At 43.8% G+C, this 55729-nt stretch overlaps 1 protein-coding gene across 1 annotated transcript; it reads left to right on the forward strand.

The window, feature by feature from the left end:
* Positions 1-432: 432 nt before the first annotated feature.
* Positions 433-52978, forward strand: TAPT1 (transmembrane anterior posterior transformation 1). The gene is made up of 14 exons (XM_087828183.1): positions 433-1183; positions 12097-12227; positions 23789-23907; positions 33914-34076; positions 36313-36448; positions 37812-37909; positions 38089-38158; positions 39242-39322; positions 41020-41129; positions 42289-42348; positions 43213-43281; positions 46242-46318; positions 48991-49151; positions 50795-52978. The coding sequence occupies exons 1-14, from the start codon at positions 433-435 to the stop codon at positions 51007-51009; spliced, it is 2241 nt and encodes a 746-aa protein (XP_087684309.1). The 3' UTR covers positions 51010-52978.
* Positions 52979-55729: the final 2751 nt, after the last annotated feature.

A 55729-nucleotide genomic window follows, 5' to 3' on the forward strand; every position in this document is an offset into this window, starting at 1 on the left:
CCTTTCCCGACCGAAAGGCTAACGGCGGCGCGGGCGAACGAAGGCGGCTGGCGGGACCCTGGCGCGCGGTCCCCGCCTGCAGCGCGGCGACCCGGGGCAGCGGTGGCGGGTCCCCGCGGCTTCGCGGGCAGCCTCCCGCCCGACCCCGGGGGCAGGTGCTCCGACCCCGCGCTCGCGCCAAGTCACGTGCCCCGGACACCCCGAGATGGAGCCGGGTGGCGGCGGCCGGGAGCCGTCCCGGCCCCCAGGGCAGCCTCGTGTGTCCCGGGCGCGCTCGGCGCACAAAGCGCCCCGCTTCCCGGGCTCGGCCCCGCGGGCCCGTCGCGTGCCTCCGGCCCCCACCTGTTGGGCGGCAGCCTCCCTCTGGCCCAAGTGCTTTGCAAACTGTGCACAGAGACCCAGAGGCAGGGAATGTGACGGGCGGCCACGAACATGCAGCAGACAGGCAGCCCGAACAGCGCGCACGCGGCGCCGGGGCTGGCGGGGGTCGGGGACCCCGAGTCGGGCGCTCGGCGCCGGGGGCGCACGGCCGGTGCCAAGGCCGAGCGGGCGGCGCCGGCGCACTCCGGGCACCGCGCCTGCAAAAGGGGCTCCCGGGGGCCGGCCGGGCACCCCGCGCACGGCGCGCAGCGGGCGCAGCGGCCGCCGCCCCGGGGCTCCTCGGCCGACCCTCCGCCCCCGCCCGGCCCCGGCCGCAGCCCCGAGCCCCGCGGGCGCCCGCCGTCCCCGGCCGCGCGGCCCGGCGGCGAGGAGCCCGCGCGCCACGCCGAGGTCCGGAAGAAGATGGCGGCCGCCCTGGCGGCGGCGGCCTCGGCCTCGCAGGCGCCGCTGACGCCACTGGAGCGCGCCGGGCGCCGGGCGGCGGACGGCGGCGGCGGCGGCCCGGGCTCGGGCGAGGGGCGGGGCGAGGCGGGGCGGGGGCCGGCGGGAGGCGGAGGCCGCGCGGGCGGCTGGAGGGAGGCGGCGGGGCTGGTCTGCGCTCGGAACATGGCGGGCGTCGGCGGCGCGGCCGCCCCGGCAGAAGGCGGCCGTGGCGGCGCGGACGGCCCGGAGCGGGACGGCGGCGGCCCCGCGGAGCAGCCGGGCGGTGGCGGGCTCGGGCCGCCGCCGGCGCCTCAGCGCACGGAGACGCTGGGCTTCTACGAGAGCGACCGGCGGCGGGAGCGGCGGCGCGGCCGCGCAGGTGAGGCGGGCGGCGGGCGGCGCTAGGCCGGGGCCGGGGCCGGGGCCGGGGCCGGGGCCGGGGCCGGGCCGGGGCCGGGCCGGGGGCGCGGGGTCGCCGCTCCCCGACTCCCGCGGCTCCGCGCGCTGACAGCTCGTCGGGCGGGTCGGCGCGGAGCCCGCCAGGTGTGGCCCGAGCGGGCTGCCCGGGCGCCGGCCCCGCGCCGCTCTCCCTCCCCGAGGGGCACCGGGCGCCTGTGCCCGGCGGCGGCGAGCGCCCCGGAGCCCCCGCGGAGCCCGGGCCGGCGAGTGGCCGCCGCGCCAAGGTGACTCCTGGGCTTCTACGCGAGCTCGAGCCGCCCGACCTGTTACCTCGGCCCCCGGGGTCCCGCCGCGGCCGCGGCCCCGGGAAGTTGAGCCCCGGCCCGGCCCCGGCGCCCCGCGCCCCGCGCCCCGCAGCCCGTGAACTTTCCCTGAACCGAAACTTGTGCCGCCGGGGAACATGGCTGCAGAGGAAAGAGGCACTTCTGCGAACCCCACTGTCAGAGACGGTCTCGGCAGGTCCTTCTCATTCCTTTCCGCTACCGGGCTGTATTCTTGTTTCCAAAGAATTTTTATTTTTTAAAAACTGCGTTTGTGTTTATGTTGCTGTTGCGTATGAGGCTTAAAGGGAAAAAACAAGGTTTTTCTTTTTTCTTTTTCCCCCTTGAGATGTGTTTCCCTGAACGTAGAGGGATCGCAGCATGTTAATTCTTACATAAGCCCGAGTTGTGAACGGAAACCGGACCCCAACATTAAATCTCCCCCTTTCCCCCCCCAAAAAAACTGCTCCTGGCGCCCAGAAGGGCTTTAGCCGCTGTTCGTGCGGCGAGTGCGGGTGGGCGCGGGTGGACGTGGCAGTCGGGGGCTGATGGCCGAAGCTGGGGCGTCTCAGAGCACAGGGGTGCAGCCTGCGGGGCGCGGGCTGGGCTCGGAAGACGCCCCTGCCCTGGGAACAGTAAGTACAGGCGGCGCCGGGCGGCCTCTCCAGTGACCGCCCGCAGACGCGCAGCCCCCGGGCTCGGCCGCCGGGCACTCGCTGGGCGGGCGCCGGGCGCAGGGGCTCGGGAAGGCGGCGCCCGCCCCGCTGTCTGCTCCTCGCTCGGGCTGGGCGTGGAGAGCTCTGCGCCCTGGCCGGGCGGCGAGCGGGCGGAGCGTCACCCGCCCCGGGCCAAGGTGGGGAGTGGGGTCCCCGTCCGGGCGCGTGCGGGACTCCAGCGCGGAGTGCGCGAAAGGAGTGGAGCAACAGATAGGTGCTTCTCGCTCTCTCTGTCTCTCAAAATCAGTAAGTAAATAAAAAGAGAAAGAAAGCACTCGGAGGCAAATAGAAATAAGCGTGGCCAGGTGTCTCTGTAATTTCTTGCAAATATTTCTGACTTTCGGGAAAGCCAGCATTGTAAAAGTGTGTGTGTGTGTGTGTGTTGCTTACACAGAAAATGAAGTTGTTAGGAGCCTCTGGATGAGCCCAGATGTTGAGCCCTTGTGTGTGTGTGTGTGTGTGTTGCTTACACAGAAAATGAAGTTGTTAGGAGCCTCTGGATGAGCCCAGATGTTGAGCCCTTGTGTGTGTGTGTGTGTGTGTGTGTGTTGCTTACACAGAAAATGAAGTTGTTAGGAGCCTCTGGATGAGCCCAGATGTTGAGCCCTTGGGCTGACCCCTCACCCCCTCCCCGGATGGGCCTGGATACCAGGTACCCTGGGTTTCCGTGGACTTCATCACGCCACACACCCATTCTTCATCAACGTGGGTTGCTGGGCAGGATTTACTTAACGTGTTTGAAGCCGAGCTCTTAACCCATAGTTGCAAAAACGTCCTTATCAGGGAGAAGTGTCCAGCTTTAGCTGTTGGGGTAGTCCTCATTGTTTCCCCAATTCTGTGAGTTACATGTGAGGAGAGATGACAGTGACAGCAATTGGGGATCGGGACTTCGGTGAGAATCCCAGGAATTTTTCGGCTGGAGTCACCAGCCAGTGTTGTTCCATTTGGGCTTCCTCGTGGGCCCCTTACTCTTTTTCCCCCAGCGTCTGTCTCTGCTCTGCTTGGCACACAGCTCTTGCCATGGCCGTTGCCCACCCTGCCATTGGTTGGAAGTTAGAATTCTTTCAGCCAGTCTTAAAAACCCAGGCTGCTGAGTGGCTTCTGCGGTCACCCTGACCCTCCAGCATTGCTCCCTTCCACTGCTCTGTAACCTCTTTGTCTTCTGTCCCGAATTTACAAACCTGTCCTAAGGACTGGCCTGAGGTACTCAGAGGGCCTTTGAGTGGCACCGTCTAGCTCATGTGAGAAGCATTTCTCCCAGAATCAAGGGTCTCCCAAGCCTAGGGGCTTGTACATAAGGTGTTGCTTGTTTATTTTTTATGTTCTGGTGCTGTCTCTGATTCTCTAGTCCCCCCTCCCCAAACCAGGACAGCCTTTGTCTTTCCATTGGTGTCTTGGTGACCTAACCATCAGTGAGTTCCAAAGTCCCCTTTAGCCTTTCTCCCAAGGAATTAAAGGCTCTTACAAATTAAGACATTTGCTGGCCTGTCCTAAGAGCCTAGGACTCTGTAAATGAACGTATAGATTAGGTGCTTATCTAAACTCTCCCCATCAGAGAGAAGTAATTCAGTACACAGTGTTTGAGGTTTGTTTTTTAAAATACCTGTCCTCATTCCTTTATATGTTTAGAAGACATGTATGAATATTAGTGTGGGTATGTATAGTTGTATATACCTACTCATGTATCCATCAAGCCTAGGCTTTCTTTTTGTTTCTCGTTTCAAGCTCTTTTGATCACTTGGTTCCTTTAACTTCCTTTCCTACTTACATGTTGCCTAGCAATGTACTGAAACTTTTCTCGGTTGCCAATACTTACACCTTAACATAGTTAGAAGTCGATATCCTACCCTCATCCTGTTTCATTCTCTCAGAATGGTCATTGGGTATTTTGTGGCCTGAGGTGGTCACCGGTCTTGGACTCTATAGTTGTCATTAGGAACTGCAGATTCATGTCATCTGCTGCCTTTTTTTTCCCTACTCTTAAAAATAATGCCAACATCTATTGTCCTTTTTAAAAAAACGTTCAACTGAATGACAAAAAGAGGAAGTAATATACCAGTGAAAATATGATTAATAACTTTTTTCCTACTTGATAGGGATAAGACCTCCTTAGTGCTAATGTTACAAACAAGAGGCAAGTTCTGTCAACACAGTTGTAAGTAGACTCTTGATATATTTATGCAGATAATTGTTAGAAGTGAAATGTGTAAAGGGAAAATTGTGGCTCTAGAACTTGACTTTAGTCCTGTATGACATAATATCAGATAATAAAGACACCTTGCCATGTATTCGTGCTTGTTTCCCACTTGATCATCTGTAGAAGCTCTAAATGGGAGAGTTTCTGTATAGAATTTTCCCATTTAGGAATCTAGGTCTAGCAAGTCAACCTTGGACTAAGAATTAGGCAACCTGTTCTTGGCTCAGTTCAATTGTTGAGTTGCTTTGTAGACTCTAGTCTTGCGTAATACATTTGGCTGTGCTTCATAACTGCACTACTAAACAGTATCTGAAATATCTAAACTGGCTACAGTGACCATGGAGACTTAAGAGTAGAAGACTTGCTGTAAAATAAGTAAGCACAGCACCTGCTGGTGAGGGTGAAGCTGCTGATACAGGGCAGGTGCTGGGGTGTGCGTAGGGCTGGGTATTGCTTACAGAGCAAGAGCCTGCCGCGGTAGGTCTGGGTGGGCAGCGTTGTTTCCCCCTAACAGTGCTGTGGGGCTCGTTCGTTCCCTTCTTTTTAAATGGCGACTCTCCACGTCTACAGCGTAAGCTTGCTGTCCACCATGTTGCTTCTCTTCTCGGCTTTTACCCGCCCTAGACCCCTAGCAGAGGCGGGAAGAAAGGCTGAAACCCAGGGAAGCCAACTGATTGCCTTTGTAGCAACTCCCACAAAAGGTTTCGAGTGGCACGGAGGTTTTTACTGTTCATATTCCTATGTCTTATGTTTTGTGTATTTAAAAACTTAAGCTCTTCTTACAAATAACACATTTTTATTAAAATGTGTTTTTATTTAGCCAGTCTTCACCCTCCATAGGATATATTACATAGTATTTCTGTGGCCCCAGACTCATCCTAGTGGATGGTTAAAGGCTGTGACTCTGAAATCATGCTCTAGAACCAATGCTTGATTTCTCCTTTACAGAGGAAAACAAGTAACTGTAAAACCGGCTGGGAAGTTACCTGGAGTAACCACAGCCCTGATACAGATAAGGTGAAATTAACTTCTCTGCTGACAAACAAGTGCTCTGCTTTAAAGCTTTCCCTTGCATTCCCTAACTAGCACATGTAAACTAAACAAGCAGTGAAGAGTTATTCATTTTGATCTTTGACCACTTCAATATCTTGGCTTTTTGAAAAGTTTAACTTCAGCCCTCGCAGCTCATTTGTGGCCTGTTTGGGGAGTGCTTGCATAACAGAGGTCTTTGGAAAGACTATGTAGCATTGAATGTCAGAATAATGATATTATCAATTCATGAATATTCTACCTGTTCCTTACTTCCCAAATATAAACAGTTAGAGGGTCTTAAAAACTCAAATGGTACCTTTACTGCATTTGACTTTGGGAGGCTGTTGTATTGATTCCTGGTTAGCCTTATACAAGAATGTGCCTCTATATTGTGTAATAAACTTATGTTCAATACTTTAGTATAACCTTAGTAAAGTTTAATTATTAAAGTTTTTCATTGTTTAAGACTATGGAGAGTTGTATGTTTCGTAATGTTTTCCTAACAGTTAACCAATACTACTTTCCAATTTTTTTAATGGTCAGTGCTATTTTAAGGAAGATATATTTAGACATACTACTGAACATTTAAGTATGTTTGCGAGGACTCATTACTTTTAATACTTTTCTATCCTGGCTTCTTATTTCTAAAACAAGCTATCTCGGTAGATAGTTAAATATAATATTTCTTCTTATAGGGGTGAGGAAGAAGCAGTTTTTACTATACTTTTTCTCGATTTAAGATACTGGATCGCAGAGCATTTCTGTGGTAGGAGATGGATATTGATTAAAAATACTCTAGATGAACTGATTTGGATTTATGATTGGTACTATCTTATATTAAATATTCACAGTTGGCAAAACATTTCTTCTAATGTAGAAGCACTTGTTTATATTATAATTAAACAGTAAAAGACTTCTATTTTAAAAAGGCTTTTACTGAATGATATTTCTTTATAGCAAGAGTTGGATGAATGAACTAAAAATTGGTTGACATCCAAACAGTTAAGTCAGTGTTCAGAAAATAAGCACATGTATTATTTTATTTTGGAAAAGAATTTGCTCTTAAAATATAAAGACAGATGTGAGTGACCCTTTTGCTCAGAAGAAGTGAAATGTCACCACAGTATGGAAAAAGTCAGGTACAGTAAGCCAGCAGAACTCTTGCAGAGTGGTACCCACAGGTAAAAGAACAGTAGCCTTTCTAAATAATTAGTCAGGCAACTGTGCCCAGTATCACAGGACAAGTAAGTTCAGGCAAGCCTGTAGAAAGCTAATAATGTTTAAAAAACAAAAACAGCTCAGGCCGCTCTTTCTGATGGGCTGAAGCCGCTCTAGTGCTAGGTTATCATCTTCCATGAGATTGTCAGATGCTGGATAAGGATTATGGTATAGGGGAGAGAGCACGTTGGGCATGGAATTCAAAGACCTAGGTATTATTTCCAGCTTTCCCCTTTTCAGTGACTTTGGACCAGTCTCTGTGAGCCTCAGTTTCTTCGTTTGCAAAACGTGAGCACCATTATCTGCTCTCCTCCGCTCTCAGAATTGTGAGGATTTTATGAAGTAGTACGTGCAAGACCTTCATAAACTCTCTTGCCATAATAGGGAGGATCCTGACCCCTCGAACAGGGCCAGTTCCCAGGAGGTGAGAGAAGGAAGTAAGGTAAAGCTTTTGAAATATTTCACCCGTGAAACTTGGTTCTTTTGTTAGCGTTGCTGTAATGTATCTTATAAATCCATTCCCTAGCCCATTATTAAGGTGTTAATTGTACACAAACACTACCCTTGGATTCAGAACCCTCTGGGGACTAGACATTGGGAAGATTTGGATACATGGTACCTGCTTTCACAAAACTCCTTGGCTGTAAGGGAGCCTACTAGTTAACAGTGAAACTTCTTAGAAGCAAACGCAGGCTATGGCAGCACAGAAAAGGGAGCATGGAGGAGGTCCCAGTTTTCCAGAAAGAGCACAGTGGCTTGTTTACAAAAGCACTTGAGACAATGATAGTTAAAGTAATCCAGTGCCAGAAAGCACTCGCTGTATGGATAGACTGCTTGATTTTGAATTCTTGCTCCACCACTTGCTGCTTGTGTGACGTTGGAGGCCTCCTTAACCTGTCTATGCCTTGGTTTCTTCATCTGCAAAATGGACATCACAATAGAATCTGTCTCACAGTTTTGAGAACTGTGCACTCAAAACGTATTTTTATGATTTGATTTTTAAGGGCTTACTTTAAAATTCCCCATTGTGGAATGTAAGTTGGTGTTTATAACCAAAATTCTTGCATTTCTTGAGGTGGAATCCGTACACAACAATTTTTTATTTATAATGTAGTTTAAACACTTTCATAGGTTTATTTTGTAAAACTTTTACAGAAAAGTAGTTACATAGGTCATATAGTTTGTGAAAAATATGTATTTGTCAGATTACCTTTTGTCTATGGAAACAGGATTGCAGAAGTAGCATCAGTAAACATTAGGTAACCACCAGCTAGAATTGGTTAATGTAGAGATATTGTGAAATTAATAGTAAGCTGTTCAAGACATTGCATCATGCTTTGCGATCTTCATATGCTCTCACGTGAACTCTCTCTCAGCCCTTCAGCCATCCTGCAGGGAAGGCAGGCAGGTCGCAGGTGTTGTAAAACTGCTTTGAGCCTCAGTGTCTGTTCTGTGGAGATGAAATGAGCAGGGTCACAGGACTATGTGAGACAGAGCTGGTGCAAGGGCCGCTTCCTCTGATCTCTGGTCCCGTGCTTTTGCTTGTGGGTCATAACAAAACTCTTCTTATGTAAACCCTCAGGCACCTGCCTTCATCAGGGGAAACACCACTGTGGAGGAGAACTTCTGAATAAACAAGGGTATAGCTATCTCAATCTCTTTGATTTAAAATTGGGTAATAACCCATTTCTGTATCTCCTTAATGGGACTGACATACCAGCCGGCTGCCCAGCTTCCCTCACTGCACTTACTGTGGACCACGCAGGTCTCGCCTCCACACCCCAGGGCACTCACTGGCTGTGACTGCATTGCAAGGGCCTGCCTTTGACAGGTGGCGGTTCAGGCACCTATTGGGTCACCTTGACAGTCACTTAGACACACAGAGTAGAAACTCATCTTCAATGGCTGCTGTGTCTAAAGAGGCACCAGGAGTTTCTTTCCCTGCTCCCTGTCTTAGAACAGAGCAGGTCTGTCTTGCTCACCGGCTCTCTTCTCAAGAATCTGGTATCCCTGCCTTTACCACTTCTGGTTTCCGATTCTCTTTCTTTTCTCTGCCACACATGTCTGTGATTTGCCTTCCCCTCTGATCCATGTATTATTTTAGCAAGCATTTGTTGAGCTCCTATTATGTGCTATGTCCTGAGGATGCAAAAGTAAAGGAGAAAACCAGATAAGAAAAGGAGTGTACTAGGGCACAGGGAAGAACAGGTGGGGGTGATGCTGTGGGAACCGAGTTGAGGAGGGTGGGTTCACCTGGCACACTTGGGGACTCTTCCAGAGCAGGCCATGTCTGTGCCTGCTTACCTGTAGGAAACTGGAAGGGAATCTCGGGCCAGCGAGGAGTGTGAGCCAACTGACGTGTTTTCAAGAAATGAAAAGTAGTGTAACTCGAGATTTGCGACCTAGAGATTCAGGGCACGCAGGTGTGAGGCTTGGCTAAAAAGCTAGCCAGGGGCCAAGTTGTAAGGGATCCGGTGTCCTCACTGTTGAAGTGTGGGACTTTAGCTAGAGGTAACGCAGAGCTGCAGAGTTGAAGGCTGTCTGTGGTGTGAGCTGCTGACTCGATGCCAGGCCAGGTCATGGCTGAGGGGGGCAGGCGGGAAGGGCATGAGTCAGGAAGCTCTCACAGTGACCTGGAGAGAGGGTGAGGACCCACGAGGCCGGAGTATGGAAAGGAGGGGAAGGTTCAGTGTTTCAGAGCAAGTCATTGGGGCTTGGTGAGAGGAGAGGCGGCACGGTCAGCCTCCGGCATAGAACTGCCTGCTGGTGCCATGAGCTGAAGTCGGGGGCCACGGGCAAGGGGAGTGCTGGGGAGCATGCCGAGCTCTGTTTGCAGGGTGACGGTGTATGGGATTTCCAGGTGGCGCTGCCCAGGAGGCAGTTGGAAACATGGATGCGGGCTCAGGACTCAGAGCTAAAGATACAGTGACTGTAGGATTTAGGTGATGGTTAAAACCTTAGGCTGTCCAAGGAGAGTGTGTATAGGGAAAGAGAGAAGGTAACTGAGGAAGGATGGCCAGCGTTTTACTGGGACCCCTGCTTGTTGGGATGCAGCACATGGAGCACCGAACCAGAGGAGCCACCTGAGAGCCTTAGGACAGAGAAGTCGGCTGGGCCACAGGGAGAGGTGGGGAGGCCGGGGCAGGCGCTGCTCAGGGTTCCTGTGAAGCGACTCAGAGCTCGCTGGCACCAGTGACAGTTCCTGCAGTGCTGTCTCTTCTGTTCTCTGTGTCCCGTTACTTCTCAGTTTTTATATGAAACCACCGGTATTTATAGATAGCCAATTAGGAGAGCCTTTTCTTTCTAATCAGAAATCTGACTGAATGGAGTTGGTATAATTTTTGCTCTTTCACTAGTTTTGGCTGCTCTCCTTTGCAGCTCAAAATCCTTTCTTTTTCTCCCCTTCACACAGCAGATCTTGTTCTGGTTTTAGCCAGCCTACAACAGACTAGAAGTTCCTAACCAAAAGTTTTACCCTCCATGGCCCCGGTTATACTAAGGCCTTTTAATCGAACATCTGTTTGTGTGTACAGCAGAGTTCATATCGTGTGCCTGGCTTTGGCTGTGAGTGTACTGCAAGTCTGATGCTCGTAACGCATTGATGACTCAGCTGGCCCCGAGCTGGGCTGGAGGAGGTGGGAGTCTGGTTTTCTTGCCACCTGTTTCAGTCCCCAGATATCTTTCATGTATCACTCTCCAAATAGATTATGAATCCAGTATTTTAAAAAAATGTGTGCATGTGATTTTTTTTTTTTTTTTTCCTGGTATAACAACTAAAAGTAAGCAAGCCACTTGACTTGAAAACCACTTGACTTGATATTCAAAGAGTTAGCGATTGGTTCCAGTGCTGGACGACATAGCCTGCCTCTGAGTCTTCAAGGGTGTTTTTGACTACTCTTTTCCTCATGCATGCAGACCTTAGCCCTCACATAAGAGGCAGCTCCTTATATAGATAAACACACATGAAATCACCTTCCCTGTTTATAATTTTTGGGAAGGAACACCTCTACTGCATTTGTAAAAGTACCATAATGCCAGCTGAGGGCAAAGAGGGCAGTTTGAAACTTTTGGTATCCCAGGTTCTGGAGGAGAGTTGAGCCTCCCAGGGAGTGAGAGAGGTGTATGTGAAATCAGGGGTGCTGAGAGGTCACTGAGGCGATGGGCTGTGAGGGAGTGTAAGACGATGGAAATAGCCGAGACCAGGCATTAACAACTTGGCTTCTCATCTCAAATCTCCCCATTGTCGCCAAGTGGGAAATGCCAGCCTCCCCTGGCCTTACTTTCCTCCTCTGAGACAAGTGCCAGACTGAATTTGCTGTGGAGGAGCAGAGGAAACAGGTGGGCGAGTGAAAGATCAGGGACAGGGAGGTCTTTCAGGTCTGGTTGAAGTTCTACTTTGTATGACTTACTATTGTAGGGGTTCAGAACGAGCCAGCCCAAGATGCACCTCAGTGGTATGTGGATTATTTTGAGCTAAAGGCAACCAAGACCATGTGGGCTCAAGAGAAACTTCTCCCCCCCACCTCACCCCCCAACTATCTGGAAGGATTTAAATTAGGGGCCTGGTCCATGATGAGCTGCCATCAGAAATAACTTTTTACCTATCTCCATAGCAGGGCAAACACACAATTACTGAACATGTGAGTTACCTTCTGAAGCCCCAAGGTGCCTAACCTGAACCCCAGCTCAGAATGTCATCATATATGCCCTATTTTCCCTTTGCATCTCTGAACCTCTCATGCAGGTGGGGTTCCCATGCATATGTATGTAATTGACCCTGGTTACTCTCTCTCATCCTTCTCGTGTTTGATAGATTATTAGAGCAGCTGATAGAACCTTGAGGGTAGAGGAACTCTCTTCTTCCCCCTGCACTATGAGTAGCATCATGTTGGTAAGCCCTAATCTAGCAACTGGCATTATCTAGACACTTTGCAGGATCTCTGAGGCTGAGGCAATTACACCAGTATCTACGTAGCTCACCCATGTAGTTCTTGGACTGAAGTAATGCCTGTTAGATGACTTGACTTCCTTTAAAAAACCAAATATATATATATATCCATTTTATATATACTGGCTGTGTACACTTTTTACCTGCCTTCATAGTCCTATATAAACTATAAGACCCAGGGCTGGGCTCTTGCAAAACACTTTTCAGACTCTTCTGGCTCATAAGTAATTGTCTCTTCTGTATTTCTGTGGAATTTTCAGTTTATACCACACAGAGCAGCAGTTTTCTCAGCAATCTTTGCTAATGATTTATGTGTAGTTCAGTTTGGGACGCAGAATTATAGATGACTTGACTTGATTCTCTCGTTGTTTGTATATGCATGACTACCTGTGGCCCTAGCTAGCATGTAAGTTCCTTGATAAATACTGTTCTTTTGTTTTGTGTCATTTTCTTTTCCTGTAGAGCTTTCATTGTTGAGGTTCCTCAGTGCTGAACTAACAAGAGGGTACTTCCTTGAACATAATGAGGCCAAGTATACAGAAAGAAGAGAAAGAGTGTACACTTGTATGCGAATACCAAGAGAATTGGAAAAGGTACCTTTTTTTTCTATTACCAGACATCATTTTGAAAGTTATGTCCGTGTGCTAATCATACAGAAAATAAATAGTGAACAGCTTGAGTTGAGTTTTGAAATTATTGGAAATAAGTAATTATTGAATCATAAGTAATTACACATATTGGGGGTGTAGGAATTCCCATATAGGAAGAGGCTTTAAAGAGTGTATTTTTAGTATAAGACCTAATGATTCTTGACTTTGCTTCTTATTAAGCTTATCCGATTTCCATTTGTGTCCCATCCAAATAACTTTTTCCAAGGGATTCGTCTCCACTTACGCCTTTAGTTCTCTGTTCAGTGTTGTTTTAGTGGAAGCAGTTCTTTTTTCTGTTCAGCATGATAAATTACTTAATGTCAGCCTCCTCTAAGGGTTTAGTTTCTCAGAAAGCCCCCAGATTTAAAAACATAAATGACAGTCTCTTTAGGAAAAAGATAATTCATTTCACCTTTCCCACAGAGACTAGCACACCGTGGGGTAAGCATAGCTACACCAGCATTGCGCCTCCACCTGCCACATTCCTTCGATTGTGTCTCATTCTAACTGGACCAGCCAGAGGTGACAGGAAGCCACCTCTCCTCCTCATTGCTAGGGTTGGTGACTCCCAGCACTTCCCAGTCTTTGCTAGAAGAAAAGAATTAAGAAATAATTCAGCTTTAGCTATATTAAAACATTTTCATAGTTTTATAGTAACATAAAATTTATACTTCCATCACTTTCTTAGAACTTTGTAATTCTGTTACCTCGTCAGAGGCAGGTTCAATACACATCAGTCTCTCTTCTTTATTAGCAACATTGAAATAAGCAGCAAGTTTCTGAGTACATTTCTCATACTTTCTGTTAAAGTGGCTATCAGAAGAGTGTTATAGGTTTGCTTTGTCACGTATAAGAGACGTGGTGGACAGTAAGAAGCAAGAATGAGCTGGTTTGGCTGATGCTCTTTTATTTCTGACGGTCCATCAGTTTGGTAGAAGGATGACAGTCAGGCTTAGAGTGACAGCTTGAGAAATGCTGCTTCACATAGGTCCTTGGGGGCGGGTCACAGGCTGGAGTTTTAGGAAGTTCCGTAGTGGGGGAGATGTGGAGAACTGGGGAGCTAGCAAAGGTTCTGGGAGATGACAAATGTGACAGTGCAGCTATGTGTTACCTTAGGTCAGAGTCATTGAATGTGCTTAGTTATTATTGTGTTGTTGCTTTTCTAGGGAGTTCTAGGGTCCTGAGGAGGAGCCAAGGGACTGGTAGATGAGAAGGGAGATGGAGGAGTGTGCAGGGTGCTCTCTGCAGCATCTTCCCCCGACGTGCAGCACCTCTGTTCTGTATGTTGGAGTTTATTTAAGATTTTGTCGGGTGTGGAGGGTAATGTTTCTTCTTCTTGCAAAAAAAAAAATTAATTCTTCTGTCTTTCTTAGAACACTTTTAACTTGTTTTTCCAAGCTCCCTTTTCCTCCATTCATAAGCCATGAGATGGAAGTGTGAGGACACACTGCAGAGGCCGCTGGAGGGAGGTTCTGCTAGGGCCGTGTTCTTGTACAGGACAGCGCTGGCAGGCCACAGTCAGGTTCACCCACTGGTCTCTAAGGGCGCTGCTTCCTTCCACCTGTTAGAGCAGTTCTGGGCTCTGCTTCTCTGGGGAGAGCACAGAGGAATTTGCCTGCAACCCACTGCCAAACCACGGGCACACCCAGGGGACTGCTTCTAAGTGGGGAGGTATCTGTCTGTCTAACCCTTCTTATTACTCCTCCCGTGACAGAAATAATGAGCAGTGACAACATCCCTTTATAATTCTGTCACCTCATCAGAGACAGGTTCAATACACACATCAGCCTCTCTTCTTTATTAGCAACATTGAAATAAGCAGCAAGTTTCTGAGTACATTTCTCACAGAAACTTGTAAGCATGTCATGTTTATTATTGTGAGTATTAAATTGTCTTCTGGGGAAAATGCCTACAGGTCTTGATAAGACTTAAGTGTAAATCTGTGTTTTTCAAACGATGATCCATTACAAGACTACTGATGGGTAACCCCTATGATAAGTTGAAATTAATTAGGATTTTTTTTAAAGAAAATAATAGAAAGAGTATTAGAGTACATTGCCTATACTAAGGGAGGTATTTTGGTGAAACTTGGGTTTCATTTGTATGTGTGTAAAATGTAGAAAGTCAGAAAAGTTGAATTAACACTGTTTATGCACAGTTATCATAATTTTCTGATCCTGTTTCCTATGAAAGAGGGTGTTGGCATTAGGCCTAGTAGGAGAATTTGATTTAGTCTCTTAGAGCAACACTGTAGAAGTTTTAGTGCTTAAAACACAAGAAAGGAAGTCAGATATCTCCTTTTAGAGCAGTTTTCTTGTCCACTGCTAAGATGAAGGGAAACCTAGAGGAAAAGTAGACTTGTGTTTAATTCTAGGCTCAAGTATCTCTCATAATAGCATGAATTCACTCTGCTACCCCTATGGCCTTTCTGTGAGTAGTGCTCTACCTCGGGCTTTCGTTATAAGAGCTGGGAGAATATCTGGACATTCATGTTAATCTAAGTTATTGTTAACTGGGCTCCTCTGTGTGTGCTTTGTCTGTTCTAATACATAATGCCCTTACTCATTTTTGCTCGTTTTTGGTAAATGTTATGACATTTTTACGTAGCCTTTTGAGCGAGAGACACTTGATGATTGTAGAGCACTTTGCTTCTGCAAGGGTTGCAAGTACTGTAAAACATGTAGTTAGTGATTGTACTTTGAAGTAAAGAGAAATGTCATTTAAGATCTTTTACTGAACCTGTTTACTAACTTAAAAAAACAGATTTTTGTCCAAGGGCTAATTTTTTCATCTGTGTGAGTCTAAAACTGCAGCAAATAGTAAAAAACAAAAACACCCCACAGTATTTTCTAAAATTGCCTAATACATATAAATGCTAATTTAGAGAATACAAATCACTTATTCACTTATCTGCTTATTTCCCCATCTTTGTTTTGAATACTTGCTGTGTTCTAGGTACTTTTACAGTGTAGACATACAGAGAGAAACTTAGGACTTGTGAAGGGAATGGCAAGGTGATGGGAAAGGAGGCAGAGAGTTTCCGTGCCTGTGTGCGCGGGGGTGGGTGTGCTAGGAAAACCCAGATGTGGGAAACTGCGGCACATACCAGCAAGGACAGGCACCCTGGGAGGACAGGCTGGATCCAGGCTGCTTTAAGTGGTTAGGCTGAGGAGCGGAGACTGGCTTTGGGAGGAAACTGTTACGTAGATTTCTTAGGAATACTTTGAGCTGTGCATATAACAGAACTCTTGCCAGTTAGCTACGTCTGTAACAGAATACCTCACAATGGCTTAAACAAATAAGATTTTTTAACAAGTTCAGAGGAGGGAGAACTCAGTTGTTCTAGCAGATTAATGCAGCTGGCCAGCGTGGACGCAAGCCTTTTTTATCTCTCTATTCTGCCACCGTTGGCAAATTGGCTTTCGGTCCTCTTGCTTGCTGCCTTTTAATAGAATGATGACAGCTGCAACCTCAGGCGTTACATCTGCGTGATGATCAGAAAGACGAGGAGGTGGGCAGCGCCCCCTCTTTGACTGTTCCTTTTGTGAAGAATTAAAAGCTTTCCCAGAAGTGGCCAGCGTATTTCCTTCTGCTTATGTCTTCCTGGCCACACTGGGTCACAGCCATCCCCAGCTGCATGGGGGACAAGGACAGTGAGTGTTACGCTTTTCCAACAAAAGGAGGAACAGATTGAGGGTGGTAATTGTATTAGCCAGCCTTCAGAGGTAGGCTTCTGAAAAATTAGTGTAGCAGTGTCCAGCATGGGTTAGGGATAAGAGAAGCAGGAGGGTCTCAGAATCTCTCCATGTGCATGATCTTGCTTCAGATGAAAATCAACTGATTTATTTATTTACCTTTAAGAAATTTACTCCTCATGTTAAACACATGTGCAGGTATAGGTTGTGATTATTATGAAGCCTTTTATCAAAATTACTTCTTTCCTGTGGTTACGTGTGTTTGTGTCACCTTGTCTGTCATAAAAATTAAAATGAAGATATATTTTGGCTTTTATTTTACATTGTAATTCTATGTTTTTTGGCAGTCTCTTATTTCATTGTTGCTATGCTTTGTACATTATAGTAATTTATACACTTTTTAAAAATTGAATTCAATTGATTAGTCTTAAATGGAACTATTGTCTTAAGAATCTAGTGAATTTTAATTTTTAACTTTAAATTTGTCAAGTTGAAGATATAGGTATTGCTGTAGGTACAGAGTATTGTTATTTTTAGGCATAGGCTGTTGTTATTATTGAAAGAGAGAAAAGTTACTGTCACACAAGGGAGTATTTGGGGTCAAGATTCAATACCCTTAGCTGCTCACCTCAGGTCTGCAGGTCACAACCGAGTGGCCTGATCAAGGCCTTGAACCATCTTTAGCTTTTATGGAAAGATCCCAGAAAGGGAAATGTTGCATAATAGTAGAGAAACGTAGTTCTGCTTGTTTGAGGGCCAGAGAGGGTAACACTTAGGAAAAATAATTCAAGAAGTCTCTTTCTAAGTAATGAACTTAGTCAAAATGTTACACAGAGCCTTGTTGTCTCTATACCGGAGGTATATGCTACGCAAATAGAGTCACAGGCATCGTTTCACCCCATTCAGTAAACAGCCCAGGGATTTCATTGTGAAACTAGCAGAAGGCTTACTCGGACCCACGTTGGTGGCAGTGGTTTTGTGGTCATCCTGCTCGGTTTCTGATTTCACAAAAACACGTTTGGGGCACCGTCCCTCTAAATTCTTCTCATGATGTGGCCTTGTTTGTGACACACCCTGCCTCAGATGTCCTGCCGCAGCTGCTGGGAAACGGAAGTATGGGATCTACATCTCAGAATCTCAACGGCCTTGGCTGGTACTCCTCCCTTTCCCTCTGAGGCTTGGCGAACCCTGCCGGTAGAGGCGGTGACAGTGGCTTCCATGCTCCTTCCGCAACTCTCTTACCCTGCCGAACCCCAGGGCACGGGGCCAGTGTGGCAGCTCACAGAGCCTTCTCCAGAAGTGGGCTTAGGGCTGCTGGGGGAGCGGCCAGCGTCCGGGGCCTGGGCCTGGTGTCGTCCCTGCTACCTGCTGGGCATATAGGACCCATCAGATGGTTCTGGGACAAGCCAGCCGTGACTTCAGGCTTCTACCCCGTTCATCGATATATTTAAAAGACAATTTGTGAACTTGCACTGTGGGACTCTGTTTATCTTTTTGAATGAGTAACTTATTTCTGTCATGTTCACTTTGAAAACGACCTTAAATCTCTTTTCCTCTCCCTCCATGTGCTGTATCAGGCCATTGTGAGCTCTCACTCAGACTATTTTATTGTCCCTCTTAACACTTGTGCCTGCTAACTCTCAGTCTGCCACAATGCTCTTTGCCGACTATGCCCTAAAAAGTAGATCTGTGCCTGTGATGGTGGCTGCAGTAGTTGCTGAGGCCTCTCATCCTTGGTGTGACTCAGATGTGCCATGGGGTCCTGAGAGCGCAGCCAGCCTCCTGCAACGTTGCAGCCTCTCAGCAGGAGCTTCGCAGCCCTGCCTGTCCCTGCAACATACCAAGTAGTGGTCCCTGCCTCCAGGGTCGTTGGGAGGATTACATAAATTAACGTGGGTCAGGTGTTTACAAAATAACAGTATTCAGGCATGGAGTAGAATTAAGAGAAGCAAGAAAATCTCAAGACCTTTCCATGTGCATAGTGAAGGGGACCAAAATTTTGCTACCCAAACTGAGCCTTTGGGGATATTGATTTTTAAGCTGGTTATTAAGAAACAAAAGAATCAGAACCTTTGACCTTCCCCCTTTCCTGCCTAAGAGAGCATGGAGAGGATACTCCAGGAAGGAAGTCTTAACACCCTCACCTTAGCATCAGGTAGGAAGAGTCCAGGCAGGGGCCTGGTAGGTAGACATCCCCCCAGCTACCTGTAAAATGCCTGTAATCTTCAAAATCTCAGACCCCTGTCCTCTTTTCTGTTTTGTCCATAATGGCATATAGACCTGAACTGCCCAGTGCATCTCAGGTCTCATATCAGGAAACACCCAGTATGTGTGTTCATGATAAGCGTGCGTTTCCTCTTGTTAATCTGCGTCTGTCCATTTTAGTCCAGCTAGAAAAACTTAGAAGGCGGGAGGGAAAGTATTTTTTCAGTCCCTCAGTAGTCTTTGTACATATTAAAATCTTCAATTGATTCCTTGTGTTAAACACATGGCAGATGTAAGTTGTAATTATTATCAAGCCTTTTATCAGAATCACTTTGTTTTCCATGGTTACATATGACTTTGTAACCTTGCCTGTCATTAAAAGTACCTGGCTCTTGGTAATCGCTCTGTCATTTCCTAGAGTGTAGACTTCCTGGGGACATGAATTTTTGAATTCAAGTGAATAAAATTATTTTATTATAGGAACGACTTTGAATCTGCAGTAATTGCTTTCAAAGTCAGTCACTTGTAAACTTTCTTATTGATAACCATTGTTCTTGACATTCTTCTAATCATGGATCCCTGCATGTGGGTTTGTTGAGAACTTCTGGAACGTAGAGCAAAGATTTGCGCTCCCTCTTGTGTAATGATTACCTTCTGGCCACACAGCCTCCCACTCACATTGCACCTCTGCACACTCTTTCTTTGGACTCCTCTTCCTCCTCACTGGCCTGGCAGAATCTAGTGCCCACCTTGTCTCCTCCGTGGGAGATCTTTGCGGACTCCTTTCCCCCTCCCCCTGCGTGCGCATTCCCCATGCCCCTCTCTACGCCCACCCACCCCGCACAGACCTGCTCTCCTGGCCCGGGCTTCTAGGGCACATCATTCATCAGGCACTAACTGTGTGCTCTGCGTCCAGCTCACTAGATTGTGCATTCCCTGGGGAAGGCGTCCTTCCTAATGACCCGCCATCCCCCCATTGTAGAACTGAGCAAGGTACAGTCTCTGCTCTCGCAGGAATAGACCCAGAGCTTTTCAAAAAGTGACACCAGGGGAAGGATGGGAAGTGCCCCTTCCTGCTTTATGGCTACTTTCCAAATGACACTCTACCAGCCAGATGGTCCTTGACTGGTAGGACCTCGACTGGCTGGTGGCAGTTGTTGTTGGTGATGGGAAGATGGTATTTGGAATTGCCAGAGGTGGTGTGTCACATTCCAAGAGGCCTATTTCAGAATCATTGTGCTTTAATTTTAGCTGTAACGCTTTATTTATTTTGAAATTTCATAGGGCATTAAAAGGGCAGAAAACTTTTGTCAAAAAGGTAAACATAGATTTTTAAAGAGTTAAGCCTTGCTCCATTCTCCACAGAGAGGCTGGCCTTTTTACTTACTACTTTGGGGGCTTGTTTTCAAATGATTAAGAGCAATAGTAGTAGGTTCAAAGTGAATGTGGTAAGAGTTGGCTGTGGAAATTTCCCTAGCACGTGACCTTTTGTTGACTTACGGGGTTGCATAATTATTGCCATTTTGTACTTTTTTTTTTTAAAGTTCAGCTATTAAAAACTTTGCTGACCTTGTTGTTTTTTAAATATATGGGGCCAGATACAGTGCAAGGTTGAGGCTGGAAGAGAGACAGGTGTCATTAGTAGAAAAGTGCTCCAGTTTTCAAAGCTGTGCCTTCTGCAGACACATGAAGTCTGGTCCTGCTCTTCTGCTCATGAACTTGGGCAGGCGCCTGAGCCTGCAGTGTGGAAGTGATGATGGACTGGGACCATGCATGCAGCCCACACACAGCACCTGGCCATGCCCGCTGTGTTGCCCCGTCCCTATAGAAGGCTTCTGAGGTCCTTCCAGACAGGATCTCCCACGAGGCAGAACGACCAGTGAACATTTCTGTCCTTTGTGTTCACTTACACTCTTCTTTATGCCCAAGGAGATTCTCAAGAACTACCTTATTAACTAAGCAGAGAGTTATTTTGAAATATTTTTTTTTCATGTAAATATTTATAAATCTCTACTCTGAGAACAGATTTTAAATTGAAGAGCTGCGATTTGTAACTCTGTGCTTTTCATACATTTTTGTACAAAGACCTTCCTGATGGTCCCAGTGCAGGTGCTTTCTGCAGAGCTCTAGTAGCCGCTTTGAACGGCCTTCACTGCCGTGGTGGCTGCCAGGGAGGGAGCTGAATTCCAGCGGGCCTGGCATTGAGTTCTCACCCTTCAGTGGGTCGTGAGTTTAATGAGACCAGCATTGTTTTCTAAAAAGGAAATAGAAAATATCCACGTGTATTTCATGGAGTAAAAGTTAGTGTTATTTTAGCGAATGTTTTCTTTGGGTATTTGAGTGTGTGTATAGGTGTGTGGTGAGTTGCAGTGTGATGTGTATTTCTAACTGGGCTGTGGTCAGAATTCAAATCATCTTCTTTAGGTGTTAAGCTTCTTTGCAAGACTTTGATCTTCTTAAAACAGTGAACCTATATTTTATTCAGCTGTCACAGTCTCTGCCATGTTAGAGCTGTACACTAAATGTTTGCTTAAGAGAAAAAAGGAGGAACAAACCAAAGAATGAGCGTTAGCCTTGGAGAGTTTTCACAGAAAACTTGTGTAGCATTTTTGTCTTCTGTCCCCAGGAAAGTGGAAAATGCCAAAAACTCCAGCGTGTGATTTCTCTTTGAGATATTTTCATTACGCTTTGGTTCTTTGCCATACTTTGGTTTTCTGCCATCTGTTATTTATATAATGGCCAGCTTAAAGAGATGACATATTCATTATATGTTTACTGTAAACAATACTAATGCAAATTTCTCTAAGCCAAAGAAAGGTGACTATACTTTTATTCTCAAAAAACAGGTTGTCTTCATCACCATTTTCCTCTGTGCTCTGCCTCACGCCTCCTCCCCCTGGAGAGCTTCCCTCCCCATCGCCCCACCTCCAGGACCCCCCACCCACCCAGTCTACCCTCGCCATGTGGCAGTGGTCTTCATCTTATGCTATTAAGGGCCTCCACTAATATGGTGCTTTTTCTAATCTCCCCAAGCTGGGTTGGCCGTTTTCTGTCCAGGGCTCCGCTGTTCCCCAAATCCTTAGTGCTGTCACAGTGCTCTTACCCCTGCATCGACCTTTGTCCACATACTGGAGTCTCTGTTTGCCGAAGCTTGAGTAGCTTACTTAGCCTGCTTGTGCGGCTGCGCTGAGCCTGTGACTCGGGTCCTGTGAACAGCTTAGTGGATGTTGGATGCATGAGCAATGTGTTCATCCCCAGTGTCAAGCCACCAGAAAGACATCTGCTTACTCTTCTTCCCAGGGTGCTGCTCCTTATGCTCACACTGGAATGGGGGGGGGGGGGGGCTTCTCAGTGACCAGTAATAGGGGAGTAACACATAGTGACCACTGGCTGTACGCGGACAGTGTTCAGTCTTCTACAACACTCCTTTGTAAGCGTGTAAAACAAAGAAACACGCAGGACTCTGGCTGTGCTGGTGACAGACTGGGTAACTGACCAACTGCTATGGATAGAAGTCTGAAAAGTGTAGTCTGAGCACTGACATTGTACTTTCCTGGTTGTTCATGAGTCTAAATTGGGTTTTTTTGTTGTTGTTTTTTAAATATATCTTTATTGATTTCAGAGAGAGGAAAGGGGAGGGAGAGAGAGAAACAGAAATATCAATGATGAGAAAGTCATTGATTGAGCCCACAACCTGGGCATGTGCCCTGACCGGGAATCGAACCCTGATCGCCTGGATCCTAGGTCGATGCTCAACCGCTGAGCCATGCCCGGCCGGGCTAAATTGTTTTTTAAGAAGATATTTTATAGATATGTATTTTTTTGAGACATCTTGCGAAAAAAAACAATGATGAAGTTTGTCTTTTCTTTTAAAGGTATGCTATTAGTTTGCAAGGGCTGCTATAGCAAAGCACCACTGACTGGGCAGCTTCAGATTGCAGTTCTGAAGATCAGGGCGCCAGCTGGTTTGATGTCTCCTGAGGCTTCTCTGCTTGGCCTGTGGACAGCTGACTTTCTCCCTGTGTCTGTGTATCATCCCCCCTCTGTCCATGTCTGTGTCCACATTTCCTTTTCTAATGAGGACACCAGTCATGCTGGGATAGGGCCTACTCTAATGAATTCATTTTAACTTAACTACCTCTTTAAAGACCTTCATCTCCAGATACAGTCATTCTGAGGTAGTGGGGGATAGGACTTCAACATAGAAATTTGGGAGGAGAGGATGTAGTTCTGCCCATAACAGTGTGGATGTTAACTATTTCATGTGTTGTGTAGGAAGTTTACTGACTAAGGGTCAGGGAGTGTTATTGGGAGGATGTATATATCATACCAAGCTTGTGTCAGATATGCAGGAAGTCAACATCTCTTACAGTTGCAGGGTTTAGGCGCCTGGGTGTGGTTACTTCTCTAAGCCATCAAAAGACTCCACCTTCCTTCTGTGAAATATAGCCCTGCGTTTAATGGGTAAAAATGTATAATTTACAAGAAATAGGAAGGCTGTAAGTACACAAGAAAGGGGGAGAAATGCAAACATTAGCAGCTACTCCTGCAATTAAGAATAGTGTTTATAGCAGTGCAGTTTACAATAGCTAAGATCTAGAAACAGCCCAAGTGCCCATCAGTAGACGAGTGGATAAAAAGCTGTGGGACATTTACATTGTGGAATACTATGCAGCTGTAAAGAAGAAGGATATCGTATCCTTTGGGACAACATAGATGGACCTGGGGAGTATTATGCTAAGCAAAATAAGCCAGGCAGGGAAAGACAAACGTCACATGATCTCACTCATATGTGGAATCTAAAGAACTTAATAAACTGATGAACAGAATAGACTCAATGACATGGAAGCAGGGATCAGACTGACGAATGTCAGAGGGATGGAGGAGGGCGGGTGGGTGGAGGGGGAGAGAGTAACCAAAAATTTATATGCATATATGCACAACCCACGGACATGGACAATGATGGGGAGAGGGACTGGGGGGGGAGGGGGGGTAGAATGGGTCAATGGGGAGAAAAAGGGACATCTGTAATATTTTGAAAAATTTTAAAAAATGTATTTAATGAAATGAAACAAAAAAGAATAGTGCCTTCTGAATAGAGCAATTCAGATACACATGAACTTGTGTTAAAATTAGAAATCAACTTATGTATTTTAACTCAATGTATATTCCTATCCTCCCATCCATGAAGCACTCTGATAAACAGGAAGTAGCAAAATTATACAGGTAAAGTTAGAGTTAAATGGTATATCTAAAAGTCTGCAATATCTCTGAAGTTTGAAGAAGTACTCAGAAAGCCGCGTCAGATCTTTCATAGCTCTGGTCAAGGGCAACTTGTCTTTTGAGTGATTGAGTTCTGTGGGTGCTGAACCAAATGCCCTGGAAGAAGTATAGATTTGCACTTTGAAAAGGGATTTTTTCATTTTTTTCATTGTGGCTCATGTACACAAATGGAACTATTAACTTCTTATTCTTAACGGCCAAGTTATGAGAAATGAACCTCTCACAAAGCTTAGAAATTCCTTGTTGTTTAAATTTTCATCTACGATTACTTAAAGGATATTTATTTTATGTTTCATTTTCTCCTCTCCTTGTAAAATCCAGCTCATGGTGTTTGGAATCTTCCTGTGCCTGGACGCATTTCTGTATGTGTTCACCCTGCTTCCGTTAAGAGTTTTCCTGGCGCTGTTCAGGCTCTTCACTCTGCCTTGCTATGGCTTAAGGTAAGTGTAACATCACTATTTTAAATGTTTATGTTATTTTTACTGTGTGTAGTTATTAAACTAAATAATCATATGGATAGGTTTTGCAGAATAAGGATAATTCATACACTTTCATTCACACTTTGGTCTTTGATGCATAAAGTAATGCTGTTTATCTGTTTAATGGATATCAGATAATATGTTTGTACAGTATTTGTACTTCATATAAGCACATTTATTTTTTGAATGGTTTTGAACCAGAACCTTGCTTTTGCCAGTAAGCAAATGCTAAGAATGCAGGAGGCTGTGGGTGGGGAGGGTAGAAAGGGACTTGGACCTGAGAATCAGGGACCTCACAGCCACTGCACGACCTTGCCCTGTACCTTTATTTTCTTGAAGGCCCTTGGCCACCTGGACATCACCTTTAAAGTGAGGACTGGTGGGGGGCAGGTGATATCAGAAGCTCCTAAGGAGAGGTTACTGCAGGGGTTCCTCCCCCATCCCTTTTGAGAGTCACTGTCTTAGTGGCCTGGAGGGCCTTAGTGACTGATTACAGGTGAGACTCCCTCTGATTTGTGAGAGGTGATAGACTTGAATACCATTGTCTGAGTGGGGAGCTTTAGGCAGCCGGACCCAACATTGATTAAATGGTGAGCAGTGGACAACTGCCTAACTTCTGTCATCATGTTTCCCCATCAGTAAAAAGGGAGTATTGAGAGCCCAGCATCTTTCACCGCAGAGACTGGGCGGTGTAAAACAATACCCAGTGTAGTACCCAGTTCACAGTAGACGGGAACAGCGTTAGTTTCCTTACCTTTCTTCTCTACCAAAATTTAGGAACCAGAAGGTGAAAATGTGACGCTTACATGAATCTTGATCCTTTTTGGGGCCTGAGGTTAGAAGATGTTGGGTTTTACAGTTTTCTTCCTGTGTGTTATTATGGCGACATGCCTGCACTCTGTGTAATCGCTCACTCCCTTAGCAGTATCATATGGTTCTTAGCATAGTTGCCCGAGTTACGTTTCTAGCATGCATCACTTTTCTAAATACATTTCATTCCGAGAAAGCTTTAAAATGCTGAAATGGACAATAACATGTAAAATTGCATTTAACTGTAAAGTAGGTGACTCTTCCATGACATAGAAGACATATAATTAATAAAATTATTATCAATAGCTTAACCATAGAAACTGAGTTACGGAATCATTTGTCAATATACAGAATTATATGTTGATGTTTTTGGAAGACTAAAGTTATGGAAGATGCTGTTTTATTTATTTTTATTTATTTTTTTTTTTTGGAAGATGCTGTTTTAAAGTAGTAAAAGAGCATATACTTAATATTTAGTGAGCACTGAAAACACATGTAGTTCATTTAAAAACGAGCCTTACTCAGTTTTAATAAGGAAGAAAAAATCCTTCTAGTATATATGGAAGAATTTATTGATCACGATGATCAGATTGTGAAAAGAGTAAAATTTTTTTCTTGCGAGATCACACAGAGTAAAACAGTTGTAGAGTTAAGATCACATCATTGTTATATGTGATACTTCACACTCTGTTATCTTACTCTCCTTACAGAATGAGAGAATTGCTACATATTTTTTAAATTACATGTTAATCAGATAGTTGAATCTTTTTAGGAATTTACTATCAACTTTAAGGTATTCAGGTACATCCTTTATAGCTTTGGGAGAATTTTTAAGAAGGCCCAGTTGGCAAGCCTCTTTTAAAGACATTTGTAGCATGATCCTTGAATATTAACAAAACCTAACCTATTATACCATTTTCTTTTATCACTATTGGGAGCTCAAAATCATGGTTATTTCACTTGCCCTTTTCAGAAGACCACACAAAAGTCTAATAAGCCATTACTAACTGTGAGTCTTCACGTGATGACCTAAAAAGGGTGGACACTTGGACATGTGGATAAAGCCAGGTGAAGCAACCTAACAAAATAGCCAGTGCCATGTGGAGATTTTCACGTCTACACGATGAGCTAGGTCACTTTTTTTTTTTCTTTTTTTTTTTTAATATATCTTTATTGATTTCAGGGAGAGGAAGGGAGATGAGGGGGAGAGAGAGACTTGAAACATCAATGATGAGAGAGTCATTGATTGTCTGCCTCCTGCACGCCCCCAACTGGGGATCGAGCCCACAACCCGGGCATGTGCCCTGACCAGGAATGGAACTGCGATCTCCTGGATCCTAGGTCAATGCTCAGCCTCTGAGCCACACCCGGCTGGGCATAGGCTACTTTTTAGTTATTCTCTGATCAACAATGTGAGGCAGTTTTGTGTTCTAGCCATCTTAAGTGAATGGCTTTTCAAGACATGTTCTCTGTGGCCATTGGCATGATGAGGTAAAACATTAAAAGGATATATAACCTAAGGACTCTCTTGGAGAGAGTCTTCCTTGGGTCTGTTAGCACACAGTGGAGTTCACACGGTGAGTGGAAGTGGGGGTTTCCCGAGGGCCTCTTTTTTAGGGCTGTTGTTTGAAGACCCATTTTTTCCAACATATCTAAACTGTGTCATTTCTATGTGTCCCTTGTCACTTGGGAAGCAGGGCACCAAAGTAGCATTCGAGAAGTCTTTCATGTTCTGAAAACTAAGGAGAGGTTTTGCAGGATGCTGGGAAACCTTCAGTCCTCTACTCCCATTGGTTTTGTTGTGAGTAGCCAGTGGTCCCTGGTGCTAACCTTTTCTGTATATTTTAAGATAGTTTTAGTATGTAAAATAAAGATGATTGGTTTTTTATATTACTTTATACATCTCAATCTAAATTTCAGTAACATTTAAAAACAAAATGTTCTAATTTCAAGGTTTTATAACTAAAATGACACTAGAGGGCAGCATGTTACACCCTATATTTAATACCCCAATATGTTTCCCTGTGCACATTTCTTGCTATTTTGCAATTTGGATCAGCTGAAAAATTACATTTTATGCTGTCACTAATAAATGTATGCTATATATAAGAAGTGAAACACAGTTAAAATTATAGAAGAGAACTTTGACAAAGTTTCATTATGCAGAAACGGCCAATTCTGCCCTCTGACAGCTTTTCTTGTAACTTTCTCTGCTCCATTGCGGCTTATTTGATTGTCTTGCCTGTAGCTGTATTGGGTTCCATCTTTCTCAGCCAGCAAAAAATGCTCTTTCCTTCAGTCTGACTTTATTTTTTCAAAGGGGTAAGAAGAAATTAAAGAGACCACCAAAGACGCTGATTATATTCTTTTATCTGTTTCTTTTTTTTTTTTTCACTTTCCTCTACTTCAGTCTTCTTTCTGTTAAAAAAAAAAAAAAAAAGGTTACTCTCTTCCTAGTCTCTTAATTCTCTGAAATTATTCCCCAAAAGGGGGGAAAAAGTGATCCAGATGTTAACATGGAAACAGTAGCTCTTCGCAGTCCCGTGCTCTTTGTTTCCGTCTCACATCTGTAGTAGGATAAATAAAATTGCCGCCTTTTCATATCTGAGATGAGTGTTCCGCCTCCGGTCCTTGCAGAGTTCTGTCTGGTACAGCGTTTGTGAGGCTTTGGAAAGCTGGCAGCCTCCTGGATTTTCTGCTGTTGAATTTATTCTTTGAACCTATTTCTAAATCTTCTGCAGACTTGTTTTGGTTTGGGGTTTTTGCTTGTGTTACAGCTAAGTGAGTAGACAAGGACTGTCTGCCTTCCACTAAGGCTGAGGCCAGGGCGGTTCCGCAGCCCCTCGTGGAAACCCAGCCTTCATCTCGGGCACCCCACTGGTGGGCATGCCTCCAGCTTCTGACTGTTAAACTGCTGTTCATTTTACGATGCTGGCAGGCTAATTAGTTTGACTTGGTGGTGCGTGTATTGTCTGCAAAGGATGCACTGTTTCATAAGTTTCCGTCTCTCCTTAGTAATCTCAAGAACACTGCGTTGAAAACTATTCCCAGTGAATGAACAATCTTGAAAAACCTTTGCCCCCAAATATTTTATTATTGTAGACTAAAATAAATAAGAAACACACCCAAATTCTTCCAAAGCAGATTCAATATATATTTCTTCCCTCTTTCCCAGGGTAGTACCATTTTAGAAAAACATTCTAGGTACTTCTTGAGTTAGGATGACTTTTTAAATGATGAGGACATGGAAATCAGAATTAAGTTCTGATTCATTATATGAGGTATCTGTGATTCTCAAAAGAAGAAAAGTATTCTGTTATGCTCAGAGAGGTATCAAGTCTAATTTTTCCAAATTTACTTGCAGAATAAAGAATAACCAATTGTCTAAGTGTTTTTAGTTTGCCTGGCATTTTTGTGACCCCTATTTCCTACTAAAACTTCATTTTGTGTGTGAGAATTCTCAATCACATTTGAGTTAAAAATATCGAGGGCCATTGTAGAGGAAAATGATACTATCTGGTGCTAAGATCTAATAGCTATTTTTGAAAACTTTAGAAACATTTTAGACAGTAGTAGGTGTGGAGTAGGTTTAAGTATTAAATGCTGGAGTGTTTTTCTTTTACTCTAGAGCAAATGAAATACTGTGCAAGCACATTTTCTCATTAACTCACCCTGGTGTTTAGGCATAACTCTTATTTGAGACTTCTTGGGCTTTTAAAATTTTTTTTTAAGAGTCAGGCTATAGAGTCTTTTTCTTGAGCATTTGCCTCATCAGAAAGCTCTTACCTCCCAGAAGAATTATGAATTTAAAATGCTGTAGAGTTTCTTAACATTGGGTTTTCTCCATATGCCTGCTTCCTTCAAGATCTACTTAAAATTGACTTCTTACACACACACACACACACACACACACACACACACTAGATTTTCTTCTTTTTAGACATATGCCTTAATTTAGACGTATGCCTCAGACGTACGCCTGGGTGCTCCGTGCCACCCCTGTAGCACACGTAAGGAGAGCTCTTGGTAACTTTCTGCGGGGAAACAGGTTTGTCTGTTATTTCCTCTTACCAAGGCTGAGCTACGTGGCTGATTTGTAGAGAGCAATATATTTGTTTTATTAGACAGTCTCCGTAACGTCAGGTGGTGTTGTCCCTTGTTTCCTCACATGACGCTCTAAGTAGCGTAGCAACATTACAACCTTCTTTCTTTCTTTCTCTCTCTTTCGTAAATCAGACCGAAGGGAGGAGCACTTTCACTTCCTTTATAGAGTGGAATATGGTGTCACAGGGACTCCTTGTGGTGAGTAAACCCTGATTTTTCCTTCTATTCTCTTGGCCAAATTGACATCAGTACAAACAAATATTAATTATAATGAAAAAAAAACTCAAAACCCAGCAGAGGCAGACACAACCATTGGGAATGGACACATAGGAAGAACATGTGGTTCCCTGTCCTTACTTGCTGGTAAAGCCTTGTCCACATTTATATAGGATTTGACCATGATCTCACCTAACAGGAAAATCACTTGGTAAAATAATCTTTAGTGACACATGTTGGACCAGCAAATACTCCATCCCCAAAGCCACAGCCGTCGGCTGAATCTGGTTCCTTCCATGGAAGCAGCTCATTTTGTGTCACTCCAGACACCCAGCCTGGCTTTACCACACCGTTCAGTTTAAGCATTTAGTAGTTAGTTATTCTACTGTATGTCATGAAAACGTAAGATTTAAAATTTTCAGTTTTCTAATCAAGGAAAATATCTTAATCTCAATACTTTATTCCAATTTAACTTTAAAATTATAAAGGGACCTATCTTTCATAAATGAGAACCATATTTAATATTTTACATGTTCCATTTCGGTAGTGTTTATATTTCTTTATTCTTTCAGTTATTCCACAAATAGCTTAAAATATTTTAAAAAGAGACAGAGAAAGAGAGAAAGAAACAAAGGTCCAGCCTGAATGTTTCATAGTGAGTATCTCATGGTGGTTCCTTGGCATTTGACAGTGATTTGAAGCGAGCCGGGCGGGGCGATACCCTCGCGCCCGTTGGTGTTGCCGCCTCTGCCTTCCTGGGCTTTCTGTCTGAGACCAGTTTTTACTGGTGAGAAGATTATCTTCTGCTAAACGGGAGGAAAAAGCCTGCCCTTCGTCATCTGTGTCTACAATATCAGTGTTTCCCATAAGTCTGAGAGCCCTTTGAAGCCGCGGGAATGCTTCCAGTGGTAATTGTCCAACTCTTGGAAGTCTTTGAACGACTATAAGATAGAATTTAGAAACGTAGAACATTTGGTTTCTGGAACAACGGTTTAACTTGAAAATTTAAAACAAATTTAAGTCCCGTTGCATATCTTCTTTAATATTACCTGTGTTCTGATAACTCACAGCTGACCCATAAATGAGATTAGTGGGAGTTTTACTCTGGTCAGCAGCCTAACTCCACTGGTGTCTGTGTTCATATGGGGTTTGCAGCATTTGCAGAGCAAACTACCACAACTGCTGTGTAACAGGCATTTATGAGGAAGAACTTTGCCTTGAAAGTATTGTTCAGAAGCCAATTTAGAGTTGATTGGCAGGGCTGTGGATAAGCTTCTTATGGAGTTGGAAATGCTTATCAGAGTGTTATCTAAAAATATCCTGGCAGAGAGGAAAGCAAATACTGGGGCGGTTCAGGTTGTTACGAACCAGGTGAACTGTTCTGAGGCTAGGTGTTTTCTTAGACAGGCTGTGATATAAACACATGTCTTTTAAGATTTCACCATGCAAACAATTTTTCATTTTTGCAACTTTCCTTTTTCATTAACAGATACATTTATATGAAAACAAGATCCTTTTTCTTAAGAGTTCTGCTTTTATTTTTTATTTGAATTACACTCCCTATTTTGAAAATCAGAGTCTCTGTAGCAACCAGTTATGACAGAAGATTTTCACCAGAGCAGCGAAAGCACAGAAGGCAGTGAACCCAATAGTCTGCAGTCCTGTTTGTTCTCCTCCTGGAAATAAAGAACAAAAATGATAGATATATTTGTTTCTTAGCACAATAGTTTTTACAGATGTGATGGGAATACAGTGATAAATTATACAGCTTTAAATTATGCTGAAAGATAAAAGGTACTGAGTTGTTGACTCCTGTAAGGTTAACATTTTTTTTAAAGAAAACTCTAGAATAGTGGATGGTAGTGAGGAGCGTGCCTCTGGAGCCAGGCTGCCAGGTTCAGATCCCTGCTCACCACCTCTTCACTCTCCCGCCGTCAGCTGCATGCACACTCCTGACCACCCTTCCCCTCATCTTAAAACTGCGGTGATGATAGTACCCTCCTCCTCGGTTACTGTGAACACTAAATGGACATGTGCAAAGAGCCTGGAATGGTGCGGCCACGTAGTGAATGGATTGCAGCTTAGGTGTTTCCATAGCTTTTCTGCTGTTTTTACAACCTGTTTTATTCCTAGTCAAGATAAAGCTTGTTAAAATTGTTTATGCTAAATTTTTAAGTTTTAATTTATTGCCATTTTTATTCAGAATGTGTGTGGTATTATGTTATTCTGGGACATAGATTTCCAGTGTTTGGTAGTTCTAATTTCTAACAATGACTTGTGCTAAATATAATAGTTCTTCATAGATACACTGACACATTGGTCCTTTGCTGCAAATGTTTATGAAGAAATAGTAAGATATACACATTAATTAGCCCTTTATCTCTTAAATAAAATTGCTTTGACTGGGATCACTTAGTTAAGTAGTTACCAGTCTAGTACCAAAAGCTCTCAGTATAGTTTTCTACTTTAACTAGTTTATCAAAATCATTTTGATAATTAATGTAGATTCGTTAATACCACCCTACTTCTTGTTCGTATCATTTTCTTTAATTCATAAAACATGACCTATGGTTCTTAAATACAAAATCACCCACGACTATTGGTGATTTATGATTTTCACCATATGCCCAGCTGTGCCGGCACTTCTGAGGAAGGGGTGGGAGGTGTATCCGTGCCAAAGCCTCGTTCCCCTGGCCAGACCCAAGGAGACTGTCCCCCATAGGCCAGGAGGCCAAGAGTGTTCAAATGTCTTCTCTCCTGGTTTGAATTAAAAGTATGTTTAGCTCCCAACTCTCGGCAAATGTAACCCCTCCTCCACTTTAAGTGTTGTGGGGGTGAGGGCAGGAAACTAATTGCCTTGGTAGCCAAATACCCTTGGCAGGGATCTATGGATCTGTGTTCTGGGCTGGATGTTTGGAGTAGGAGATGAAGCTGTCTGGGTTCCATAGGGAGGAAAGGGCCGGGGTCAACCTGGAAGAGCAAGGAACTGCTCTGGAGAAAGGGGACAGAGAAGTGGGGATAGAGAATGCTCAGCTTTGTCCTTGATGCAATTTTACCCAAAATTTCAACTGCTAAGAATAATTTTACTCCTGCCCGTCTCAAGACATGTTGTCTGACTTTGATGAATTCTGACCCAATCTAGGCCCATTTGTTCAGCCCAGTGTCTTCCCACCTACCTTCAGCCCCCCCTGAACAGTCTTCACAGAGTTTGCCTCTTTTCAGGGCTTTTGCAGCGTCCCATGTTCTCTCTATGAACAGATGCAATTCATTCCTGACTGACAGCCACGTGCCATGTGCACTGTGGAAAGCAAGGAAGAGGTTCTGTACCAACTGCCCGCAGCGCCGGCACTGACGCTTCATCGTACCTTGTAAAAGTGTTCCAGGTGACACGGGAAGACACAGAGTCCTTGTTGAACTGCACGAGGATCTTTGGATGAAAGGAGCCCCTGACCTGGATGTGAATGAGGGCTGGGAAGGCCCCGCAGAGAATAGGAAGCCAGGGAATGCCGAGTCCTGTCAGTAGAGCGCTCAGAACAGCAAGGGCCCGCTGGAACGGGAGCCCAACCGTGGCCCAGCCTGGGGTCAGGATGTCGTCACGATGGGTAGAGATGAAGAGGCTCTGCAGCTCTTGAGGAAAATACTCGGGGCTTTTTACTGATGGTCCTGGGATCAGAGCTGCCCTAGCGGGAGACAGCATTTCTGTCTGAGGAGTCGGCCTGCAGGGGAGGTAGAGAAAGCCGCTTTCCCATTCTTGCCACAGGAGTTTCTTTTCAGTGAAAAATCTTGTTTCTTTTCTAATGTAGTTTTTGCTGTGTCTTAAGTAAGATGTTTCCATTCGCAATTTAGGTTTAGGTCTTCATACTCTGACTTCAGGAGTAAGGAATGATTCCTCTTCACATTAATTAGGGGAAAACTATTTTCCATTCATGCCACAGAGCTAACTTCTGTAATATAAAAGCTGTTCTGCAAACCAGGAAGAAAAGGCTATAGGGAGAGAATTCCAGAAAATATGGATGGCCCAAATGGGTGAAGAAGATGTGTCTCCAACAAGAGAAGTTACCGTTGAAACTGCCCAGGCGCCGTCTTTCACCAGGGGGACTGGCAGAGGTCCAGGAGTCCATCTGACGCGGAGCTGGTGCACGGGGGCCGCAGGCTTTCCCGTCGGTTTCTAGCTGAGGTTAAATTGGGCAACCCCTGCACAGGGCAGTCAGCTGCTTCTGTCAGAACATCACGTGAACATAACCTTGAAATTCCAACTTTAGGAATTTATCCTGCAGACATAATTTCATATATGAAGCATGACATGTGCATTGTAGCCTGGTTTTTAGTGCAAAAGACTAGAAATCTGTCAGTGATATGTTAAATAATTTATGGTACGTGCACTCAGTGGAACATTACACTGCTGTGGAAATAGGTGTTCCTTATGAACCGGTGTGGGAAATCTCAGGCTGTTAAATGAAGAGCACCAGGTACAGACCAGTGTGCACAGAATACAAACGTTGTGGAAGGGACTGATCCACTGGGCGGCAGGACTTCGTCGGGAGGTGAAAGGCTCGTGTCACACTCCATCCACAGACGCCCGCCCTCTGCTCACTTGTTAAGGTTGCCCACTTCTCATAGTAATTCTTGTTTAACACTTTATATTCTGTACTTGGGCAGAAAATGTCGCACTGTTGAGTATTCAGTTATATATATAGCATTCCTCGTTAGTTTGAAGTATGTAAAAGATGAGCCTAATTCTCATGACCATTGTATGCCAGTGTTTGTGCAGTAAAGATTCTTTATTTCAAGAGTGTAGAAAGTCAGACTCATATTTCTGTTATTCCTTATGTTGCAGGGACAGGCGTTTGCTGCAGCCGGCCCAGGTGTGTGACATTCTGAAGGGCGTCATTCTGGTCATCTGCTATTTTATGATGCACTACGTCGACTACTCCATGATGTACCACCTGATCAGGGGGCAGTCGGTCATCAAGCTGTACATCATCTACAACATGCTCGAGGTGAGGAAGGGCCTCGTGCACCCGATGGCCAGTCTAGCCTCCAGGCTCGTCCAGTCACTCAGGGGCTTTGTTAAAATGCAGATTCTGATTTAGTAGACCTGAGCCAAGGCTAGAGAACCTGTCTTTCTCACAGGATGGTGCCTGTGCTGCTGGGCCTGGGGCACTTGGGGTAGCAGGTCAGGGCATCACCTGCTCTCAGGAAGCTTCCTTGTTGAGTCATTGCCCCTTGAGAATGCGAATTGTCCTACGACGGGGAAATTTGTGTTGCAGATTCACTGGAAGCCCACATCTACTTTTTTATAGAACTTAAAAAATTATGAAGAAAATGTTAGGTTTATGTATATGTTTGCTGTAATAGATTTATATTTTTAATTGCTTTGAATTTTTTACATAGAGCAAGTAAACATGTTTCCCAATATCTCTAAGTATTTAACATTGTTATACAATATATCTCACTTTAAACTGAGAGCAGTCAGCATGTGAAAATCTGCATTTATACAAAAATTAAGTTACACAGATAAAAAAAAATGCTTTATTTATAGGCAGAATCAAGTTTTTTAAATAGTGAGCTACCCTATGTTATATAATACATTTCTGAGCTTCAAATTGCTTTCTTCTTTACTTCTTTTTAGGAACATAAGTAAGGTCTGCCTATGTTAAATTAGCCAGGATGGGTTTCCTAACGAGCGGGCAGAATGGGTGATGTGGGGTTGCCAGCCTTTCTGCTCGGAGGCTGCATTGCTGTGGTGTAGGAGGGCTTCCCTGCAGTCACAGAGGACGTTGACCTCAGGCCATCCTGGCTATTCCTGAATCCATTGACTGAGGTGATTTCAAACTAACCCCCAGCTTCCCGCTCTAGGCTTAGTGCCCTACACTTGCTTTGCCCCATGGATAGGATGCAGGCGGGAGGTGTGAGTCCGGTGTGCTGGCGGAGTAGCCATCCTGCTCCCGTCCTCCTCTGGGAAGGACAAGCCTGTTTGAGTGGCTCTTCATGCCACAGCCCTACCTGCCTTCCCTCCAGAGGACTGCAGGTGGCAAGGGCATCTACCTGCCCCCAGCGTGCTGTGTGCCTCCTGATTCACAAAGCCTTCTACAGGCGCTGTTACTGTTATTATGAAATGTTTCCAGAAAAAGGACCCATGAATTGCTGATGAGAAGGCTTTATTGCTGTTCGCTTCGTGGACTGTAGTTGATGGTTTATATGGAGTGGACAAGAAGAGTGAAGCTCTAGCGCAGAAGCTGCCTGCGATCCCGGTTACCCTGCCCACGGTGCTGGTTGCTGAATGTCTCTGATCCGCAGTTTCTCATTTGTAAATTGGAGATGCCAGGGGAATTGTGAGGGCTAAATAAGACAGGACATAGGAAGGCCTTAGCACAGTGCCAGGCACATGGTAAGAACTCCCTAAATGGCAGCTAGTAGCATTCCTTCATTTGGCAAATATTTGACATTTCCTGTATGCAGAGCACTTCCTTAGACCCTGAAGATCCAGGGCTGAACAAAGCCCAGTCTCATGGAGCTTCTAGCTTTCAGGGGGGAGCTAGACAACAAAGGAGGTATTAGGAAATGATACATGCCACGATGAAAAAGACCATGGTGCCTTATACACTGTGGGAGCCACAGGAGGTCGGATGGTCTGGGAAAGGCCTCTCTCAGAATGTGCCATTTCAGCTGAATCCTGGGTGACATATCCACATAAAAATGTGCTTCATTTTACTTATGGTACTGTATTTGTGGAGACCACCACCTGAAAATGTCTTTAGGAAGTGAATCTGCATATTATATTCTATGTAATAAACCTCAAACAAATTATAGCCACGGTTGTTGCAAATATTAGATATGAGTAGAATGGGTCAAGTGATGTGTTTGTCCTAAAGGGTTTAAGTCCAAGTCCTGAATTTGAATTGAGAGTTAAAACCAGAGGAACTATGATTTTTATGTGTCCTCTCCCTTCTGTTTTTGTCAGCATGTAATAAGACTTTTTTGTTGTTCCGGGCATAGCTAATTAGGCAGAGTCATTCGAATAACACCGAGAATTGGAGCACCCACTGCGTCAGAGTAAAGACGTGGCCAAGGACATGGAAACAGACGCGCTCCTTTGGAGCTGACCTTCAGGGTGTTTTAAATGCTTACTTTTGTGTAAATGCAGATCTCTAGTATTTGAGTTGCTTCTGAACTTCAGTAACATGTTTAAACAGAATATTAAGAAACATCTGTTCAACCTTTCTCTCTCTCTAGGTGGCAGATCGCCTGTTCTCATCATTTGGTCAAGACATACTAGATGCTCTCTACTGGACAGCAACGGAGCCCAAGGAAAGGAAAAGAGCCCACATCGGGGTGATCCCCCACTTCTTCATGGCTGTTCTCTACGTGTGTATCCTTTAGGCGCATCAGACACCCCAGCAGTCGATACGCACTCCACATTATTTGGTCAGCTGTTTCTCTCATTTAAGGGGTGTGTGTGTTTGTGTGTGTGTGTGTGTGTGTGTGTGTGTGTGTGTGTGTGTGTGTCCTAGACATCAATGTTAAATGTCTGTTTTCTTTTGAGAAATTAGTTTTAATAGTCATTGTAAATTCGCTTAAAGAGCCTCATGTGTGCACATTGCTTTGAACTGCTAAACAGCTCTGTTCTTGGTGTAACTGACTCTGTGGAAGGGTTTTTGACTGAAAGGTATTGTGCATACTTTACATTTACATAGATCTGTGTAACTTTTTATACGTATTTGAAATTTTTTAAAGTTTTCTTTAAGCCTGTGAATTCTTCATTATAACCTAGGCTTAAAATGTGTACAGTTCTCTAGAAGGGGAAAACTTGAAATTGGTCAGAAGGAGTTTTGGAGGTTTTATTGTCCACTCACACCCGCATCTTGAAGCTTTTCTTTTGAGAAGTAATGACTGTATTATATAGAAACTGTGTGTGTGCCCATTCATATATATTTACACACACGCAGACCCACATGTTCCATGTGGGGTCAGAACTCATTCGCAGGAATGTGCCACACAGTTTTTCGTGCTGTCTGAAACAGTGACACTTGAAAGGATCAGATTAATACTTGGAAAGCTAGGGGACTAACTGGGAAGATTTCTATAGAGTAAAAGCTTGTTCCAAGTATAGTGGAATAAAAGTTACAATTCTAATTTAAATAAACTGTTCCATATGTAATATGAATGCAGTTTTGCAACTTGTGATGTCTTCAAAAATGACATATGAAGAAGCGTCTTAATTATCAGACAATTCTTACTGTCTTAGGTTCCTCATTCCCTGAAGAACCAGACAGGAAAATCTCTTCCAGACTTTTGCTTTGTGTTTTTTTTCTATTTTAGAATGCAAATTATCTTAATTCAGAATGTATATTGTTAAGTGTCTCCTTTTAGTATTTACCATAATTTATTCCACTTATTTAACAAACTTTTTAAAGGTCCTGTTTCCCAAGCATTGACCCAAATGCCAGAGAACCAGAGTGGACAGACAGCCGTGTTCCAGGACTTACAGTCCACATGAGTGGTGCACAGAGGTTGATTTCTGCTTTTTATTTCACATGGTGGCGTACATTTTAATCCTGTCAAATTTGGATCAATTAATAGAAAAATTACAAAGAATAAAATACTTATGTAAAACTTGACTTAGAAAACACAGTCATCTTTCCCCCTCATTGTTCACTTTGAAAATTGTACGTTATCTATTAATATAATATGAAAACAAACTAAGTTTTTTCCTTGACATCACTTACTGCTAGTTTTGCATGCAATTCTCATAATGGTTCAGGCAACGACTCTGAACGTAGCATTTAACTCACACAACAAGTCCCTGCTCACCATCATGATGTCTAACAATGTGAGTATGAGATTTTACTTTACATTTCTGAAGTGAAATGGGCACCTTAACAGCAGTATTCTGGATGGGATAAGTTATTTTTTCTAAATGTTATTTATCCTTCAGGAAGTTTTATATGTATTATGTCACTTTTAAAACTGTTATAATGATAAGGATAATATATTTTTTTTTCTTTTCAGTTTGTTGAAATTAAAGGAAGTGTTTTCAAGAAATTTGAAAAGAACAATCTTTTTCAAATGTCCAATAGCGGTACGTACAGTTAGCCTCTTCTTGGAGCTTTGTGCAGTGTTATTTTGCAGTTCATTCTAAAACTCTGATGTCACATTACCTGTGGGGTATTGTTTCTTTGACTTAAGCTCTCCTTTTTCTTACTCTCTCAATGTCTTTACTAGGTTTGCTTATTAGTTAGGTTATTGCAATCTCAGGATGTTTAAGGCAATTAAAAATTACACATATTTATATAGCGCCTTACTATACTTTCAGAAGCTTCTCATGAATCCAGAAATTTCTTTGTAGCAGATGATATTATCCCAGTTTATAGATGTGAAAACTAGAACTCAGGGAAAGTAATTTGACTTTGCCAAGGTCACTAAGCTACTAAGAGTTATGACTGCTCAGGCCCCTCACAAATAAGGGTTAAGAGCTGAGCTACTCTGGAAAAGAACGTACTGCTCCTGACTGGGAAGAGTTTAGGGATTTAGGGAATACACGCGTGGAAAACGCCAGCTCACTTAGAGACCAAGGTTTAGCTGTAGAATAGAAGTCAGATCACTTGCTGTAGAGCAGCAGGGAAAGGTGAAAATAGGAAAAGAGAAACCAAGACAATTCGAGGAAGGATCCAAGGTGAAATTGAAACACAGAGGGCTCTCTGGGGTCCCAGAGTTGAATGGCCAGGTGAGGCCCAGAATTATTGAGATACTAAAATAATAGGGATTTATCAGGTCAGCGCTTGTACGCTTACTGTTTACCAAGTGGGAATTATTCTGCCATACGGGGAGTCCTGTACTTTACTCTGCTTCTATTTTTTCTTCCTCTATAAAATGAAAACAGTTTTCGTATGTCCCCAAAGACCAGTGGGGGAATCTAACTCAATCTGAACAGATTGATGGTTTGAATATTTTTTGAAATTTATAGAAAACTGCAATTTCCATACTAGAATTATGTTGGCAAAAGAAGTAAATGGCTTATCTGTGTAGCAACATTCTGTATATAAAATAGTATATTTATTATACAGAAACATAATAATTTCATGTTCTTACTAAAAGAAAATTATTTTGTATATACACTGTGTTATATTATTTACGTGCACTATATATGTTTAATTTTTTTCAGATATTAAAGAGCGATTCACAAATTATGTGCTTTTGCTAATAGTGTGTCTAAGAAACATGGAACAGTTTTCCTGGAATCCAGGTGAGTAACTTTTAACAAATACATTGGTTTCTAATTTTACTCTTAAACCAAAGTCATTCTTTTACGTAGAATAAAATGAGTATTGCAGAAAACTACAGCATTTTAGCTGCTCCACTCTGGTCATTGGCAGAACCTGTCTCAGTGGAGTCGGTTAGTGGGTGGGATGCCGGGTAGCATGTATTAGTCTTCGGCTCACCGTGTCCCATAAACTGCGCAGTCTCCAGAGCTGTGTTCTTAGTGGCTGGGTAGGTGGACCCTGCAGCTTCCAAGCCTCGGTTTTTTTCACTGTAGTGTACCTTGGTTATCTAAATGCAGTCAGGCAGTCAGGCTTTTACATTTTAGGGGTTCACTAGAACTTTTTGCTCTTTCCTAACATTTGTCTTTTACTTACTGCCTATTAATTAGCATCTTGAATAATGATAAATTAGAGAAATGTAATCTAAAGCAATAAAGTGTTACTTACACATCTCTGAATTGAGGCTTGCAGGTTGTCAGAATTCCATGAATTTTTGCCATCCATGCAGTTGGCAGATGTTCACTGCATGTCTGCTGCATGGCATGTGTGGAAAGTGGTAACATATGTTAGGACTCACAGGCCTACAGAGGAAGTAGACAGGTAGTTACTGCACAGTCTGGTAATGCTGCAGTGAGCTCAATGGGAAATGATCCACGTGCTTAAGTATCTCAAGTAATTTGGAGTTTTCTAATGTCTGTCATTTTGTACAACTTTGTTCTTAAAGAAATGAGATCATGTTTTGCATTTTATTTATTACCTGCATGCCATGCATGTTATAGGCATTTAGTAACTTTTTGTTAATTTATTTTGATTCATTGCTAGTTTTCAAGGACCTGTGAAAAATCAGAAACAGATATAAAATGAGATCTGTGATCCTGGAGATATATCTTGAGAAGTTATTTTCTTGTAGAAGCCATAAAATCAGGTCCTCCTGTTCCCTCAAAGTCAGCGTGATGTCAGGCTCACTAAATCTGCCTTGCACTGCCTGTCAGCATGTGTGGCCCCAGCTCTATGGTCTCCACTCCACCCTCCAGGTGCCCAGGTCCTGAATCGCTACAGGCCCTTGTCAGCATCTCTAACTTTCTTTTTGCCCGGGCCCATTCTTATATTCTTCTTCAAGGTCTTAGGAGTTTATCTGCATTTTTTATCAGGTGCTTGGTACTAAATTGACAATTTAATAAATGTAAATGTGGGCAAACTGGACAAGTTAGATCTGTATAACTGAAGTGAATTAATGAGTTATATCTTTAAGTCGTAATGACCAAAGAGGGGAAATTTTTCAGTTGACTTCAGCACATCCCTGCTCACTATTTATTGTCCCACTGAGGCAGCTCTGGAATTAAAGGACTTTATAATGAACCTGCTTAATTAATTGCCCACTAGTGGTCCCATGCTGGCTCCAGGAAGGGAGCCTGAGGCTCTGCTCATGCCGTGTCCTCTCTCAAATTGTGCTTGACACAGAGAAAGTGTAGAATAAGTATCTGTAAATGAACTGTCCTTCAACTTGATAATATATGGCTCCTTTGATAGTTTATTGAATGCTAGTTCTCTCTCTATTATCATTTGTTGAACACATTATAGTTTTGCCCTGTGAATTTCTGACTTCTGTGGTAGCCTTTGGTATTATAGATTCTATTTATAATAAGTAATTTAATTGTCTCTTTTTTCCTATACTTTATAGATCATCTCTGGGTGTTATTTCCAGATGTCTGTATGGTGATTGCGTCAGAAATTGCTGTGGATATTGTAAAACATGCCTTCATCACCAAGTTCAACGACATTACTGCAGATGTATGTATTTTCATAAGCAGTTAGTTTAGTGTTTGACACTGACTTCCACAAAGTTGTAAAATAACAAGTTTAGGTTTGTTGCATTTGTGAAGATAACAGAAGAGCACTACTACTTTAAAGTTAGAATTATAATTTTAAATTTCTAAAAATTTAAACTGCACAACTAAAATTATAATATTTCAGTATTAAACAATTCTGGTTCCACACTTTGGAGGTATAAAGTGACTAGTAGTTGAGGTAAGAGTGTCACTAACTCAAAATCATTATAAACTTAATACTGTCATCATCTGTTAAACTTTTAAAAATCACTGTTTTTATTTAAAACATTAGGCTTTCAGAACTCAATATTATCTTGCTTAGCATCTATTTTCTAAGAAGGCATCATTATTATTAGATAGAGAGGAATAACTTCTAAGCTGTTTATTTAATTTAAAATTTCCAGCCTCGCCAGTGTGGCTCAGTGGTAGAGTGTCAGACTATGAACCAGGAGATTACAGTTCGACTCCTGGTCAGGGCATGCAGGAGGCAGCTCCTCTCTCATCATTGATGTTTCTGTCTCTTTCTCCCTCTCCATTCCTGTCTCTGAAATCAATAAAAATAAATTTAAAAAAATAAAAGTTTTCCGAATTATTATATATATTACACTACTTAAAATAGCCACTATTCCACAAACTCTTAAACTCTCAGGACTATAATCATTGAGTATTTATCTGTGCCTCCCCCCTTTTTTAATCCTTACTGGAGAATATGTTTTGTCATTGATTTTAGAAAGGAAGAGGGGGAGAGAGAGACAAACATCGGTGTGAGAGAGAAACACTGATCGGCCTCCTCCCATGTACAACCCAAGCAGGGACTGAGCCTACCGCCTTTCAGTGTGTGGGATGATGCTCCAGCTGACTCAGCCGCCTGGCCAGGGCTAGTGTTTATCACCCTTTGAGGGGAAACCTTTAAAAGGCTTGTGAACATAACAGTTGGGGGAATTGCAGCTGTTTAACTCTAGTTGTGGGAAAACAAATAGAGAAACACTAGCCAGGTGTCTGCTTGGCTATTAAGACCTTTTTTCTGGTTAATTATTCAACATATTAATCTACAGAGTATATCTTTCCACATTATATACTTGCACTATATTACTTAATACTGCATTCTTATTTGTCTTTAGGTCTACAGTGAATATAGGGCCAGCCTTGCTTTTGACCTTGTTAGCAGTCGACAGAAAAATGTGAGTATTAAATCAAAGACAGAATCTGAAATTAACTGATGGTGGTTTAATTTAGCATGAAATATTGGTTAAGGGAAAGCTACATCAACTTAAACTTCTTACATATTCCTGTTCTTGACACTAAATTTTTACAAATTAATAAAAATAATATAACACAAATAGGGTATGATTTTTGTAGCTTTGTAACAGTTACCAACTTTGTATTTATTTAAATTTTAACGTTATAATTTAATTTGGTATATATGAAATGTTATAATTTCAATTTTGATATACAAATATTAAGAGATATTTTACACTTTTTTTAATACAAAATTTTTGAAATCCAGAATGTGTTTTACACATACAGCACATGTCAATTTGAAACAGTGCAGTATTTTTGGTTTTTTTTTTTAATATATCTATTGATTTCAGAGAGGAAGGGAGAGGGAAAGAGAAACATCAATGATGATCATTGATCGGCTGCCTCCTGCACGCCCCCCACTGGGGATCAAGCCTGCAACCTGGGCATGTGCCCTCACCAGGAATCGAACCGTGATCTCCTGGGTCGTAGGTCGATGCTCAACCCCTGAGCCTAACCTGCCAGGCAATAGAACAGTTTTAGATTAAGATATTAACACCCAGTAAACACATCAACTTAAAGCAGAACTTTTTTTTTTTTTGCTTTTGAGGTAAAATTTAGATAACTTTGTATTTAAAACTTGTTATGAACATTTAGATTTCCACATCATGTTGCTAAATTACATGATAGGTGTCAGGTGCTTTTCTTCCTTAGCACCTCGCCTGCATAGGGAACGTACCGGTGATGAGTGGGGAGCGCTCTGTACGCGTGGTTTAAATCCATGAGCCTTTCTCCCCTCTGTCCAGGCATACACTGATTACAGCGACTCGGTGGCACGGAGGATGGGCTTCATTCCTCTTCCACTGGCTGTTTTAGTAAGTCCGTACTTTCTTCTTTTTTTAAATGATGCAGTGCCCATTGTGATAGAATGTTAGTAAATGGATTATCAATAACTTTATTTCAAAGGGACTTGATATGGAAGTGGAAGGTAAATGACTTGGGCGGAAATTTTGTTAGGCGTTTGGGATTTGAGCCATCCGGTAGATAAGCGATACCAGGAACTGTTTTCACGTAATGGCCTTTCTAGCAATGAGAAAGCTCGTTTTGCTTATTCATCTGGCAAAGTTTCTTTTGGGCGTGGGCAGTATAGCACATGCTGGTAGAAATGTAAGTTGGTCTAGCATTTTTAAGGGGCAGCTTGACAGTTTGATGGAGTAATTCCAGTCCTAGAGTTTATTCTAAGGAAATAGCTCCAAAAGGCACATGATGACTTACAAACAAGGTTATACATTACAGGGGCATTTATACAAAAAGCTTGGAAACAAATGAAATAGGTTAAATTATGATAGACTCAAATGAAGAAATAGTCTCTATTCATTTTCCAAAGTTTTTACAATAAAAATTTCTAGTCCTATATTCAGAAATTATATATATTTTTAAGTAATAGCACTGAAATTTACTAAATCCACTAAAGTCATCAAGTTTATGTCTTAATGAGTTGCTCAGAATGGCCTTGTAAATAGTGGCTGTCCACGTCAGGCTCTAATGATGTTCCTTATGAAGGTTGGCTGGCTGCACTTGTACTTGGTTATATTCCTTACTGGCTACCTGTTCTCACATCAGAACAGATGCAGCCATCTTTTTGCCGGAGGTCATCTGGAGTTCTTAATGCGGCCTTCAGAATCACTGAGAGGTGAAGAAGCTGTAGGTTGTATCAGCTGAATTTTAGACCAACTGGCCTGACTTTTTTTGAGGATTGATGGTCAATAGATTTAATGTTATTTAAATTTCAGTGCAGCCCTCCAGATAACCACATCATAACAGAGGCAATATTTACTTCTAAATATTATCTTAGGTCCTAAAATGAATTCATATCCAAAAAAAGTAAAGAAAATTATGTATTAAGGTCTCATGGAAATGAGGCTTAGGACATATGTACCTTAAAGTTACCTAATAATATACTAGATTAAAATTAAGTCATTTAAGCCTTTAATGTGATCATTGGCAAACCTTTTCTATAAACAAATAAAGTCCTGGAGCCACATTAGTTTCCATCACAGCTGTTTTTGCAGCAGGCCATTTCCCCATTAGAGACACTGATGGGGATTCTGTATCTGTTTTCTCATAGCAAAACTTACTGAACACAGGACAATCCATCCCCTTTATTTCCTCCCAATCGTTCTTTTATTGGCAGCATTTAAAAAGTAATTGTTTAAAATGCATCTTATGATGTTTATTTAATATTGTTTAAAATGTACCTTATGGTGTTTACTTAAGACACCCTAATAAGCTCTTTTATTAGCTGATAACATTACTAGATAAGGTGAATTATTTTCCCTGACTTTCCTTTTTTTTTTTATCTTTATTGATTTCAGAGAGGGGAAAGGAGAGGGGGGGAGAGAGAGAAATGTCAATGACGAGAGAGTCATTGATCCACTGCCTCCTGCACGCCCCCGACTGGGGATGGAGCCCGCAACCCGGGCATGTGCCCTGACCAGGAATCAAACCCTGATCACCTGGATCCTAGGTCGATGCTCAACCGCTGAACCACCCCTGGCCAGGCTCCGTTTCCATATAACAGTCCCCCTAGACTCTGATACAGTTTCCCCACTATCTGGACATATAGAGCATTTCTATCAAACCTCTCATAAGCCAGAATGGCGTAGGTCATAGAAGCAGTGGATGTTAATTTATATGTCTTTATTTTGTTTATCACAATCAAAATGTTTAATTCCTTCCAGTTTTACACTTAAGTTAAACACCCTTCGAGCTCTCTTAGGCTTTTCTGCTATCTAAGGACACATGTTGCTAACAGATACACAAAATAAATGGAGATAAAGCCCAGATGCTCCCAGACACAGCCTGCAGCTGTGGTAGCCTGATGCCGAGACTCCAAGTATGGGTCCCTGGGAAGGAACTTGGCAGGGCCACTCTTGCTGCTTGGGCTGTGAGCTGCATCCATATCAGCTTCCTGCAAATCAAACGCTGGACACTATTTTTGCTTTTTATAGCAAAAGTGAAAATCACCTCTGGATTTCTTTTGGTTAGCGAAAACAGGTACCAGTGCAGGTCTTTTGTAAAAGAGCGGTATAAAGTGACCTTTCAAAAGCGGAGATACCTGTGTATGGGCACATTGTTAAGCCAAAGCTATAGTATGTAAGTATTTTCCAGGACAGATCCCACCACATTTACTCAGCAGGCTTCCCAGGGTAAAGACTCTATTGCTATATTTCTGTGAGATAAAAAAAAACAGGTGTTTAACCATAACTATCCAAGAGAGGCAGAGAATTTCAATCTTTACGTAATTGATTTTGTAATAGTATTAGTTTTTTTAAGCACTACAAATCTCTTAAGGCCCCCTATTCTCTCTGATCCCTGAGAGTCATTGGGTTTCTTAAAAAGAGCCAAAGAACAGAGGACAAAAGGCAGGAAAACTGGAAATGCCCACTCAGTGGTTCCAGCCCTGCAGGGACACATGCAGCATGATGGGTCCGTTCGTATTTTCCAGAATAAGTTGCCATTTTAAAAATCAGTGTATTTGCATCTCTATTGGGGCCCAGCAGATGTGTCATTTATGAACTAGGCACAGTGTCTGAACAGTTAGCCTTAGCCACGGGCATCCTGGATTTGCCTGAACCACCCAAATCTTCCCCAAAGGTTTCACAGCTGCCAGTTTATTATGAATGGCCTAGAACTGCCTGCTTGATTTAGACATGCCACAGGTGTGTGCCAAGTGTTAAATCAGCATGGGTGGCTCTTTATTAAATATGAACTAATAACTCTGGTTGTGTGTTTTGTTTATGTGTTTTTGTTGTTTTGGTCTGTTTCTGGCTAGCTCATCAGAGTTGTAACAAGCTCAATTAAAGTGCAAGGAATCCTGTCTTATGCCTGTGTCATACTCTTCTATTTTGGGTAAGATGAACTATTCTTGAATATGTTTTTGGTTGTATAGTAAAGTATAAGTGCAAGATGTAATCAAGTCCTACTGCACCCATTCTAACTGTCCCGGGGCTCCCATAACAGCCTGTGCCTCCAAATGTGTTTGTGACTCAGTTAAGATTTAGCTCAATTAAATCGCTGCTATTTGCAGGTAGTATTAATAGCACTTTAGATTTTATTTTAATCTTTAGTGAAATCATGTACTTAAAGCTCTTTTTGCTTAGGAGTTAAGGTTTACCATATTTTCTTTTATAAAATAAAGTCCACCATTGCATTCAGACATTTCTCTATGTGCAAAAACCTCTTTGAATTTCTCCTTCACCCCAGCAAGTCCCAGGAATCTCCATTCAGTGAAAACAAGTCAGCACTCAGCTCACCTCCTGACATCAAATGCTGTGCTTTCCCCACCCTACGTTCAGCCTCTTGCCCTGCAGACTGTTCTCACTGAGCTAAGGGGGAAGCTTGTGGCCCTGCCCTCACGGGTCCTCTGCTTAGCCCCCCTCAGCGAGTGAGCAGGGCTCACAGCTACTCCCAGTGCTGGTCTAGGGACCAACCGCGAAAAACACAAGTACCTGCCTTGGTGTCACTGAAGTTCCAGTGGGAAAGTAGGCAACAACCAGAAAGGCAAATTACTATAAAGTGACAGTTGGTTGCAAGTGTCAAGAAGAAAACCATGGTCGGGTTGAGTCGGGATGGAGAGTGACAGAGGTGGCTGCCCTGGGGAGAGCGGCAGGGGAGGCTGCTACTTCAGTGCAGGCGGATGGAGTGAGGGGAAGGCCATGCAGATGCCTGGGAAGATCAGGCTCAGAGAGGACACAGGACAGGCTTGATGCGAAAGACCAGCTGGAGCACAGCAGCTGGAAGCACATTGGAGAGGACTGGGCATCCCTGGGAGGGGCTTCAGTTTGTGGGAGGGAGAGCCCCTGGAAGGTTCTGAGCAGGAGAAAGCAAGTTCCCCTTGGCTTCTTGCCAGAGCCACTGGCTGCTGTGCAGAGAAGCAAAGTCAGGCTGGGTCGGGGCAGGTGACTGGCTGGAATTGGAGGGGTAAGAATTTGTCAGCTGGAGGTGTATTTTGAAAGTGGAGCTGGACCGGACTTGGGGATGACCGGCTGGATGTGTGGCATGAGGAAATGAAAAGAAGCAAGTGTAATTACAGTTTGGAGCCCAAGCAGTCAGGGCAGTAGAATGGCCATCAGCTGTGACGGGGAAGCCTGTGGCATATGTGGGTTTGTTTTGTTTTGATTTTTGGAGGATAGAGCTGGCATCCATAGTTCTTAGATCTCGCAAGTTTGGAATCCTATTAGACATCCTATTAGTCGAAGAAGGTATGAGTGAGGATTACTGAGCTCAGTGGGGCTGGGAGTGAATTGGGTCATATTCCCAATATATGCCTCAGAGGACCGGCTGGCTGTGGAGCCGTGTGAGGCCCGCAGAGCTGCGGTGTGAGCTTTCTCGCCTGGTGTCGAGGCCGCAGGGACCTGCCGGGCCCCTCCTCGCGCTCCCCCCCACTGACCTGTAGTCTCCTGTTATCGCCGGGGTTTCGTCTCAGGTGTAAGACACAGCAGCCACTTCCTCACTCCCTGCAGGCAGCAGTGAGGCCCTTGGTGCTGTCATGTAAGGCCCCGAATGTGAGGAGGTTCCAACGCAAAGAGTTGTTTCAGAATTTTTGCCAGATTTGTATCAAACACCTGAAAATGTTATATACCTTTGATCTAGAAGTCCAACTTCTGTAATTATAGCTATCTAGGAATTTACTTTAAGGAAATACAGATTTAACATAAGTTTTCTTAATCAGAAACTTTTTAATAGAAGAAAAATACTTAAAATATTCTAAATACCTGGAAACTGAGGGCCTTGAGGGACTTTGTTATATGACAACCCATATCGCGCAATATTATAAGTCCATTAGAATAGTGCCCCCGAGGAAAAAACATTCATCACGTATTGTTTACGTAAAACAACAGTGATAATAACGAAATACGAAGATCGGCTGGCATTTCTGTGTGCCTGGCACTGCTCTGTGCACCTTACCAAAGTTACCTCCTCTGGATGGACGGGTAAGAAGCTCAGGGCCACGCAGCTCCTAGGCAGTGGAGTCAGGTATGAACTCAAACACATGGCCCCGAGTCTGTGCTCTGACTCCAGACTCAGCCCCTCCTGCCTGGTAACCCCCTCCTGAACAGGGAAAAGGTACAATCGATGGATATGTATAGCAGCAGGGCTAAGAGGTGATGCAGCAGATGGCACAGGGGTTAACGCTGGAGTGTGCAGTTATAAGTTATTTTATATATCTACTTTTTGCCCATCTGCATTTACTAATTGTATTTGTTTTGTAATAAGAGAAAAAAACGTTAACTAATTTGGAAGGTAAAACTTCTAAGAGATACAAGAAGAAAATAAATGTGAGTTAGAATGTATAACTTTTAAATGATATTTCTTCTTACACTGAGAAGTAGGAATTTATCATACATCCCCCGTGATAAGGAAACATCAGGAAACTCGCGCTTGGGTTGGGCCCTCAGTGTGGGAGGGTCTCAGACTCAGGCCCTCTTACCCCTGGGCCCCCTGTTCACCTGGTGGTGGGTGGCGTTCGCCGTGATTGAGATGAATTCCAACAGTGGTCATTCGTCTCTTTCTGCATTTAGGTTGATATCCCTGAAAGTACTGAATAGCATTGTGCTATTGGGAAAATCATGCCAATATGTGAAGGAAGCCAGAATGGAAGAGAAGCTGTTTAACCCTCCTCCCACCAGCACTCCCAGCAAACCGTCCAGTAAATCACAGAGCAAATGCAAACCCTCCCAAGGTAGGTCAGGTTCTTCCTGAGCTTCTCTGCATTTCCTGAAGTTCTTTGTTTGCACTCTCCCTGGTAAAAAAAATCACTGCTCCATCAGCATTTAGCAATGTTTTCAAGATCTGACTTCACTTTGCTTAGTTGTTACTGTTAATGTTTCTGTTTAGACCTCATCACAGATGCACCCCATGCAGTGCTCTGAGTTTTTATATTTCTTGGTGGTTCTGTAGATGGTCAGTGAGCCCCTGTTACACGGGGATCCGCTGTGGGAGGAAAAGGCAGAGCTTATTCTAGGTTGTCAGGGAGAGGGAAGGAAAGGAAGCCAGTGAATGAGCCCTCTGTGAGGTGGTAGTGAGTAGGTGCTGCAGAGAAAACTAAAGCAGGGACAGGGAAAGCGGACACTGCCCCAGCCATGAGGGGACACACCTTCCCGGAGGGGCAATGGGGTCAGCCGACATTTTAAAAGATTCTCAAACGTGACAAATAGAGTGAAGGAGGGCAAGCCCAGAGGCCGGGGCTGGGAGCCCTCCTGGCTCTGCAGAGGTTGGTATGAGGGGAGGACTGACGAGATCCTGGAAGGATCTGAAAGCACAGGATTTGCTGATGAGGCTGTGCAGTGTGAGGAGGAGAGGAAGCGAGGGTGACTGCAGGGTGTCTGGCCTGGAAGGTTGGGAGGAAGAACTGGGACTTAATTTTTGTCATTAGATGCCAGTTCTCTGTCCACATGGATACTACATTCATAAGACTTTAAGTTTAATTGGTTTATTTTAAATGAATGGAGCCACTGTGTGCCTGGATGATACAGAGGTAAACACATCATGATTTCAGGGCCTCACAGACTGGCAGGAACCACACAGTGGATAATCCAGTAAGGAAGTGAGGTTATAGATAAGCGTGAGGGGACAGAGAGGGTCCGTTCCTGGGGGTGGTTATGCCCCAACTAAATCTCGATGGGTGAGAAGAAATAAGCTAGACGAAGATGGGTGGTGAGGGCACTTCAGGAAAGGGGTGAATCCTGGAGGCCTAAGGAAGCTTCCAGAGAGTAGCATTTTCTCAGACAGGAGAGAGAGATGAGACTGGAGCTGGGCCAGAGCCCGGTCTGAAGGGAGGGCCATGTTCACCGTGTGTGCCTTACAGGGAGCTCATATAAAGTGAAATAAAAAGTTGAAATAATTTTTTCATTATAAAGAACACATAAATACTGTTAGTAACATGGGATTGCATGTGCTTCACCTAACTGGATAATTCATGGTGGGTCGTAAGCGTCCTGTCATGCTGGGCTCCTCCAGCTCATTAAAAAATTAATCTTGCCTTAAAGAGCCTCCACACTAATGGGGGGATGGGCCCTTAGGCACAGGTCGCAGGTCAAGGCCACCAGACCCAGGGCCGTGTATAAGAAGGGAATTTCGGATGAGCTGTCTGAGTGTGTGTAGAGGTCGGGGGCTCAGGAGAGCACAGGCCAGACAGCACTCAGGGAAGTGTTGCGAGGCAGGCAGGCGGCTCAGGCCCATTCGGGGATGAAGAATGGCCCCAGCTCTCAGGACAGCTCGGTGTTCGTCGTGCGTGTACTTTTCAGTACCACGATATTGGTTAGCTCATCTTTAGTATAAGTTGGGAGGAATCCTTTTCTAACTCAAGAACTTGTTTTTCTGCAGAAGAAAACCTGTCCGCCTCAGTCACCACCCAGCCCAGCCACCAAAAGGAAAATGTCCCACCACTACTGGTGACCAGCAACTCCGACCAGTTTCTGACAACTCCGGACGGTGAGAAGGACACAGCTCAGGAGAACTCGGAACTGAAGCACAGGTCCGCGAAGAAGGACTTGCTGGACATAGACCGGTTCACAATTTGCGGAAACCGGATTGACTGAGTTCTGCGGCTCCGTGTGCTGGGCGCCGGGTCCCGGGGCCGCCAGGCTGCGCTACTGGGCGGACAGTTGCAAAAGCGGCACTTAAGTATTTATTTAAAAACTTAAATTATTAACGGAAAGCAAATCTTAGTATCTTCCAGCAATGTGGTCTGGTTGAAGGTCAGGTCACGGAACAGCAGCGACCTCCAGCCTTGACTGCTTGGGGGCTCCTCCTGCCCCGAGAAGCAGTGGTCAATTCCAGTCCAACGGAAACAGCCTCAAAACCACTCTGCTCTGTCCGTCTGTGCTTCCAGAACATCGGACCTGGCCGGGGGTCTCTGCGGCGTGAGGACATCCACCTGGGAACCCGAAGCTTTCTCCGTGACTTGGCCTGCCTTGTCTCACACTAGTTTCACAAGCAGTTTGAAACTCGACTTCATCTGCCAAAGCGTTTTAGGAAGATAATTGAACTTAAGGCAAGATAATTCTCACCACAGAATAATCCTCGGAGATGTACCTGAATGCATCAGAAAGAAAGGCCACCTTAAATAAGACGTGATGAATAGTAGCATTTTATAGGAAAAAAAAGCCCTAAGCCCGTTTGTCTATTTAAAATATACTCATTAATGAAGGTCATGCATCACTGAGAAAATGTGTTATAATTTTTCAGTTTACTCTTTAAAGGAAAGTGGGAGCCGTGTGTTGTTTGATTGCTGTGGATGAAATAGAAATTACCTCACGAAGAGGTGCTTTTATACTGAAAAAGCAGAACGGTGGTAACTTTAATGCATAGTTAACTGGTGTCACTTTAAAACTAATTGCTCCATCAACCGTTACAGTTAAAAGGATTTAGTATTGAATAGTCTGAAGAACTGTACAAAATTCAAAGGTGTCCACCAGAACTGAGTTTTTAAGTAACAGTTTTAAAGTACATGAGTGGGTTTGAGCAGCATCGACTTGCTCAGGCTTAGAAAGTGCATTAGCCTTTCTGTCTGGCGTGTCCATGGTGTGCACATGCTGGGCACAGGTCTGTGCTCTGTGGGAGTGTCTGTGGGAACATGTGTCGGGTGGGGAGATGGGGCTGTGGGCTGTGCCTGTGCTGCGGGGAGAGCGTGTGTGGGGTGTGTGGGTGGCTGGCTGGGTGTGGGGACGTGTTTGTGTGTGGATGTTGGGAACAGCAACCAAAAGGTGCTTTTTGGTTTTGTTTGGGGTCAGATTCCATTTCTGCTTACATCCTGGATTTGTGGCCTGCACCATAGAACAATCTATTTTCTACCCCCTTTTATCTTGAGAAACCTTCCTGCATCTTTCTGAAGATTTTGCAGCCTCCAGTTTCAGAGCGTCCAGAGGTCACTGTAACTGTTCTTTCCCTTGACGTTCTTGTTTTGAAGTTCGGCTCCTGTGCTGCTATTTGGGGCATAGTATATGCAGGGGTAAATTTGGGGGGATTTGTTTGTTTCCTGGTTGAAACATAAAGCTAGTGAATGCTCTGGCTTTTCATATGACATACAAGTTAATTTTAATGTTTTGCATTAACTAAAGAAATCTGAAGATTAACGTTCACATGGGGTAAAAGGAAAACTGTACAGAGATGCTTTTGTGAGACCATGAAGTACTTAGAGTTAAAAATGAAGACTTTTAATGGCTTTGTGTATGTTTCATTGAAGCCCTGTTTTAGAATTTTTTTTCCCCTCTTCTTTTCTCCACGAAAAGGAACAGTGTCCACGATGAATAGAAATAGCTTGGGGGGAAACTTTGCCAAACAGCCCTGATCAGAGCAAGAATATGATGGGGGAGTATCTTTCAATTCAGCTCGAATTACTCTGTTACTGTGCTGTCAATTCCGCAAAATTTTAATCTCCTTTGCAGAATATATTGGGAGTTCAGAACAATGTTCATGTCTTCTGTCAAAATGGCATCCAGTACTAATTTTATAAGTGCATCTTGTGTGAAACTCAATAAATTCAATTTTGTAATCTTTTTTTAAAAAGGTCACTGAATTTATTTCGATGATGTTTGCTGCTGTTGTTTTGTTGTTGTTGCTGTTACACTTGGTGCGGTGAATTTCCCATTCCGTGTGAAGCTATTTCTAACTTACAGTGACAGGACTGTGTCATGTGAGTGATTCTTGTGGTCTTACTGCTGACAAATGTTTGATTCTTGTCTTTAAAAAAAAAAAAAAGGCTGGGCCTTGATCACAGACCTTTTAATATCTGTCAGCAAGTGAAGGCACTTGCATTTTACAGGTGTTTTGAATGTCATGCAATATTCTTTTCACACCTGGGAGTCAAGTTCAAGACAGTACTTTGGTTTTAAAAATAATCTCAAGCACAACATGGTCAGACTTTCACTGGCTTTCCTTTGGAATTGAAGTATAAACACAGGGTCATTCAGGAGCTTGTCCAGATTTTCTTGGTACTTTTGTATTTTGGGCAGCATGTAGACTTTACACTCTTTGTACACGTCCATGGAAGAACCTTGTTATAAATCCTCAAACATTTTCCTCCCGCTCTCGGGACACACATTCACAAAGTAATTTAAAATTACTACTTTGTGGTATGTCTCAGCTTTATTTATTCTTTCAATGGAGATTTATTAATCACCTATGTATCAGGAACTAGTTTATTATTTTTTTAATGTTTTAATTTATTTTTATTGTTGCAAGTATTACAGATGTCCCCTCCCCCCACCGTTGATCTCCTCCAAACTGCACCCATCCAGGCCTCACCACTCTCTTGTCTGTGTCCATGGGTTATGCATTAAGTTCTTCGGTGAGTCTTTCCCCACCCCCTGTCCCCTGCCTTCCCTCTGAGATTTGTCAGCCTCTCAGGAACTATTTTGAATGCCGTGATCAGCAGTGGATCGAGTCCCTGCTCTCCTGAGGGAGGCAGATAGCAAACTTGCCAGTGAACTAACGTGCCAGAGACACAGCTAATGAATGACTAGGTGATCTGTTGGTTTCAGTTCTGAAATGAATCTAGTTCTTCTTTAAGGTTTTTTTGTAAGTCTGATTTTTTCTTATTGAATTTGCTTAAAATAATTGTAATACAGTTGCAAGTGTTTATCTATAAAGTTCAAAGAAATAAGAAAATGCTTTTACTAAAGACGCTAGTTGTCCAGAGACATAGAGTGGTAGCTGGGCACCAAGCTATTTAGTTAAGGGCTACATCCTGAGTCCGTCCTACTGTTCCGTGCGGCCAAGTGACTGATTCTGACCAAGGGGTAGAAGTGTATATGCCGACCCTGGTCCCCTCCACCTTCTCTCTGCTTCCCACCAGCCGGAACCCAGAGAAGGTGTGCCCTTGGCCAACCATGCAGACAGGTGCTGGGTGCTCACAGCATGCAGGGAAGGAACCTGCGTCCCAGGAAGCCTCTGTGGAGCCTTCCACACAGCTCTGCCTGTAACGAGAGAGCAATAAATGCCTTCATTTCTAAGCCACTGAATGTGGAGGGCCTGTTGGCCCGCACCCATACACCAGGGAATCTGAAAGGGCCTATTTAGAGATCTTCACACAGAAGGAGTGAGGTGTTAGACCCGATTCTCTAAAACGTGCTTATGAAAATACTCGGATTCACATTTACTATCCGTTGTTTTCAGGGAGAAAGATAAAGATTACTATGCCCACTTACTCAGCAGTCAGCCTCCCAGCACCCCGACCATCTCGAACGGAACATCAAGCTTGCCCCTCGGTGACAAAGTCCTCTTTGACCCTATGCTCTACCAGACAGCTCTGCCTTGCCCCTTAACTGCTCAGGGAGGCTGTGTGCACAGTAACAAGGTAGATGAGTGTAGCCTCGCAGCACAGAGAAGTGGAAGCAGAAGGAGCTAATATGTCCAAAGAGCAGCAAAAATGTCATCTGAGGCCAGTTTGAGACAACGGTGCCATGCAGGTGACAGCTGAAAACATCCCTGTGTTCTAGCTCCATGTGACACGCAGCATTCATCAGTGCCCAAAACATCCAGGATGGTTTAGATTGTGTCTAATCCGATTAAGGAGGGATGTGTACAACTGAGAGGGGAAGTTGTTAAAGAAACTGGCGTTCTAGCCTGGCCGGCGTTGCTCAGTGGTGGAGCGTAGACCAGTGAACCTGGAGGTCACGGCTGATTCCCGGTCAGGGCGCACGCCCGGGTGGCAGGAGGCAGCCGGTCAGTGACTCTCATTGATGTTTCTCTCTCGCTCTCCCTTCCTCTCTCTGAAATCCGTAGAAACATTTGAAGGAGAAGAAATTGGCGTCCTAGGGAAGTTGCGGTGCCCCGAGAGTTTACTAATGCTCAGCAGTGCCCGCCAACGGGACTTCGCTGTTCTGAATCAGTAAGAGGAGCCAACACAGCAAGTCGCGTTGGGCACAGTGCAGTGAAGTATTTGAAGCTGATGCCAGAAGTAGTAAAGGAGAAGGGTAGGTATCTGCACGACGTATTTTGCCTCTAACAACTTTCTTTTTGGCCAATGAGGAAACTAAGGGGGGGTCATGAAAATACACTTGGCACCTATTTAAGGTGATAGTTCAAGAAATACCGAAGGCATCCGCTCTTGAAGGGTGAATCACCTGCAGAATGGGTCGTTATTTTTGAAACCAGTTATTTTCAATAGCCATTTCCTCACTTCATTTTAGATACATCTACATAGGAATGCAAATACTGGGGAAAGTCAGAAATAGCTTTCACGTCAGGGTTAACAAGAGAACTGAAAGGCAGTAAAAATGCATCAGTATCTTCTTGGGCTTGATTGAACAAACATAA

This window comes from Miniopterus natalensis, chromosome 1 (assembly GCF_054644295.1).
Source record: "Miniopterus natalensis isolate mMinNat1 chromosome 1, mMinNat1.hap1, whole genome shotgun sequence".
NCBI lineage: Eukaryota > Metazoa > Chordata > Mammalia > Chiroptera > Miniopteridae > Miniopterus > Miniopterus natalensis.

Coding starts and splice junctions, on each gene's coding strand:
- TAPT1 (XM_087828183.1), top strand. CDS start 433: ATGCAGCAGACAGGCAGCCCGAACAGCGCGCACGCGGCGCCGGGGCTG. Junction 23,908..33,913: donor CTGCCTTGCTATGGCTTAAG/GTAAGTGTAACA, acceptor CTTATGTTGCAG/GGACAGGCGTTTGCTGCAGC. Junction 34,077..36,312: donor TCATCTACAACATGCTCGAG/GTGAGGAAGGGC, acceptor CTCTCTCTCTAG/GTGGCAGATCGCCTGTTCTC.